The sequence below is a fragment of the Chanodichthys erythropterus genome, chromosome 16, assembly GCF_024489055.1.
Source record: "Chanodichthys erythropterus isolate Z2021 chromosome 16, ASM2448905v1, whole genome shotgun sequence".
Taxonomy (NCBI): domain Eukaryota; kingdom Metazoa; phylum Chordata; class Actinopteri; order Cypriniformes; family Xenocyprididae; genus Chanodichthys; species Chanodichthys erythropterus.
Window position 1 is genome coordinate 8,001,951 of NC_090236.1, and position 60,948 is coordinate 8,062,898.

At 39.6% G+C, this 60,948-nt stretch overlaps 4 protein-coding genes across 7 annotated transcripts in view; 1 reads left to right on the forward strand and 3 right to left on the reverse strand.

Annotated features, from left to right (window-relative positions):
• Window positions 1–7,193, forward strand: part of LOC137002416 (tripartite motif-containing protein 16-like) — a 9,684-nt gene extending 2,491 nt beyond the window's left edge. For both annotated transcript variants that reach the window (XM_067362035.1, XM_067362036.1), the window contains exons 5-7: window positions 815–962; window positions 1,071–1,133; window positions 5,523–7,193. In XM_067362035.1, coding sequence (XP_067218136.1) covers window positions 815–962; window positions 1,071–1,133; window positions 5,523–6,076 — 765 coding nt within the window. In that variant the 3' untranslated portion in view covers window positions 6,077–7,193. The remainder of the gene's footprint in view (window positions 1–814; window positions 963–1,070; window positions 1,134–5,522) is intronic.
• A 2,649-nt stretch (window positions 7,194–9,842) lies between these two features.
• Window positions 9,843–13,298, reverse strand: LOC137003623 (delta-like protein C). Its single transcript, XM_067363829.1, has 5 exons — window positions 13,089–13,298; window positions 12,754–12,993; window positions 11,271–11,331; window positions 10,928–11,185; window positions 9,843–10,146 (listed from the first exon to the last, which is right to left on the reverse strand). Exons 1-5 carry the CDS (start codon window positions 13,137–13,139, stop codon window positions 9,941–9,943), a joined length of 816 nt encoding a protein of 271 aa, XP_067219930.1. The 5' UTR covers window positions 13,140–13,298; the 3' UTR covers window positions 9,843–9,940.
• A 999-nt stretch (window positions 13,299–14,297) lies between these two features.
• LOC137003215 (E3 ubiquitin-protein ligase TRIM47-like) lies at window positions 14,298–26,096 on the reverse strand. Its single transcript, XM_067363283.1, has 6 exons — window positions 25,463–26,096; window positions 25,184–25,279; window positions 24,867–25,100; window positions 22,148–22,307; window positions 15,977–16,036; window positions 14,298–14,610 (listed from the first exon to the last, which is right to left on the reverse strand). Exons 1-6 carry the CDS (start codon window positions 26,045–26,047, stop codon window positions 14,573–14,575), a joined length of 1,173 nt encoding a protein of 390 aa, XP_067219384.1. The 5' UTR covers window positions 26,048–26,096; the 3' UTR covers window positions 14,298–14,572.
• Window positions 26,097–34,920: 8,824 nt separating this feature from the next.
• On the reverse strand, window positions 34,921–60,322 carry LOC137002360 (tripartite motif-containing protein 16-like). Of its 3 annotated transcripts, XM_067361930.1 has the most exons (8): window positions 60,184–60,322; window positions 50,050–50,632; window positions 49,823–49,918; window positions 49,480–49,713; window positions 42,566–42,725; window positions 42,109–42,168; window positions 38,784–38,919; window positions 35,691–35,844 (listed from the first exon to the last, which is right to left on the reverse strand). In XM_067361930.1, exons 1-8 carry the CDS (start codon window positions 60,204–60,206, stop codon window positions 35,805–35,807), a joined length of 1,332 nt encoding a protein of 443 aa, XP_067218031.1. In that variant the 5' UTR covers window positions 60,207–60,322; the 3' UTR covers window positions 35,691–35,804. The 3 variants fall into 3 exon arrangements, with proteins under 3 accessions (XP_067218029.1, XP_067218030.1, XP_067218031.1); XM_067361928.1 differs by lacking the exon at window positions 38,784–38,919 and having other exon boundaries at window positions 34,921–35,844; XM_067361929.1 differs by lacking the exons at window positions 38,784–38,919; window positions 49,480–49,713; window positions 49,823–49,918 and having other exon boundaries at window positions 34,921–35,844.
• Window positions 60,323–60,948: the final 626 nt, after the last annotated feature.

Below are 60,948 nucleotides of genomic sequence, written 5' to 3' on the forward strand. Positions count from 1 at the left end.
ACAAGCGATCTAACCAGTCATAACGCCAAATCCGCCATTTTGTCCGACAAAGCAGACAGGAGTTAGAAGATTAACCTTGGTGGACTTAAATTTGAAAAATGGTGTGTACTGACGTCTTTTGCGGTTGAAACAATAGTCCTTCTCATGTTCATTCATATTTATTTGATGTTATAAATGAACTAGTAGGAAGAGATGATCGGTTCACGAGCCTCTTGAGCTGAGGCACTACAGCGATCTGTCACGGCACAATAAGAGCCACATCGAATCGAATTTCTTAAAAAATTACACACTTTGAAAGCTGGGACTTTGTTTAATATAATAAGTAACCTGCTTGTTGTCTGTCGACGTGTTGTCAGTGTCCTCTTTGCTCCGCGATGTATTTTTCACTCTGTATGGCGTGACAGCGCATGGCTTGTCGGACAAAGCAACAGTAACTAAGGGGAGCGGGTCTTTGTGAAGGGTCAATTAAGTTTAAATTAAATTTCTCACCCCCTTGGTGAGAACCATTGCTTTAAGTGCTTTAACAGACATGTAACGAGCAGTTGTTATTCTGACAGTAATGGTTTCATGAATCAGCTCATGCAGAGTCATGTTTATGTATGTAATGATCAATATTTAATGACCGCAATGAACAGGCAAGCAGACAGACTCTCATCTCTGTTAGTTCATTGGTCATGTCAATCACAGTGCTGAACTCTCTACCCTTCAATGAAAACACGTGGACACAGATTTTACACACAAATACATGTGTACGCATGGTTAGTGAATGAGATCCACTGATCATTAAAATCTGTTCTTTTGTTTGTCTTTGTAGAGTTTTCAGTCTCTCTCTATTCCTCCTGCTTCTAGAGACAGTATCAGTTCTCTCCTCTCTTATGATGATTTGTCTCTATCTGTCTCTATGCTAAGAGGTACACTTGAATACGACTGCAAAGAAGCAACAGACCAAATATTTGGTAAAGGTAAAGTACTGGATGTCATTTACTTAAAAAAAAAAACAAATCATGCACATAATATGCAATTAAGAAAACATCTTTTTAATTATACTGTATATGTCTTGTTGGTTCCAGTTGTGGCATACATTGACATTGTTCCTGCCACTGAACTCATGACCAGAGATGACTTCTTGCAATGTAAGTGTTACTATTAAAGCAAAGTCAGAATTATATGAATCTTCAAGAAAAATAAATCAGCGATGACCTAAATTCTAACTTGTTATTAGTTATCTGTCTAGTGCGGAGGTCGGCAACCCAAGGCTCTAGAGCCACGTATGCCTCTTTAGCGCTCCCCTAGTGGCTCCCTGGAGCTTTTTCAAAAATGTATGAAAATGAAAAAACCATATTGTTTTCATATGGTTTCTGTAGGAGGACAAACATGAAACAAACATTCTTAACGTTTTCCAATGCTGTAAAAATGAGTACAATAAATATTACATTTCAACACTTCTGTCAACGAAGATTTGCGTCATAGATGCAGGCTCCGCACACTTTAACTACCCAGGAATCCTTGCAAAAGACAACGGATGGGAGGAGATTTTACTCAAGAGCAATTGATGACATGGCTGAGAAGAAAATATTTAAGTGTAGGTATCATTACGGTTTTTATGACCTAGGTGTACATTTTACCAGTTGTTACTTACAGTTTATACAAACATTATGATCATCGACCAGTGGTTGATGTCTCAAACATAATAATAGTGCGTTGAATAATACGATCGCATTATGATTCATTAAATAAATAGAACCGAATGTCAGGGCTTTTCTGTCATATGTAAACCTAGTATTTATATTTAAACCTGTAAATTCATCTGAAACTCACGCACATGTTTATTATGTGTTAAAATTGTAATCTTAATTCAAATGGAACATTATTACAACTGTATACATTATTTAAATAAGCATGTTGTCTAATGCCCAGGTGGCATAAGCAAAAGCAGGCTGTGTAGTTGACATGGAGATAATATTTTGCAAAAGAAAAGAAACCTGTTCTCGATGCTAAATATTATACCCAAACCTTCAGCTCCTGTCAAAAAACAATCGGACCGTTATTTCTGGCGTGACGATCGATTCTGTCCCAAAAAATACCTCTCAATGCGCCCTCGTGGACTCGCGCCAAGGGCCCTATAGGTCTGCACCAAGCGGCAACCTCCCCCAGTCTCTTGTGAAGCCAATACGGAAGTGACTTAAACTGCGTTTCATCGACTGGCCGCTAGGGACAGGCTCCAAAAGAGAGCAGAATCTCATTGAGTCCCATGTTAAATTGGCCAAGTTTACAGCAGAAAAAAACATGTTTACAAGTTGGTTCAAATTGTGGTTTTGGTCTATACTACTATTTTTGCCCTTCATGACAACTCTGAGGGGGGTAAATTTTTTTCTAACTCATTCTTTTAAATTATATTAAGCCTTAAATTTCTGCATAATTAAGGGCGTGGTCACTTGAGTGACAGGTAGATGCCGCTGCTGTCTGTGAGCCGTCATGTTACCTCAGTTAATTCCAGTCGCTGAATTTGGCATCTCAGACGTATTTGTGCTCGATTATTTTATACAATTATAAAATATGGCTTGCTGCATAATATTCGAGACTGATGTGTGTCTGTGTAGATGTGCATGCATGCGGAAGAAACAGAACACACTTTGTTGGATCATGGCTGAAAGTTTTGTTTGTGAGATTTACTACAATGACAATGGCAGGAGGATATCAAAATCCGACAGCACTGCTTGGATATTATAACTAAAACAGCTGCACTATTTTGAAAAAATATACTTTGGAAACAGGCTCATTTCTTTGTTAGATACGATCGTATACAGTTTTACAACATAAACGCTGCTCGGATTGCATTAATTCTTGAAGAACGATGACAGAGAGCAGATCATTCCGAAGAAATGATATGCAAACAATGGATAATATATCAATATTTCATGGACAAAAGTACTGTTTATGTTTTGCATTGGACACTCATATTTTACCCGAGTGCCACAGATTGGATTCATCTCGCGATCTCTATTATAAAGGTATGAAGTCCCATTTTAAGTTTCCATGTTGTTATTTGCACACCCAACACAAATTACTGGTGTTGGAGCATCTATATCTTAAAAAAACACCGTAGATTGACAGTAAACCTTTAGAACTTTCTGATGATAAAACTTATCTTTATTAATAATTTAGATAGTATCTAGATAGATAGCTCCTTTGCTTGCTAACATGGTCATGTCGAGCTAGGCGGGCGTGGTTTCAGCAACCAATCACATCAGCTCAAACCACCTCCCCGCCTCTTTGCCCATTTTCAGTTATCCGGGAGTGACGTGCGGTGACGCGCAGCTAAGATGTCCGCGGCCTCATTTGCACGTAAAAACCATAGACTGTAAAAAAATATGGACGTCACCCATAGAGTTCTGAACAGCAGTTTTGACGCGCAAATGAGGCCGCGGCCATCTTAGCTGCGCGTCACCGCACGTCACTCCCGGATAACTGAAAATGGGCAAAGAGCCCATTGAAAAGCCCGCCTAGCTCGACATGACCATGTTAGCAAGCAAAGGAGCTATCTATTTAGATACTATCTAAATTATTAATAAAGATAAGTTTTATCATATCTATCTTCAAGAGAGACTGGGGGAGGTTCCCGCTTGGTCAAAACTGCTGTTCAGAACTCTATGGGTGACGTCACGGACGCTACGTCCATATTTTTTTACAGTCTATGGTCTGCACTACATGACGTCACCAAAGTGTGGACTCTCAGGAAGTCCACAAGTCCAGAGTGTGCCATTTGGGACAGGGCCATAGAGGGTATGCATTGACGTCACTTTCCCGCCGAAAGTGCGTTCCCTCAGCTGGACTGAGTGGCAAAAGAACCTGCTGCTTGACTAGATTTAATAGGGGAAACTGCGAAAACACGAGTAAAACAAATGACTACAGTAAAGGTTGGGCTCGAAAGTGTTTCTTACAACTTGTCAAATAAACCTAATCCATGGATATTGACATGCAGCCAGGAGTCGTGTTTCCTGACATTTATATGTGCCTGATTTGACGCCGGGGGAATACATAAAGCAAATCTACAATATAGGAAGGTTTAAATCCGTGTAATCACTTATATCAATGTTATATCGTCATATTGTCCAGCCCTAAAACATATAGTTTTATAGTATAGTTTTTTTGTCAGTGTTTATTTTAAAACATACAATTATGCAGAATATAAGATGGAAAATATTTAATTGATGATTTGTCAACATAATATATAAAAATACAATATATATGCAATGATTTTACCTCAAAATCCAACAATTTGACATAAAATGATAACTGCAAATCCATGTTTCTCTGCCTGGAGTCCAGCTGTTTCTGTGTATTGCAATGTGACCAATTTCCTTCTTTTTTCTGCAGCTTTCAGCAGTTTTTAAATGTATACCTCGGGAATACTCATTATGTATTTGTAGCCTACTTAGTGATTTTGATAGTAGGCTAATATAGCTAATATACACTTACAGCCTGTGTTGCCTTCATATAAGGCTTATATAGGGCTTTTCATTTTTTGCGGCTCCAGACAGATTTGTTTTTTGTTTTTTTGGTCCAATATGGCTCTTTGAACATTTTGGGTTGCCGACCCCTGGTCTTATTTTCCTGCTTGACAGCATTTATAGTCAGTATTATGTCCATTTTATTCACACTGCTTTTACGGTTCTCTATTATTCCTGATTTGTTTTCTTTAGTTTTTGTCAGGGTGATAGGGTGGATGGGGGATTCTGTGGATCCTTAAAGAATTAGTTCAATTTAAATTGAAAATTACCCCAAGATTTACTCACCATCAAGCTATCCTAGGTATATATGACTTTCTTCTTTCTGATGAACACAATCTGAGATATTTTAATAAATATCCTGATGCATTTGAGCTTTATAATGGCAGTGAATGGGGCCAAATGAGTTTGAAGCTCAAGAAAGTGCTTCCAGCCATCATAAACGTACTCCACACGGCTCCGGGGGGTTAATAAAGGCCTTCTGAAGCAAAGCGATATGTTTGTGTAAGAAAAATATTATATATATATTTAACAAGTTATAAAGTAAAATATGTAGCTACCACCAGACCGCCTTCCATATTCAACTTACGAGAAAAGTGTAACTGACATTGCGTCAGTTATAACTATATGGATATTTCTCTTGCACAAATGCATCGCTTCACTTCAGAAGGCCTTTATTAACCCCCCGGAGCCAATGGAGTACGTTTGATGTCTGGATGTTGGTGGATGCACTTTCTTGAGTTTCAAACGCGTTGGTCCCGTTCACTGCCATTATAAAGCCTGGGTGCGTCAGGATATTTATTAATATAACACTGATTTTATTCATCGGAAAGAAGAAAATCATATACACCTATGGCTTGAGGGCGAGTAAATCTTTGGGTAATTTTTATTTTAAAGTGAACTAATCCTTTAAAATTGTGGTTTTAAAATCACCCTTACATGTTTTGTTTTACCAATTTATGTGACTATAATAAAATGTCATAAATATAAAAGTTATGTTATATAATTTTTCAGATTCCTGTCAGCTCACATTGGATTCAAACACTGCACATAAATACCTCCGTCTGTCTGAAGGCAACAGTGTGGCTTCCTTTATTGGGTCTGACCAGCAGTACCCTGATCATCTGGACAGATTTCATGATTTTTCTCAGGTGTTGTGTAGAGAGAGTGTGTGTGGACGCTGTTACTGGGAGGTTGAGTGGAGTGGGAAGGCTGGGGTGGGAATATCAGTGTCATACAAGAGCATCAGCAGGACAGGAGATGATGAGGATTGTGTCTTTGGATTTAATGATCAGTCCTGGAGATTGTCCTGCTCTGACTCCAGTTATGCATTCAGACACAATCAGAAACTGGTTAAACTCCCTATATTCCCCAGCTCATCTAGAATAGGAGTGTATGTGGATCACAGTGCAGGAATTCTGTCCTTCTACAGCGTCTCTGACACAATGACCCTCATCCACAGAGTCCAGACCACATTCACTCAGCCGCTCTATCCAGGGTTTGGCATCAATTTAGGATCAACAGTAAAACTTGTCCTCAGAGGTTCTATGAATAATAGTATTATATAATAGGTTTAAGCATCTAATCAAAATTGGTATAAGTGGTTAGCAGCTGCCATCTTTCAGAGTACAGTTTAATCCAAACTGGAAACTGGATTCATTAAATGTCTCATTACAACACAAACTGTCGACTGTGACTGTGTGCAAAGCCAATACAAGGGAAACCTGCTAGATTTTTGTGTGTGTGTGTGTGTGTGTGTGTAATTGTGTAATGTTCTAATATTGTGCAGTGAAAGATTGTGATTGATTTGCTTTGCTTGCGTTAACAACTAAGAAATAGCCTACTGTATATCACATTGCAGTTATACAAAATGTATAATTAATGTGACTGAAGTCCATTTTTAGGCTAGTTGTCATGTCTCTTTAAAATGTAAACCATACATAGAGTCTGATTTGGCAGTACTGGAGTGACCTTGTCACTGTGGGAAATTCAGATTTTTTTTGTTTTGTTTGTTTGTTTGGTTTGGTTTTTTACAAATAGATACACCTTCAAAAATACAGTATTTGTCATATGATGGACATAAATAACTGCATGAAGAATAAAAAACCATATCATCGCCACATGATCTCAAGTATCTCTCAAGACTGAATTGAGGCACATCCATCCGAGTATAACCGTAAGAACAGTACAATTATTAAAAAAAGGCCTTCAAACCGACTCTAGATGCTAGCAAAAGACGTCCACTTAACACACGACAACAGAAGAGTTGCTTTGTTTCTTGTAACGTGCCTTCAGCAGGGTAAGGACACCAACCACACACACGAAAAAACAAACAAAATGAATGTAACTGTCAAATCCTCCGCTGAGGTCAGCGTTTTACTCATTCGAGGTTGCTGCACAAGAGCTATTAAACCAAAGCATCACTTTCCTTCACTAAACGCAATGCCTAAAAGCTGGTCGGCCGCTCCAAACGGCCAAACCACAGGTGGTCCTGCCTGCTGAAAGCACTTGCTTGGATGCTTAACGCCCTCCATGGAATCTTACACCTGCCCTTTGCTTATAGTTGCTGTAAGATATTGTGCTGCATTCTAAAAGACTTGTTTTATGCACATTTATTATTGTTAGAATTGACTCTTACTGTTATGAATTTAAAAAAAAAAACCTTAATAAAACAAAATGGATTTGCTCAAGAGGTGTCTGTGTTGTGATTTTTATTAATTTTCCTTCTATTACATATATTTTTTTTAAACCTTAAAATGTTATAAGGTAAAGTTTGTATGTAGTGTAATGTGCTTCTACTCACAAAATTGTCTTTTTTTTTTTTTGAAAACTGAACTACATGTGTCTTTTTGTTGTTTAAAATCACATTTATTTCGTTTCTATGGTTCTCAAAGCTTGATCAGGTGTCTTTTGTTAATTGATCACGCTAACCCATTTGTCTTGTGTGTGTATAATCCTCTTGTTTTGTTTGGTTTCTTATATTTAATTTACTTTGGATGCTTGACAAAACAAAATTTGGGGTCAATATGGGGGAAAGCATATTCAACCAACCTTCTACATTGTAACCATCATAAACTCTTAAAAATGAAGGTTCTGAACGGAAGTTTTCACAGTGATGCCATAGAAGAACCATTCTAAGAACCTTTCTGGGAACAGTTTTTAAAAGAAGCTTTTTTTTTTTTTTTATTCTTGATGTGAAGAACATTTCTAACTTTTCCACTGTAAAGAACCTTTTGTGTAATGGACAAGTTTCATAGATTGTAATGTTCTCCATAGAATCATTAATGCCAATAAAGAACCTTTATTTTCAAGCGTGCAGGGCAAAACATGCATAAAGTATAGTGGTAAAAAACTTAAAGGTGCCTTAGAATTAAATATTGAATTTATATTGGCATAGTTAAAATAACAGAGTTCAGTACATGGAAATGACATACAGTGAGTCTCAAACACCATTGTTTCCTCCTTATATAAATCTCATTTGTTTAAAAGACCTCCGAAGAACAGGCGAATCTCAACATAACACCGACTGTTACGTAACAGTCGGGGTGTACGCCCCCAATATTTGCATATGCCAGCCCATGTTCAAGCATTAGACAAGGGCAGGACGTCTGGATGTGAACAGCTGAATCATCAGACTAGGTAAGCAAGAACAACAGCGAAAAATGGCAGATGGAGCAATAATAACTGACATGATTCATGATATCATGATATTTTTAGTGATATTTGTAAATTGTCTTTCTAAATGTTTCGTTAGCATGTTGCTAATGTACTGTTAAATGTGGTTAAAGTTACCATCGTTTCTTACTCTATTTACAGAGACAAGACTGTCGCTATTTTCATTTTTAAACACTTGCAGTCTGTATAATTCATAAACACAACTTCATTCTTTATAAATCTCTCCAAAAGTGTGTAATGTTAGATTTAGCTACGCAGCATATTATCAAACTGGTTCAGAATCAAATGTAAACATCCAAATAAATACTATACTTACATGATGCGATGTATGCAAGCAGCATGCATGATGAACATCTTGTAAAGATCCATTTTGAGGGTTGTATTAGCTGTGTAAACGGAGTTTATGCTGTTCAAGGCAAGCGCGAGCTCCGGGGGAGGGGGAGCACGAGAATTAAAGGGGCCGCAACCTATATATCGGTGCATAGTTAATGATGCCCCAAAATAGGCAGTTAAAAAAATTAATTAAAAATAATCTATAGGGTATTTTGAGCTGAAACTTCACAGACACATTCAGGGGACACCTTAGACTTATATTACATCTTTTAAAAAGTTCTAGGGCACCTTTAACATTTTTTTTTCTTAAATGAGGATTAATGAGAGTAGTAATCAATTTTGTCAAATACTATTAAATGTTATTTCTTTTAACACATGATGGTAGTAAATCGAGCAGTAAGTCGACTTACATAGGTCATCTGCCAGAAGCTAGTTATTTTTATGAAGATTTAAATATGGATATTTTTCTTACAAAAACATTGCTTCTCTTCAGAAGGCCTTTATTAACCCACTGGAGCCGTGTGGATATCTTTTATGATGGAAGGATACATTTTTTGGACTTCAAAATCAGGAGAACCATTCACTACCATTAGCTTGGCAGAGCCAGGATATTTTATAATATAACTCCGATTGTGTTCGTCTGAAAGAAGATAGTCATATACACCTAGGATGGCTTGAGGGTGAGTAAATCGTGGATAATTTTCATTTTTGGATGAACTATCCCTTTAAGTCTCCTTCCCTGCGTACTGCAGCGTTAGCAGGCATTGCGCTTTTTTCGGCTTGCCTTCAAGTGGTTTTGGCTCAACCATAAAGCATGACGTATGAGAACAAACCTCATTGTTTTTTGCATAAGTTCAAACATGCTGCCTATGCTATAAACACCAGAATGAAATCAACAGGCATGATTGAGCTTCCGTTTTCTACAAATGATTTGTGAGTTGATGAATGTTTACCTTATATGTTAATAAAAGCCTAAATTCAATCAGTTCATCATTTTGACTAAATCACTCGATTCATATGGATTAGTCAACGTAGAAGTGGACCATTGCGTAGACTGTCAATGGAGGGACAGAAATTAAAATATTCACTTTGCAGCCAGATGTAATTCCAAAACATACCAGCAGGGGTCAAGATAGCATAAAACAGCTTGGGTGTGATGGGTACGAGTCTGACTCCTCTCTGTATTCAGATCACATTTACTATTGAAATGTCCCCTTCATATCACACTGGCCCTAAAAATGTGCTCATAATATTGAATAAATTTAATAAATAAATGTCACATTTTGCCACAAACACAGTCTATTGTTAACAGGACATTATAAACAAAGAAAGGATTTCTTTTTTTCTTTATTTTCAGTTTTCTTCCCCATAGCAGCCTATTATACATGAAAACACGTAACCAGAAAAATACTGAATTTCTGAATTCAGACATTTTTATCCTTGTCACACAATAGGCCACCCCATCCCTCCTTACAATTGCACTGCCAGGGATGATTGCAGGTTCCATGTACGCACCCTGGGTAGGGTATGCACTCGTTACAGAGGGGACCCTGCCAACCGTATAGGCACTTGCACTGACCGGGGGCCTCACAATAACCGTGTTCCTCACTACAGCCGGATGAGCAGATAGCTGTTAAAAACGAGAGGGAGAGGAATGAGGAATGAGGAAATTAGAATGACTGTGCATCATATTCAGCAATATTTGATGTTATTCTTTGTTATTGCATAATTATAATCATGTACATCATTTTACTAAGTGACTAAAAACTATAATGTATTGGCTGTATATATATATATATACACACACACACACACACACACACACACACACAAACACACACACTATCAGAGATATATTAAAAAAATATCCTGGCTCTTCCAAGTTTTATAATGGTAGTGAATGGGGCTCTTGATTTTGTAGTCCAAAAAAGGGTTAGTATTAAAGTTTAAAGATTAATAAAGGCCTTCTGAAGCAAAGCTATGGGTTTTATATCAAAATCCTCTGACATTTGTCTTTAAAAAATTTGTGACTGTTTTGCTCTGTGCTCTGCGCTTCCGCGTTCTTCAATATGTCATGTCAGAGGTTATTTTTCCACCGCAAGTCGATTTGTGTTGGCCATCTGCCAGTTATTTTAGTTTATAAAGATTTAAATATGGTTATTTTTCCCACAAAAATTCATTGTTTCACTTAAGAAGACCTTTATTAACCCACTGGAGCCGTAGATATCCTGTAGATATGGTTTATAATGGATGGATGCACTTCTTTGGACTCCAAACTACCCTTATAAATGATATTTTTTAATATATATTTTATATATTTTTTTTTTATATCCGAATGTGTTCATCTGAAAGAAGATTGAATTTTTTGGGTGAACTATCCCTTTAATAAAGAACAAACAAAAAGCACTTACGTTCTGCACAATATTCGCCTTTCCATTCAGGCAAGCAAATTCTATTTCCAGAAGCATCACAGTTAAAGTGACCGAACGGGTCATCCCGTGGACGGCAGAAATAAGAGCAGTCATCGCCATAATAGAATTCCTCGCACACTACGCGGTAAGAAAAGCGTAGTTTACTTTGCTCTACAAGATGCACATCCTGGGACCATTTCTCACCAATAGTAAGATTTCTTTTGGTGGTGAAGCGGCTAATCATACTCTTTAGATTATCTGGAAAACAATACGTGCATTATTAAACACTGGCCTATGAAGTAAATAAATTGTGTAATAAATAAATAAAAATTAAGGGGCATACCTGTTGATGGATCATTGGAGGACTCTGTATTCCATGCTTCAATTATCACTGAGATAGTTCCCTGTAATCACAGTAGTAATTTTTTTAACACTGTGATACACTGGGCAACCGCTGTCTTGTCGTACTCAAAGAAAAACGTTCCAAATCATTTGTACAGTGAGTTGACAGAATGTAGCGCAAGCGAGTTCATCAGAAATAGAACGCTCATCAGTCATCAGTCGCGTTGAATGACAGTTAAGCAAAAATGCATCATCAATGACCGATCGTTTCTCTAGATAAGACTCTTATTCATCAGCTGGGATCGTGTAGAGCTCTTTGAAGCTGCACTTAATTTTGGACCTTCAACCCATTGTACAACATTGAAGTCCACTACACTAAAATCCTGGAATGTTTTCCTCAAAAACCTTAATTTCTTTTCGACTGAAGAAAGAAAGACATGAACATCTTGAATGATGCGGGGGTGAGTAAATTATCAGGAAATTTTCATTCTGAAGTGAACTAATCCTTTAAAAGCATCACGAGGCTTTATTTCGAATCCACTTTATCTACTTGTTAGTGGTCAAAATAAACGCAACGGTAGCAACATCCCCGCTAGAAATTTTACGTTCCTAGAACGTTCAGAGACGGTCACGATGTGAAGTTCTTTTAAGGTTTGGGGGACGTTTTTTGGTGGACCTTCAGGGAACATTCAGGACGTTCTGGGAATGTTTAAGGGACTATTACTATAGGACGTTCTGATAACTTCCCAAATGTCCACTTTGTAACGTTCTCGCGCGACCATAAAATAACCAAAATAGAACGTCCCCCTAAACTCATATCGGGAACATTATTAAATGACCAACAGAGACCTTTTTGTAACATTCTTATCTGACCATAAAATTAACCAAAATGGAATGTCCCCCTAAAGTCATATAAGGAACTTTGAACTGTAGCACTTTCACTACCAAATGTTCTGTAAAGGTTCGGAATTATCGTAACCTTTAGAGAACTTTTAGGCAAAGTTGCGCAAGATCACGAGAACGTAGCCTTTTACGTGGGATAGCGTTTTCACATGACAATCTGATAACTGTCTTTCCCAGCGTCCTGATTGCCATATATGGGCTGCCTTGAGAACCCACAAAATGATTTACCAGCAGAATGCTGCTCAAAGTCTTCTGACTGAATAAACAAAGACTCTGACCTCTCCAGTAGCCCCTCACTGCAGAACACATGAGATCCAGGGGGCGGAGATGGGTAGGTTAAGGGATATGTAAAGCGGGAGGAGTTGGATCCAGATTCAGGGGGCGGAGACTATGGATATGTGGGAGGAGTTGGATCCAACCCCACCCACTGGATTTTTTTTTTTTTTTTACTGAGAAAGAAGTTATTATTTTAGGATCTATTTTCGCGATATCTGTAATGACATTTCTTTGTGTATGCTTATGCAAAGTCTATGCTATATCTGATAAATGAATATTTTTCAATGTCATTTTGAGCTACTCACCAGCCACTTTAAGTTAAAGGGCAATGTTATTGGTGCACTAGTGGAAATGGAGCTCTGGTCTGTGAATGTTCCTGTCAGTCCAGTGCCATTTGAACATGCCAGCCTATATGATATGACATCCTCCGTGTAGTTCAGGCAAACACGGAAAGAAACATGACAGTCGCTGGACTGTTTACACACACTGCTGCTGCTGGTTGTGAAAGAGTGAACCTTCAACTCAAACACACCAGATGATTTGACCTATAAAAAAACAATGTGTGTATGAGCACACTAGTTACAAGACTTATAAAACAATAAATCACAGTAATATAGGCCTAAGTATGAGAAATACTCACCAGTTGCGCTGATATCAAAACTAAGAAGTAGGTTGATAAAAACTGAGCCATTGTGCGTCTTCTTGTCTGACTGAAAGCTTTCTGGGACAATAATCTGATATGACACTTTTAAAATTGATTGAAAATGAATACAGAAGTTAAAAAGTGTATAATGAGTGTAAATCAATGTGATTGGAGCTCTCATAAAGAAAAACGGTTCCTAGCTCCAGAGTGTATAGAGTGTTTGTGGTTTAAATAGGGACTTCAGAGTGGGAGTAGTGCACTATGCAAATAACGCTGACACAAACATCTCTGAACATTGAACATCACACATCAGTTACATAGTGCATATACATAATATATGCTGTATAGCCTTTTAAATTTTTCTGTGAAGGTCTAGGAACAGTAGGGATGGCCTAAATGAATCAGTGAAACTTTTTTTGAAACAAACTGTCCACATTAAAAAGTGTTTTTCATGTGGCTTCCACTGATTAATGTTATTGATTTAAAAGCTTTAAAATACATAAAAGATAGCCCAGAACAGCTGTTAACTATTACTGCTATGACAGTTTAAATACCATTCAAAGTAGGAATTTTATCTTTCAATAGGCTATTTCTAATTAAAATTGAAATATATGCCAAGAGTCAGTAGTATTTTCAGTTAACCCTATATGTTTAATCATGCTGATTTAATTTTGCTTCAATGAGGCCAAAAACAGTGTTTGGATATTCACATTTATTAATATTTCACACTGCATGTAATAAAAAGCAGATTCATAAAGAAAAAGCAGTGAATAATACTGCAATATCTAAATAACACAATATAGTATATAGTAAAAAAACAAAAAACAATATAAAACAACTGATAGTATTTGTTGTTATTGTGAATAATATTTTTCTCAGATTTTTACTCATATTTATTTTTTGTGTAAATACAGATGGTATAGAAAAATCATCAGTAATTTGAAATACAAATTTCAACTGGAATTTAGGATTACATAAACACATGGTGTACTGATATGATTTGTGATTACTGCAAACAATAATTTCCCAAAGTCATTGTTCTCTCTAATATTTGACAAGCCTTTACAGGAGTTAAAACTTAAGAAAAAGATTTAAGGGGCTATATATGTAAGAATTTGCACATTGCATGAAAAAGTATGGGAACCCCTTGCAGAATTAAAATTATTCACATTTTCACAGATTCTGCAAGGGGTTCCCATACTTTTTCATGCAACAATGAACAGCTCTTTCTCATTCTCTCATCCTTCTGACAATGAGTTGACACATAAACCCGCCTCACCTCACTCCTTTCATTTGCTCCATATGAATATTGTTGGTGTTACAGGGCTTGAATTTCGGTGCGGGATTGTATATATTCACTGTGTTTATAGGCGAAAATGGTGAATTGTTTCGCTGTTATAAGTCCATCTAGCATTGTTTTGGAATGGTAGGGTCCTGAGTGTTGATGCGGAATTCGGCTCTTTGTTCACAGTATGAAAGAATCACTGGTCTGATTCGCTGCCAGATGATAGAGGAAAGACTATTAAAAAGAAAAGCAGAACATTAGTTCACAATAAAAATATATTTATGTAACTGCCTTGAGTTATTATTTTATATATATATATATATATATATATATATATATATATATATATATATATATATATATAGTGGGTACAGAAAGTATTCAGACCCCCTTAAATGTTTCACTCAGCAAATCAGCATATTAGAATGATTTCTGAAGGATCATGTGACACTGAAGACTGGAGTAACGATGCTGAAAATTCAGCTTTGCATCACAGGAATAAATTACTTTTTCAAATATATTTAAATAGTACACAGTTATTTTAAATTGTAATAATATTTCACAATATTACTGTTTTTTACTGTAGCAGACGAAACTTATTTTAAAAACATTACAAATCTTAGTGGTTCCAAACTTTTGGACTGTACTGTATATATATATATATATATATATATATATATATATATATATATATATATATATATATATATATATATATACAGTGGCGTGCCACAATATAACCACAAATTTTTAATTAGATGCAGCTCACATATAGAGGAACATCACCATTGTACATATCTTTCTAATTTTACATATAATATCTCATGAAAGCAATAGGGTATGGGGATAATTCTTTTTATATATATATATATATATATATATATATATATATATATATATATATATATATATATATATAATTTTGGGATATTCCTTTATTTGTGAGCTGCATCTGATTTAAATTTTGTGGTGATAGCATAAAGTAATCAAAAGTTACAGCATTTGGAAAAAAAGGTAGGTTTTTTCTTTCTTTCTGAGTGATATGCATAAAAAGAATGACTCATAACTCCAAATCTGTAGCAAGGAGAGTCATTTTCTATGATCTATGCATGTTTCATAAGTGAAAGTTATATGCGAAAATGCAATGTGAAAGCTACATTTTAGTAGTTAGTGTCTGTGATATCATGATATTATTGGATTATGTTGATGTCGGACTCATTATAATTGTGAAAATCTGCTGTAAATAATGATTTTTTCACAATTTGTGTCCCGCCAGCGGTACACTTCATCTTAAGGGGTTAACACTACATTTTCTGAAACCCCCAGTCATTCTTTAACTTTGCTTAAACACTACATAGAAACTAATAATCTGCTAATGATCTGCCTCATAACCTGATTAAAAACATTAACTGGTGTGTCATGAAACAGTGTCTCATAATCAGTGTGTATTTCTGATCCATTTTTCACTATTCAATGAGTGTTATGTTTAGGCGTTTGGTTTGGGTTAGAGAATAAAAATTTGATTAGCTCAGCACAATTAGGCTTATTGAGAGTCCTGTGAAACATATATGCAAGTGTGTGTGTGTTCATAGTGTCTTACACTGCAGTTCCTCCTCGAAAGCCCTGGTTTCATTACTGGAAATGATGTTGATGTTTGTTACTAGAAAATAAACACATATAAATTATTAAAATAGATATAAAACTCACTACTCACATCAGACTTATGTGCCCCCCAGAAGCCTCCATTTTGCAAATGAACGGCGACTTGTGGTGCCATCCTAAAGAGGCACAAAATAACTTTCAGTTCCATAACTATTTGTCATCCTACAGCCTTTATGAACATTTCTAATCAGGCTTCCGCACTTACCACTGTACTGAGACAGCTTTTCTTTGGGTGGTGAACGATCTTCTCATGGCTGTTGATTCAGGCTCTGTCTGCATCTTAATTCTCCTTGACACCATTTCTCAAACCATTGTCATCACACGACTCTCTGCTCTTGGCATTTCTGGAGCTGTTTTGTTCTGGTTTATGTCTTGCTCGTCGGACCGTCATTACTTTGTATGTATCCGTCAGGCTAAGTCCACTACTGCCCCTGTCTTGCATGGCGCTCCTCAAGGATCTGTTCTCGGGGCCTTTACTTTTCATCATTACATTACATGCTTCCTTTAGGTTACATTATTCATCGTCATGACTTTAACTTTCATTTCTATGCAGATTACATACATTAGTTTCAAATGCACTGCTCCTTTCCCTAGAGATATCATATCAGCCTGCATTGATTAAATAAATACATGGAATTTTCTCAAAATAAACAGATCTACTTTTGTTTGTTGTCTGATGTTTGCTTGGTTTGTACACATGTTTTTATGTCTTATACATCATTGTACAACACATTGGTCAACTGTAGTTGATTTAATTGTGCTTTATAAATAAATTGAGATTCTTACTCATATCTCATCACTCCCTAAAACTTCTTTTCACCCTCAAAATATTGCTCATTTCCGTCCATTTTTTTTGGCCTATTGCTAGTCCCTCTTCACAAATTAACATTGTTTGGTGGTAGGGCCTTCTGTATTGCTGCCCCCACCCTCTGGAATTCTCTTCCCCAGCATATTACAGGATTTCAAAGCCTACCTGAAAACGTCTCAGGTTACGTATGTAACCATGGTTCCCTGAGAACAGGGAACGAGACTCTGCGCTGACTGTGCTATGGGGAACGTCCTCCGTGACCCGTGCTCGAAATGCCAAAAATCACCACACTCCAATCCTATTGGCCGGCGACAGCCTATCACGTCAAACGGCGCGAACCGTGACGTATAAAGGCAGCGCCTGGGGAAACAGCCGACATCTTCTTGTCTTTGAGCAACTGTAGCAGGCATCCCGCAGCATGGCATGAAAGCGCAGAGTCTCGTTCCCTGTTCTCAGGGAACCATGGTTACATACGTAACCTGAGACGTTCCCTTTCGAAAGGGAACTTCTACTCTGCGCTGAATGTGCTATGGGGAACGATATACCCACGCCGCCATGCTAGAGGAGAATGCCAGTCCAAAATGTCAGGACACACATCCAGCAGTTCCATGGAAAAACCGGGGGCAGAACTCCAAGGCTGTCAGTGACAGCATTCCCTACGGCCAACAGCCCAAGCTGAGCCTAAAAGAGGCCTTCCGAAAAAAGCCTACAAAGGCTGCCCGAACATCTGGAACCAACAGCCCGAGAGGGGGTGGTCCCTTTAAGGGAATGTGGCCAAGGAACCACAGGAACCTCGGCCAGTCACTCGGGGGGAAAAATCCGTCCCGCTGCCACCAAGGAGGCCTAGCCAGATCCAGCGAAGTTAAATCCGGCCTAGCCAACCTCGTCTGATATACAGAATCTCCAAGCGCAAACTCCAGAGAGGAGAGCAGGAAAGAACGACTGCGAAAGGGCAGTAAGCAACTCAAACCCACACCCACCCCGAAGGGAAGTACAAAGCTCAACCTAACAGACAGACCGAAAAGCGGGCACAAAGTCATGGAGGCCGGGAAAAGGGCCTACAACATAACCAGAGTTCACTAGAGAACTAGAACTGAATGCAGACGGCGGTAGCCCAGGATGGCCTGTAGGGCCACACCCTATTGCATATCAAAGTTTTTTTTTTTTTAGCAAACACCAAGACATAACAGCTGCAAGTGCCCACGAGACAGCCCGTCCAACACAAACCAACGAGCAGTGCACTCGGTGAAGTACCTTCTACTCTTTAAGCAAGAGGAGTACAACATACGCCATCATGCGCTAATGAAAGGCCCCGTGGGCCTATAATCCCAGCAGGCACATGGCATCAGCTCGTGCCAGTGTTATTTGCTGTCAAAGGTCAGCATGCTCCACAGGAGGCCTTTACGGCCTACCCGTCACACGCGACATCAGCCAGCGGCCACTAAAGTTCTAGGAGCAAAAATAGAACCTGTTAAATAGACAGAAAAATTATTTTAGCTCGACTAGATCTAAAGGGAATAAACGCACAAAAATACTCAATAAAAACCTATTTTACTCTCGGCGAGAGGAGTACCAAGCTAAACTCCGACATGCTAGCAAAGGAAGGCCTGAAACGGCCTGTAACCTTAAAAATGCGCGGCGATAGCTAGTGCGTTAATATAACACCCAAGGGGTATGAGACATACAGAAACCCATACAAGCAGTGCCAACATGCTAGATAAAACATGAAAGGAGGCCCCAACGGGGGCCAACAACTTCCATAAACACCTGGCAACAACAGAGTAACGTATGACTCATCATGGAATGATGCCTGTACATGACCAGCGTAGCTGGGCCAACAGGAAGCTATAAAAGAGGCCTGGAGAAGCCTGCTATTTAAAGAACCATGTGGCACTAGCCCGTGGTCATGACAGGGCCCTAGCTACCAGGAAGGGCCAGTATAACCTAAAATGACAAATTTAAGGGAACTAGCTTTTTCTACACAACCTGAGTCTAGGCATACACATTCCAGCAGGCAATGTTAAACATACTAAACAGCTTGAGCGTAATGAGCATCGTAAACCAACAGCGCTGTATCCAAACAAGCTGCATACAGAGAGGCTAAAAACAAATAGCCAACAATCAAACAGCAACGAATCCCAGATGCTGTGGTGTGAACGATCGTGAGAAGTCGGGTAAACAAAACTCCCAACACTCATACTGGGTGTGCGATCCAACAGGTGATGCACTCAGTGAAGCACAAACCCTAACCGGTGAGTACAACAACAACACCGTATTCATAAATAGAGGCCGGAAAAGCCTGCTATCATAAAGAACAGGTGTAACCTGTGGCAGCACAAACATGCTCACATAACACGCCTGCATAAACATATGAAGGGGAAATATGGGCAAAAATACGGCCAGCAACTTTCTCAGAAGGAGGCCAGAACTAGGAACTATACAATCACAGGGGAATAGTCATGACAGGGGGATGTAAACAAACATACACCTAACCTAGTTCTAGCCTAGCCGCTAGCTAAGGACTGTATGTAGACCACGCTACACTCGGGCTACAAATTCCTAAACACACGGAGAAAGCACCGCGAGCGACAGCATTAGGTGGCCGAAAAACTGGCCAACACATAACTGACAATAGCGAAAGCTAGTTCTAGCTATACACAGTATCAGCCGAGAAACTACATCAACGCTAAAACAACAAAGCAGCCATAAAGGGACTGCCTATCACAGTCAGCCTATCAGTTATTTGCCCAAATAACCCCAAAAACATGAACAGATAACAACTATATGCACGGGAAGCTATACAGGAAAAGCAAGGTCTACATTGAGAATGGACCTGGCTTACCTCCTGCGGCTCGTAGAACGCAGATTCTTCCCCGATTCGTCCCACGGAGGGGAAAAAAACAAAGTTCCAAAGCCCAAAAGCACTTTCACTATCAAGCCAGACGGCGGGCCGTCAGAAAAATATTCATCATAGGCCCACTACATCAGCCCGACTGTAAAGCCCGCAGCCTATAGATGTCACAAAACGCTACCGGGAGGCGAAGGAAGAGCGAGGACGAGAAAAAGCCCTCGCGAGAGAGGGGATCGATTACCGGCGCTGCTGGCGCCGCCCCTCGATCACCTCCCTCAGATCTTGCTTCTTCCTTCTAGCGTCTCGCCGTCTCTTCGACTTACTCCGAGGAGGAGGAGGCGCACGAGCTGCGACACTTTCCCTCTGGGCCTGCCTCTGAGCCTCGGCTCGAGAAGGCCCGGGACCTCCCGGCTGTCTGGGCCCAGAGCTGGATCTGAGCGGGATGCAAGATCTATACGCCGCGGAGCACGTCTTCGCCTCCCTGAACTTCTCAACCACCGCCTGCATGGAGGTGCCAAAAAGTTCAGTGGGCGAAACCGGGGCATCGAGGAGAAAATGTTTCTCTTTCTCCCCGATGTCCGCACAGTTGAGCCACAGATGCCGCTCAGTGGCCACCATGCCCGCCATAGATCGACCGATCGAGGCGGCAGTTTGTTTGGTGGCCCTCAGAGCGAGATCCGTGGTCCGACGCAACTCCGCGACCGCCTCAGCGGAAAGACCTTGACCCTGATCAAAATCCATAAGCAGATCAGCCTGATACACCAGAAGCACTGACATAGTGTGCAACGCCGCACCAGCCTGACCTGCAGCGGCGTAAGCCCTGCCATTCAAACGTGGCGTCATCTTCAACGCTTTGGATGGCAGTGCCAGAGCTTTCAGTGTCGGTGCACTCCCTGTAGCGAGATAGTTCGCAAATGTCTCTTCCACAGGAGGCATCGACACGTACCCATGCTGGCCCAATCCCTCAACATCAGCGAAGTCAGCTCGCTGATACTGATGCTGATGGATTCGGGCCAAGTACGGGGTTCTTCCATGCCTTCTCGATCTCAGCATGAAGATCGGGAAGGAATGGAAGGCTCGCTGGAGTTGCCGGGTTATGAATAGAGAGAAACCGATCGTCTAACCTGCTGCGAGCGGGTTCCCTCCTCACGCGCTCCCAGGACAGCTGCAGTCTGCTCGAGGCGCGTTCCATAACCTCCAGCAACTCAGAAAACGTCGTGCAGGGAGGCCTAGCGGGAGCCGCGGGCTCGCCCGCTTCTTCCACCTCGGCCATCTCCTGCTCTCCGGGGCCTTGAGCCAAGAGAGCACTCGCTCCTGGGTCTGAGGATGTTAAGGATACAACATTATCGTCATCCGCCAGAAGCGCGTCCTCGTCAGCCGCTTCAGTTTGAGAAAGATTAACACCCCTCTCAAATTCCTCAGCGAGCTCCACCTGCGAGCCCCATGATTTCAATCGCCGCTGAGCCTCAGCACGAGCGGGGCCGGAACCACCAGGCAGCGGTGGTGGCACCTCTCCCCTCGAGAAGAGGGCCAAACGAGAACGGAGCGTTCTCATAGGAAAACGCTTACAGTTAGCACAGGCAGCACCCTTGAGTACTGTCCGTGCGTGCTCCTCGCCCAGACAGAAAAAGCACAAGTTGTGTGTGTCCTCCGGTGTCAGAAACCTGGGACAAGGATCAGCACACTTCCTGAACGATTTAGCAGACATACTACCTTTGGCAGAGTGAAAAAGGCACGAGCAAAAGCAGTCAAGAGGATGCCGGCTGTTTCCCCAGGCGCTCCCTTTATACGTCACGGTTCGCGCCGTTTGACGTGATAGGCTGTCGCCGGCCAATAGGATTGGAGTGTGGTGATTTTTGGCATTTCGAGCACGGGTCACAGAGGACATTCCCCATAGCGCAGTCAGCACAGAGTAGAAGTTCCCTTTCGAAAGGGAACATCTTTTCACCCTGTGTTTTTCTCATTTTCCTGTCTCCTGATCTTTTTGTGTGTGTGTGTGTTTTCTCTACACTCTATGTAAATGAATGCTAATGTATATGTCCTCTAATTTTCATGTTTCTTTATCTGGTTGTGTTTTTGTGTTCGCTACACTCAATCTATATGTATGCCTATTCTTATTATTATTTCTGCTGTCATGTTTACGGATAAATGATTGTAAAGTGTCCTTGAGTCTGCAGAACGGCATTATATAACTTATTATTATTATTATATTATTATTTCATGGACCTTTACCTTTACATTTTCAAAAAACAACCAAAAACTCTTGACCCATTAATACTACTATTCTATTCGATTCTATTCTATTCTATCTATTTCTCTATTTATTTAAAAAAAAAACTTGCTATGTGTACTGTGCTAGACTAACATATTTATTTTTAACATGCTCAAGCATCTCGCTCCTTGTTACATAATGTAACTCATTTCTGAAGTAACTGTTGTTGTCACTTTACCTTGACCAGATATTTTTTTCATCTCTTCTTTACAGCACTTCTCCAGTTTTTCTCTCAGTTGAGAGACGGGTTGTCTCACATTTTCATAAGAGAGGACAGAACTAACAGTAAAGCTGGATACATCTTTGGATTCCACAGGTTCAGATAGAGACTGGAAGCTCTAGAGAGAATAAATATACAGAAATATTAACAGATAAAAAGACGCAAAAATTTCATTAGCACCGTCCTCCCTCCCCTAGATATTTATTGCACTTACTTTTTTCAAATTAATTTGTATTTTTTGTAATGGCTACTGACCACCACTGTCAAATGATATTATGATATGTTATATAAAACAAAAAAACACCTAAACACAGGTTAAAAAAAAAAAAAAAAAACTATACACACCTTCACAAAGAAATGAATTTTATACCCCCCTACCCACCTAATAAATATAATGCAATATAAATGACTATAACATAGTTATATGGAGATTTTGGGATTTGAAAGTCTTGTAACTTCATTCATGGTACAATGTTTCTCCTGTTTTCCTCATCGGGCTTGTTGGGAATGTTGAGGCTGTTTCATCCGATTTAAAACTAGTTTAATCATTGGGTGATTTGAGTTACTATGGCATTAATTTAATAAATTGTGCATTTGTATTTTTTTGACATGTCTTATTTCACCGAGAGCACCAAATAAGCCAGAACTGTTACTGCACAGAGGTATGCAAATACATAGGTTGACAGGCAGGTAGGACATCCTGCATTTGGTCTGAATGCAATGGACAAACATTTTATGGTCCTAAGACTTTCACAGAAGATATATATTTAGACCACTTTAATTATTGATTTCTATCAGGTTGTAAAGTATGAAAGCTTGTTTCCGCCACGGAATAAAACAATTTAAAAGATCATTTGGAATTACAAGATATAAACTTGCAATTATAAGAAAAAAAGTAAGAATTATGAGATAAAAAGTCACAATTATCTTTTTATTTTCTATTCTGTGGCAAAAACAAGCTTTCATAGAAATGAAACTTCCAACCAACAATGTTTATGAAAAACATTGCCTACTTTAATCATAATCATGTTCTCATGGGGGCTCTTTATTATTCCCATGCTATTTGAGTAATTTACACTTACATGATATACACAATTACTTTCCAGCCACTAGTTAAGAAAGAATCTGCTTTAAATGTAAATTTGAAAAAGAATTGCAATTTAAAAGACATGCAACTGTTAATAAAAAAAGTTAAAAAATTAACATGTTTTTTAAAACTCTGACAGTTTCTAACAGAAAGTCTGACAGAAAAATATTAATTCTGTTGCCTGTCTGAACAGTGAGATGAAAAGAATACAATACTCGACAAAAGCGTATGAGGTAACGCAGCACTGTTTATCATATTAGATATATTTGAGTGTGTTAAAAATGATGTTATAACATTACTCTGTGTGTTCACTCTGTCGCTGCTGTAGACACTGTTGCACATTGCGGTAAGATAGATTGATTTTAGAATATCAATAATAAATGCTGGATGGCTTGTGTTAAAGGTCCCGTTTTTCATGGCTTTTTGAAGCTTTGATTGTGTTTATAGTGTGCAATATAACATGTGTTCATGTTTCGCGTGTAAAAAAACACAGTATTTTTCACAAAATTTACTTATCTGTATACCGCTGTTTCCACTGTCATAAAAACGGGCTGATGACTTCCTTGTTCTATGAAGTCCCTCCTTCAGAAATACGTAACGAGTTCTGATTGTGCCAGCGGTTCCTGTGTTGTGATTCGACAGCAGCTTAGCGCTCCTTGCCCGGAAAGGTCACGCCTCTTACCATAACGTGTGCTGCACATAGTTTTACATGTGGATTATTGTGGTGTTGTGCCGAATGAACACAAAAGACAATAATTCCCGAGAGACTGAACTCTTTAATCTCCACAAGCAGCGACAGAAAATGTACAATCAAAACAGTTGTTCTCTTGTCTAATAAAACATGTAATATATTAAAGCGTTTTTAGTGTTTCCATGGGCAACGCTGATATGATTTCATTGATAGGTGATGCACGGACACAGCCCGTGTCCTGGTTAAAAATTGCTAATTTCTCTGGATTTATACATTCTTGGAAACATTTGGGATAATGTACACAAGTCAACAAAATATATAACACTGTTCTAGTGGTTTTTGGATATTTTTATCAAAAAAAAATTACATATTGTGCTTTTAAAAGCAACCTGTGTGCATGTGATGTTGTGAAGCAGTAAATCTACATTGCCTTTGTGTTGGTATAATAATATATAGTGTTAAAGGTGCTCTAAGCGATCCCGGGTGGAGTAACTTTCTGTTGACGTTCGAAGTGACCCTCCCTCCTGCTCCTCCCCTCCGTGCTTCCTGAAACAATCATGAACGCGCATTTAAAATGTAAGTAGCTTGCGTATTGACGCTGCTTGTCGGTTATTGGCTGGGGCGCTGTTTATTGTTTCATGGTCCAGGCTGCACCAGGGGACAGGCAGCTAGCGGATAGGGAGGAGATGTTTGCTGTATGTGACAAAAAAAGTTTTGGCCTAAAAACGCGTGACATCGCTTAGAGCACCTTTAACTGGTATCAGACAAAACTTGAACTGGTTTTTAAGCAAATGGATCTAACAGATATATGTATTATTATTTTAGTCACTTAGATAAGTTATCACAGTAAAACTAGGAGAGATGCTTATGACAGCAGTCCTGTTATTCAGATCTGTTACCTGTATGAAATGAATGTGATCATCTGTCTGTGAAAGCTGCTCCAGCTCAGCGTCTCTCCTCCACAGATCATCAATCTCCTGCTCCAGTTGCTCCAGTCGTTCTTTAGCTCGACTCACTGCAGCCTTTTCCTGATCTCTGATCATCTGTGTCACCTCAGAGCGGCTTTTCTTGATGGACTGGATCAGTTTAGTAAAGATCTTCTCACTGACTTTCACTGCTGCCTCTGCAGAACGCTGTTAGGACACAGACAATCAGACCATTCAGTGAGATGGAAAAGTGGGCCACCACTGTGCTCCTCAGTGATAAATCATCTCACCTTGTGAGTCTCCACAGCCTCTCTGAGCTCCTGAAGCTCTTTCTGTCTCTCTTGGACTCTATGCTGGAATTTTCCTTGTATCTCTCCAACCTGTTTCTAGAGGAGAAAAAATTGTTTTGCTTGAATGGTTTCTGGATATTGCAACTATCTTAATATTAATATCAACATATTATTGCATGATAATGTCATCATTATCTGCATAATATCTGGCATAATGAATAATTTTGATTCTTATGACTGCAAGAATCAGCATTATTTATATTAGTTTTCAGTTCATACCTGTTTCTCTGTCCTCTCTGCTTCAGCTGAAACAGTATCATGACTTTTGTGTTCATCCATCACACACATCAAACAAATACATCGCTGGTCCATACGACAAAAAACCTCCAAAGGTCTGTTGTGTTGAGGGCAGATCATCTCCTGCAGTCGTCCAGTGGCATCAGTCACTTTGTGTTGTTTCCTTAAAGGAGATTCTTCATGACACTTATAGTGAATTTGACAGTAAGATTCCAGACACATCAGACAGGACTTCACAGCTTTGCGTTTCCTTCCAGTACAGAAGTCACACCCCACATCTCCAGGTCCAGCGTAACTGAGAGCAGGACGAGACTGTTTAGTCTGCTTCAGTTTCCCCACCACTTCAGCCAGCATAGTATTTTTACCTAAAGCAGGTCTTGGAGTGAAGGTCTGTCTGCACTCAGGGCAGCTGTAAACTTCCTCCTCATCATCTTTATTCCAGTAGTCTGTAATGCAGCTCATACAGTAACTGTGTCCACAGGGGATGGTCACTGGATCCTTCAGTAGATCCAGACAGATTGAACAGCTGAACTGATCTTCGGCCACTGAAATACGGGATTCTGCCATCTCGCACGAACACACAGATACAGCCTGACAACTGCTGAACAACACCTAAGTTTCAGTTTCTCTCAACTGAGAAGTGTTTCCTGTTTCGAGACGTGTGCAAACAGGTGTGTTTGTAGGTGTGACCAACGTCCCATTTAAAAAATATGTAACTAAGAAAAAAAAACATGTTATTTTGTGGCTTACCTCATTAGATTCAATAGATGCAGACTGAACAGCTGACCTGATCCCAAGCGACTGCAATTTTAGCCTCTGCCATTTTTCCTGCATGTATGCAAATAGAAAAATATATACATGCTTATCTACACTATGTGAAGGAAACCAGGAAACTTTCATTACAGAGAAAAGGGTTTCGTTTTCTCATGTAACTGTTTGCTATTATACGTAGGCCTATACAAAACTGGTGTAACTCATCTGCAGGTTTGCTACTGCAGATGAAAAAGAACACCCACTTTGTGTCAGTCTCACAATGAAAAAAGGGCTGGATGATGGACTGTAGTTATGTTACATATGACACTGAAGCTTAAAAGCTCGTATCGAGCAGAGCCGTTGAAAAACATATTTAACGACTCTGGTATCGAGTAGCTACGCAGCGCATATTGGTTTCAGCGAAAGACGTGATCAACGAAAAACGAATCTTTTGTCCAGTCACGTCATGTGAATGCTTCACTTTGCGTGTCTGCATTTGATAAGGAATATAATTATATTTTAAAAATTAAACATTTTTTTAAAAAAGTCGTAGCTTGTGGGGTAAAACGCCCCCCAAAGGGCATAGTTTCTCTCCATCATAATTACTATAATAACATATTCTATCAAATCCTTTGTTTTACACTTAATGCAGTATAACTAGGTGGTAAAATCAAAATATTTAAACAAAATTAAATAAAATAAAATAAAAATTACCTCAAGTGAGCATTAGGCTAGCTTGATAGCACAGTTGGCTCACTGATGGAAGGTGGTTAGGTGACCCAATTAAATTGGGTGGCTTTTAATGCATTTATTGGATATATTTTACTACATAATTATACAAATTTATAAGTTTAATATTTATTTAGGGTTTTCTGTTTGTCTTGGTGATAGTGGTGAACAAATACATCAATTATCAAATGTTAAAAATTTGGATGTGTTGGATAATCCTCGAATAAATATTAAAAATATTAAATATATAGGCCTATACATGTTGATACATTACTTGCCTTTTACTTTTAGAGATTAAAAACTAGTCCGTTAATTTTGCTGTTGATCTATGAAGCAAACTGGTTGGTAAAGAAAAGGGGGCATTTTACCCCACCTTGGGGGGCGTTTTACCCCACCGCTGGGGCAAAACGCCCCCTTTGTACAAAAATATTTTCAGTCAAAATACAATTTAATTATGAAGGCTGAGCAATTTTAATATTTGGTGAATAACTCCTACCATACTCATTCAAAACCAGGATGGCAATTCTAGTCACATTTATGTTTTGTTTCACTGTAATGTCACATTTTCCTTAAGGGGGGCGCTTTCCCCCACTCTACCCTATAAACAGTAAAAACCATAAAATAATTAATTTAGAGCACCATTCATTTGCCTCAAACAAATCTGTTGGTATTGTTATTAGCCTATTACATTGCATTTATTGCCACACTTTAATATGTGAATTATATTATCAGAAAATTTAAAAGGTTTGTTCACCCAAAAATGAAAATTCTTGAAAAATGAAATGAAAAAAAGATCCATAAAAGTACTAAAACACATCTAAATCAGTTCATGTGAGTACAGTGGTTCAATATTAATATTATAAAGCGAAGAGAATATTTTTGGTGCGTGATGGACGATTTCAAAACACTGCTTCAGGAAGCATCGGAGCATAAATGAATCAGTGTATCGAATCATGATTCGGATCGTGTGTCAAACTGCCGAACGGCCGAAATCACATGGGCCGTTTCTCAAAACCAAGTTCGCAAACTTCGGAGTCGCGTCCTTAGTTAGGACTTGGCAAGTTCGACTCAGGAGATGGGAGAACACAAGTCCGGTGATTCTGCAAATGGAACAGCAGCGTTCTTGATAACGTCACTCAGCTCGCTCTGGCTTCTCCGGTTATCTCTTTATGTATATTTTAGCCAACAATAAAACGAAATTTGTTATTCTTATATATATATATATATATATATATATATATATATATATATATATATATACATATATATATATATATATATATACACCCACTGTATAATATCTTATATATAAAACACCATCTGCCTCTTTTAGTTTCATTTAAAAAAACAAACAAACAAAAACATATTAATAGTCTCAGGCAACGAGTGATTGATTATCTGCAATGTGCATATATGCGAAATATATATATTTATAACAAAACGAAATATTAAACAACCCTGCCTCTTTTCGTAGGCCTATATATTTAAAAAATATTAAATGTAATATAAATGTAAAGTATTTGTGCATACTCTGAAAAATGAAATAGGCTATAACATAAAACAAAACCATGTCTCTATTTGTTTTATGTCAGTTTTAGTGATAGCCATTATAAAAGGTAAGAATATACAATAAGAAATAAAGCAAACAATTCAGTCAAGCGTACAAAATCAGCGCTTTAGTAGGATACAAAAGTTAAATAGCCATATATAAAGTTATGAAACGTCACGTTGCCCTCAGCCAAAACGGAGCCAACGGCAAACATCAGAAGGATTAGCCGAGGTAAGGCTGCTCTCGGCTGTGTACATGAGCGCTGAGCGTCCGGTGATCGCCTGGATCTCACAACTCCGACAACGTCAGATCAAATTGTCAGAAAGGCGCAATCTTTATCTATAAACCACAAATTTGAGCTTTAAACCAGCACATTCTCGCCTGAAAAACTCTTAAAAGTACCATGACATAAAAACAGTAATATGTTTAATTATGCGGGGTTCTCCTTTAGCCTACTATTGACACTTGCTGGTTAGTGTGAGATGCATTCCGGGATACCTTGCTGTCTCAAGTCTGCGAAACGAAATCAAAACGTTCAAAAACACTTAGCAATGTCATTCTTTTATTGAGTGATAAGCAGTGGGTTTAATCAGTGCCATTAATAATATATTTGCCATCCGGCGTCTTGTGGTCATCTCCGACCTGCTTTTCCTTGGTGTTTTTACACGTAGAAAAGGCGAAAAAAGTTTCTCTCAGAACGATGATCTGAGTTACTATCACAATTATCGCTGCAGCATTAATGACATACAATGGTGACATTTTTCACAATCATGACAGAAAACAAATTACTGCACTAAACTCAGTAACGGAAAGGCTGCGCGATCCTGTCAAGATGGCGGATAAACAAAGAAGTTACCCAGAACTCAATGCTGCGTGACATCAATTTCGTATTCTCTATATTGAACCCTGATTGAACCACTGTTCTCATATGAACTGATTTAGATGTGTTTTTAGTACCTTTATGGATTTTGAGAGAGGAATGTCATTGCTCTGAGCCTCATGGAGCCATCGGCTTTCAAATAAAATATCTTAATTTGTGTTCCAAAGATTAACGAAGGTCTTATGGGTGTGAAACGGCATGAGGGTAAGTAATAAATGACAGAATTTTAGGGTGAACTAACCCTTTAACACATTTAGCGTTGTCAGGCCATTTGTGATTAAGGGATAAAACATAGGAGCTGCTGACTGCTATAAATTTTAACTGCCACAAGATGGTGTTTTCGACACTCTTAATTCTTCGAATCTTTTCCCTTAAAGATTCATAGCTTTAAAGGGTGTTCACCCAAAAAATCAAAATAATTTATTACTCACCCTCCTGTCTTTCTACACCCGTAAGACCTTTGTTTATCTTCAGAACACAAATTAAGATATTGTTGATGAAATCCGATGGCTCAGTGAGGCCTCTTTTGAGAGCAAAGCCATTGAAACTCTCAAGGTGCATAAAGGTACTAAAAACATATTTGAATCAGTTCATGTGAGTTCAGTGGTTCTATCTTAAAAGATAAGAATACTTTTTTTGTGCACCAAAAAAATAAATAACGACTTTTCAACAGTGAATTGGAGCGCCTGATTTCAGCTGTTTAGCCGTTTGATAGGAGATCCGAATCACTAATTTGAAACAAAAGATTCATAATGCTCAGAAGCTTCATGAAGCAGTGTTTTGAAATCGGTGAATTATATAGATAATATATAGATATTATTATTATTATTATTATTTTTTTTTGGTATTCTTATCACTTTAAAATATTTAGAACCACTGAACTCACATGAACTGGCATGAGAATATTTCAAATTAAAAATTTAATATTTGCCCAGAGTCACTACTATTTTCTATTAACTCTATTTATTTAATCATGCTGACTTAATTTGATTCAATGAGGACAAAAACAGCATTTGGATACTCACATTTATTAAAATTTCACATTGCATGTAATAAAAAGCATATTTATGAAGCAAAAGCAGAGAATGATACTGCAATATCTGAATAACCCAAATATATTAAAAAAACAATATGAGACAAAAGCATAAATGTTATTGTGTAAATACAGATGGTATAGAAAAATCATCAGTAATCTAAAATACAAATTTAAATTGGAATTTAATATTAATAGGATTTACATAAACACACGGTGAACTGATATGATTTGTGTTAACTCCAAACAATAATTTCCAAGTCATTGTTGTCATTCTCTTACATTACATACATTTATATATTTTGATTTTATTTTAGTAGAATATTATGATTATGAAGCCTGGGATAAGTTCTAATAATATGTGACATGCCTTTACAGGAGTTAAAAATTAAACAAAAATTTAAGGGGCTATATATGTAAGAATGTGCATGTATTAATAACCTTTTTATTCCCTAAATTTAAAAAAATCAGACCTTACCTGACTTCCTAGATTGACTATGAAAGCCTGTAGACTGATTTTTATGTGAAAGGACGTTTTTGCCAGAAAAAATAAAAGTATGTATCTTTTATATCCTCTTTTCCATTCTATGACACATGAAATAAATGCTTATACAATGTTCAGGATAATGCTGAGATATTCTACTGTAATGTCAATGTGTCATGCAAACAAAAGGGATTAAGTTAGCCTCTCATAGCCAAATCTATAGCCTCATTTATACTTAAACTCTCATAACAGTGTAATTTTAATTACTTCATCATGTCAACATGATGCCGGTGAATTTCAGACCTAGTACAAACATATCCACATCGCTACGATCAAATGCTTTCTTAACTGCCGTTTTCTCAGCACTGTCATTTTGTTGTGCATTTATTTTGTTGCTGAGATGAAAGCGCACAGCACATATTTGCATATTCATCTAAATGCAATCAGCTTTTAGCAAACACTCAGCAGCATGAAAGGCATCGGGATGTTTAACAGTACATTGCTGCAAAGGCATTTCAAACATCTTTTTACCACTAAGCAAAAACAAATCTTTGCCGTGCGTATCGGGGCCTTAAATCATGTTCAGCCTCTTATACGTTACATGTGCAAGAGGGCAAACACTTAATGGCCACTGGTGTCGCTAATAACAAGGGTTTCTACATATATGAAAATATATATACATTTAGTATATGAAAATGAAATGTATGAAAATATATTTTTCTCCTTCATTTGTTGCTAAACGTGAAGCATTTCCTTGCCTCTTTATAGTTTAGTTCAGAGGTGGGGAACGCTGATCTTGGAGGGCCATTGTCCTGCAGAGTTTAACTCCAACCCTGAAAAAAAAAAAAACACTCACCTGCCTGTAACTTTAGTAACTTTGAGTTTAGTTACTTAAAAATATGTGTAAAATGAAAGTTTTTGATAATTGCTTATACCATTTCTGAATTTTTACTGTAGCTCCTTTTCATTAAACTTTCTCAGAACACACACAACATGCAAAAGCAAACAGAAATTAGGGGATTTATTTCTTTCTTGAAACATTGTATTGTCATTTGTGTATTTTACTGTCTATGATTTCTAAGTGAAAATGAAGTGTATTCATATGTGAGCACTGGCTTGGTATTTAGTACATAAGTATGGCATTTTAATTTATAATTTAGAGAACTGTGTTTTGCAAAATGTTTGTTTTACAGTGTCAAAACCAAGCATTCTGCATTAGTTCAGGCAGGCCTCATAGTCAAGCTCTGCTATCAGCCGATTCGCAAATTCCAACCCCACCCATATCAGCTGATCTGATTGCATTAGCAGATTTTTTTTCTTATCCTTAAGAAACTTTGTTTTTTAAAGATGGAGACACAATTTGTTCAGTAAAACCCTGTTTAATAAAAAAAGAAGCAATTTTATGTTTAGTTAGTTTACCCTGCTGTATCGAACCCATAACAGTGACTTATGCATAGCCTAAATCATATTGTTTGCATATTACTATATTTCATTCAGATTTCATATTCAACTTGAGCGCTTTCATTTTCACTATACTGGCTGGGTCAATAATGTACAACAAAATCAAATTTACATCTCTATATATATATATATATATATGAATGAAACAATTATATTGGCAGTGTACAGGAGGGTAGGCCCTCAACAGCAAGCAGAAATATAAATCGACACCACATGCTTACACCACTTGCTTATACAGTGGGTACGGAAAGTATTCAGACCCCCTTAAATTTTTCACTCTTTGTTATATTGCAGCCATTTTCCTCATTAATGTACACACAGCACCCCATATTGACAGAAAAACACAGAATTCTTGATATTTTTGCAGATTTATTAAAAAAGAAAAACTGAAATATCACATGGACCCTTTGCTCAGTTTTTAGTAGAAGCACCCTTTTGATCTAATACAGTCATGAGTCTTTTTGGGAAAGATGCAACAAGTTTTTCACACCTGTATTTGGGGATTCTCTGCCATTCCTCCTTGCAGATCCTCTCCACTTCTGTCAGGTTGGATGGTAAACGTTGGTGGACAGCCATTTTTAGGTCTCTCCAGAGATGCTCAATTGGGTTTAAGTCAGTCCACTCCTTCGTTATTTTTGCTGTGTGCTTAGGGTCATTGTCTTGTTGGAAGGAAAATCTTCAGCCCAGTCTGAGGTCCTGAGCACTCTGGAGAAGGTTTTCGTCCAGGATATCCCTGTACTTGGCCGCATTCATCTTTCCCTCGATTGCAACCAGTCATCCTGTCCCTGCAGCTGAAAAACACCCCCACAGCATGATGCTGCCACCACCATGCTTCACTGTTGGGACTGTATTGGACAGGTGATGAGCAGTGCCTGGTTTTCTCCACACATACTGCTTAGAATTAAGGCCAAAAAGTTCTATCTCGGTCTCATCAGACCAGAGAATCTTATTTCTCACCATCTTGGCAAACTCCATGCAGGCTTTCATGTGTCTTGCACTGAGGAGAGGTTTCCGTTGAGCCACTCTGACATAAAGCCCCGACTGGTGGCTTTTCTCCCATCTCCCGACTGCATCTCTGGAGCTCAGCCTTTGGGTTCTTCTTTACCTCTCTCACCAAGGCTCTTCAGTTTGGCCGGACGGCCAGCTCTAGGAAGGGTTCTGGTCATCCCAAACGTCTTCCATTTAAGGATTATGGAGGCCACTGTGCTCTTAGGAGCCTTAAGTGCAGCAGAAATTTTTTGTAACCTTGGACAGATCTGTGCCCTGCCACAATTCTGTCTCTGAGCTCTTCAGGCAGTTCCTTTGACCTCATGATTCTCATTTGCTCTGACATGCACTGTGAGCTGTAAGGTCTTATATAGACAGGTGTGTGGCTTTCCTAATCAAGTCCAATCAGTATAATCAAACACAGCTGGACTCAAATGAAGGTGTAGAACCATCTCAAGGATGATCAGAAGAAATGGACAGCACCTGAGTTAAATATATGAGTGTCACAGCAAAGGGTCTGAATACTTAGGACCATGCAATATTTCAGTTTTTCTTTTTTAATACATCAGCAAAAATGTCAACAATTGTTTTGTTTTTGTTTTTTGAAAAAAATGAATGAAATGATTTTAGCAAATGGCTGCAATATAACAAAGAGTGAAAAATGTAAGGGGGTCTGAATACTTTCCGTACACACTGCATGTTATTTCAGTGAAATAATTTCTTACTGTAAGTGATTCAACATGTAGCTCAAGCATGATATATTAAATTATTTGTAGGATTTCTATTAGCCTATGTTACCGGCCTCAGACCTAGGGGGATATCTGTGCCGGCAGCAAATGATACACAGGCAATGTGCACTGTGGATCAGAGATTAAACTGAGAGAAACATGAGAGAACATAGTTAGATGTTTCCACAGCAGCAGTCAGTTTATTACTGCAATACTTTTTCTTTAAATGCTTTAATTTCTGAAAAAGATTAGCTACACTTTTCAAACTTCAAGTGCATTTGGTGAAATACAATTTAACAGAAAAAACACATTCATTAAAACACTTGCTAAGTGTATGCAAAATATTCCATAATACAAAATATGATATATAGTATGTATACTTGTATGTGAAAACATACATACAAGGTTATGTGCCGGTACACATTGTATGCATTTGGAAGTTTACATCAATTTACAATTTGAATTTACAATGACAGTACAAAAGAGTGTGTCAAAACTGCACAAAAACATTTATCAAGACACCAACCTTCAAGACCAGATTTCTGAGGAAATGCTTTAGATTTCATTACACTTGATATATTAACTTGATATAATTTGTCTGTCACTCCATTTAACTCATGCACGTGCACACACTGAAAAAATACACGTGCTGAACACCCCAAAATGGCGATTGAAATTAGAATGCAACATACACTCAGCAATGCAATTCTAAAGAGCTTCTAAAACACTTTTAAACAATATATGTCCAACATGAACTCAGTATTTCAGCCTGTTAAACCTTTTTCTAATGTCATAAAACACAAACCATACATGACACACGATTAAACTCATTATTTGGTTTTTTTATAATCCTCTGTGGATTAAAATACAACTCTAAACACGCTCAAACTCTTTGTATAACACCTGCCGATTCACCCAAGTACAATAAAATCAACATTTTAGTTATCTATATTCATACCTCAGAGAAACACGAGAGAACAAAAGTTAGATGTTTCCACAGCGGCAGCAGTCAGTTTATTGAGCGCGCCGAACAGGGGGAAGTATCTCTCTCGTGTGTTTCAAGTACACACAATGCACCATCTAGTGGTGTGGTGGCGTGATGACAGATGTTTTACTGAAAAGTTCTAATTTTGTAAATGTAATAAAAAAACAAACAAACATAGGAAATGTATTCACATATTAATAGGGGGGATATCAAACTTATAAATTACTTTTTTTTTAACCCATTACACCTACCTATTCTCTTATATGACACAGTTTCACTGTTGATGTATAAAGCCAAAACCCAAGATAGAGCGGCTGAGTGAATGTGGTCTGGATTCTGTGGATGAGGGTCATTGTGTCAGAGATGCTGTAGAAGGACAGAATTCCTGCTCTGTGATCCACATACACTCCTATTCTAGAGGAGCTGGAGATTACAGGGAGTTTAACTGTTTTGCTATTATGCAAGAATGAATAACTGGCAGAGCAGGACAATCTCCAGGACTGATCATTAAATCCAAAGATACAGTCTTTAGTCTTTCCCTTCCTTCTGATGCCCTTATATGACACTGATATTCCCATACCTTCAGTCGACTCCACCTCCCAGTAACAGCGTCCACACACACTCTCTCTACACAACACCTGAGGCCAAACATCAAATCTGTCTGGATGATCAGGATAAGCCTGGACTGTGTCAGTGTAAGAAGCCACTGTGTTATCCTCAGACAGATGAACCTGCTTATTCACTGTGTTTAGATCCAGAGTGAGCTGATGGGAATCTGATGGAGACAAAAACACAATAATTTAACTCATCATTAACAACATAATTTAATGCATTAACATTTTGTATGAGTCTGTTTATTTTCAGAGGAGGTGGAGCTAAAGCATTAAACATAAACATTTATTACAGTTTTTAAATTTGCTTGCAATTTATGAAACTATGACTCCTTTTCTCGAAACTCAACACACATAACCTCAAAACATGCACACAACAACCAAAAGCTAACATTTAATTTAAAACTATTTTAACTCATCTAAAAATTGTGTTTTTGAATAGAAACTTTAAACAAAAACCATCAAATGATTAGCATGCCAAACTACACACGGATATGACAAATGTAAAATACTATATTTTGTCATAAACTGTATATACAGTATATATGCACAATTGATGAACTTTGTTACAGTTTTTTTAATAAAACTGATTCAGTTGGCACAATTTCACAAAACATTAATTCAGTTCTTAATGACACATTTCTCAAAACTAAACACATTTTACCTGTTTTCACACACTTTCCAATTTTCTCAATGTTTTCTACAAAACGTTAAACAAAAATGCCCTAAATTTGCACAGATTTAGTATGCCGTATAACCTTCCAAGTAACATAATTTCTGATGTAGAAGATGAATAAGTGTTGACTTGTAGGTGCGTTCCACGTCTGTGCAGTAGTTTTGCTTTAACTAATCAGTGTAAATAGTGTATGCAGTTATTTTTTTTTAAACCTAATGTGACCAGCTGTTATGTTTTGAAGGTTTTTTTAACCTCTACAATGTGACCAGATGTTACCTATCTGTAAATTGTTATTTTTATAAACCTTTAGAATATGACCAGATGTTACCTGTGGTGAATAATTATTTTTATAAACTTTTACAATGTGACCTGATGTTATCTGTTGTGAAGTTTTTTTTTTGTTGTTGTTTTTTTTTATCTTTACAATGTGGCCAAATGTTAGCTGTCAGTAATTTCTTATAAAACCATATAATGTGAGCTCTGTAGATTCCCTTTAAAAACTTAAAGGAATTAAGTCTTCTGATTTAAATGGAATAAGTCATGTCAAGTTTGCAAATAAATTCCATCATTGTTTATTAGATATGAAAATTAAATGGTGAAATATTACCTCTACATGAAGGTCAGTAAAAGGTGGATTATCACACCTGAGTTCAGTTTCTCTAGCCTCACCCATGCCTGATTACTGCTACACAAGTTCGCAATCAAGAAATCACTTAAATAGGACCTGCCTGACAAAATGAAGTAGAGCTCATAAAGATCCTCAAAAGGTAAACATCATGTCAAGATCCAAAGAAATTCAGTAACAAATGAGAAAGAAAGTAATTGAGATCTATCAGTCTGGAAAAGGTTATAAAGGCATTTCTAAATGTGACTCCAGCAAACCACAGTGAGAGCCACTATCCACAAATGGCGAAAACATGGAACAGTGGTGAACCTTCCCAGGAGTGGCCGGCCGACCAAAATTACCCCAAGAGCGCAGTGATGACTCATCCAAGAGGTCACAAAAGACCCCACAACAACATGGATAGGGTAACCGAAGCCGTACTGCCACCGGACTGATGACTTTAATGATTGGGTATGGCCCAAAGAACTTGGGTGCCAGCTTACATGCTTTACGCCCCTCAGACCAGACCAACACCTCCTTGGCCCTCCTCCAGGTATGACAGCAGCGCTGGATAAATGCATGGACCGAGAGGACTGCAGCATCGGCACCCTGGGAAGGAAACGAGGAGGTTGATAACCAACACACGAACGGGGAAAACCCAGTCTAAGACACCAGCAAGGAGTTATGGACATACTCGGCCCAAGTAAGCTGCTGACTACAGGTGGAGGGGTTATGGGCCACACATCAGAGCATCCGCTCGAGATCCTGGTTAGCATGCTTGGTCTGGTCGTTGGTCTGTGGATGGAACCCTGAGGACAGACTGGCGTAGGCACCCAGCTGCCGACAGAATTCCCTCCAAAAATGGGAAACAAACTGGGGCCCCCTGTCAGAGACCACATCCTTCGGAAGTCCATTAATCCGGAAGACATGGTCAATGATCACCCAAGCCATCTCCTTAGAAGCGGGAAGTTTGGGAAGGGGAATGAAGTGAACCGCTTTAGAAAAGCGACCCACCATGGTAAGGATCACAATATTGCCACTGGATGGAGGGAGACCAGAAAACCTTGCAAACGTTGCAAGTACCCACAAATCGACGGATGTCCTCAGTCATGGCCGGCCACCAAAAAAACATTGATGGATGGCTGCCAACGGCCTCCTCACACCAGAGTGGCACGTAAGCTTGGAGAGGTGACCCCACTGCAAGACGGCAGTGCGGACCATCTCAGGCATAAATAACAGACTCACCGGACACCCCCCAGGCACCTCGACACCGGCTAAGACTCACCTCTCCAGACGACCCGGCCCTCGACGCTTCAGACGACTGCATCGGGAGGAGGCACATCAGGCTTTTTGTTTTTAAAGCCCGGCCTATAAGACAGCACAAAATCGAAGCGCCCAAAGAAAAGAGCCCAGCGAGCCTGTCTGGAACTGCCGCCCCCTCTAACCAGTGACGCCACTCCCCCAGAGCCAAACGCACCACCAGTAACTCTCTGTTGCCAATGTCATAATTCCGTTATGCGAGAGAGAGAGGCGGTGTGAAAAATAAGCACATGGATGCAACTTATTATCATGACGGGATTTTTGAGAAAGAACTGCTCCGACACCCGCCTCTGGAGCAGTAGTAAACCTTGACTTTAATTCATCAAAAGCCACCTGAGTGGTAGCAGACCACCAAATTTTGACTTGGTGGAAGTTAATGCCGTCAGAGGGGCAGCTACCTGGCCAAAATTCTTAATAAAGCGCCTATAAAAATGAACAAAACCCAAGAATTGCTGAAGCGCTTTACGAGAGCCAGACACCGGCCAATCGGATACAGCTCTTACCTTCGCAGGGTCCATGCGAATCCTCTCCACCGAAATGATGGATCGACTGAGCATGAAAGGTACACTTCTCTGCCTTCACGAACAACTGGTTCTATAACAACCATTGTAGCACTTGCCTGACGTGCTGGATGTGCACCTAAAATGAGTGGGAAAAAATTAAAATGTAATCAAGGTACACAAAGACAAATTTATTGATCATGTCTCTCAGCACTTCATTGATGAGTGCCTGGAAGACAGCCGGGGCATTGAACAAACGGTAGAACCAAATATTTAAAATGCCCTGTAGGTGTATTAAAGGCTGTCTTCCACTCGTCCCCCTCCCTCATCCGAACGAGATGGTAAGCATTGTGCAAGTCCAGTTTCGTGAAGAGCCTTGCGCCCTGCAGGACCTCGAAGGGGGTACCTGTTCTTAACAAGAGGTACCTGGGAGTACCTGTTCTTAATTGTTATGTCATTCAGCCCACGATAATTAATGCAAGGACTCAAAGTACCATTCTTTTTCCTTCACGAAAAATAACCCCGCTCCCGCTGGAGAAGAGGAGGGACGGATCAAACCAGCTACTAGAGACTCCTATAAATATTTCTCCTTTGCCACCCGTTCAGGAGCAGACCAGGAGAAAAGATGTCCGCAAGGGGGAAAAGTGCCAGAAAGAAGGTCAATAACACAATCATACAGCCGATGGGGAGGAAGAGAGGCAGCTCGAGACCGACCGAAGACCAAAAGTCAGATCCACCTCCTCGTCCTGCAACACAGAAGAAGAAACAGAAAACGGAGCAGACACCAGACATGTAGCATGACAATAAGGACTCCAAAATAAAATAGTGTTATCTGCCCGTTAATATGGGGATTATGAGTGGAAAGCCAAGGATGGCCCAGAACAAAAGGGACAGAGGAGGAATTAAATAAATAGAACTCTAATTCTTCCCGGTGATTCCCTTAAGTAACCAAACTCACTGGGCTGCTAATCTGGTTAACAGCCATTAGCTGATGTCCGTTGAGAGAATGAGCAATGAGTGTAGAAGGAAGATTATGAACAGGAACACCTTTTAAATGAGCCCAGTCAGCATCAACAAAATTCCCCTCCCGCATTTGATGACAGATCCATTAAGCAGTGAAACAGGTAAAGGGGTACGTGAACCAAACGATGGGGAGATAGAAGTGCCGCCTGCCAGGACCCCCTGTTTACTGATGGGCGGAGGTTTTTACTGGACATGCAGCAGCAATATGGTCTTGACCACCACAATACAGACAAAGTCCCCTTGTCAGTCGTCGTCGCTTTTCTTCGGCTGAAGCAAGTAGAGAAGACTAGGGAAGCAAGTGGAGAAGAAAAAAGCTTGGCCCGTGACCTGCTGGAATGTCCCCAAACTTTACGTCTAAGCTCCATCCCAGAATCAAGTTGAATGGCAAGCTCAATGATGTCATCCAGCAGTTCTGGGGGATTGCGAGCATAGATCTCATCTTTGACCTCCTCCACCAATCCATCCAAGAAGCACACCACCAGTGCCGCTGGATTCCATTCACTTGTGTCAGTAAGCGTCTTAAATTCAATTGCATAATCTACAACCGATCTACTGCCTTGACGAAGAGCTGCCAGTTGGCGGGAGGCTTCTTTACCAAACACCTTATATACCTTAATCAAAAACCTTAATCATCTCAAATACCTTAGTCATCTCAGCCCTAAAGGTTTGAAAATCATTACAGCATGGGTCTTGAGACTCCCACATGGCAGCACCCCAGTCAAAAGCCTGTCCAGCTAAGAGGGAGATGATATAAGCCACTCTGAAACATAGGCCAATGACTGGGGTGAAAAGACCACCTCGCACTGAATGATAAAAGAGCAACAATTAGTTGGCTCACCTGCATAAATTGGTTGATTGTTAATAAGTGGCTCATGGACATTGGGCAAAAGACCAGCAGTCGCTGGTGCAGACAGTACTGTGTTCTGGTTGGCCATTTGGAGCTGCTACAACTGGACCATGAGCTGAGTGACCCGAGCAACCAGAGCATCCACAGTGAGACGGGCAGAGGATAGTTCATCCTCATGACGGCCCAACATAGCTCCCTGAAGTTCAAAAGCAGCACAAAGCGGGGATTCCTCTGCTGGGTCCGTAACTGGCCAGTGCGTGATGTCAGGTTTCCAATAATAAAAGACCCAAAAGCAAAGATGAACTCAATAAACTTTATTAATTTTGCTGAAATAATGACAATGAGCGCAAAGCTCAGGCAAGAGGTCAAAGTCCAGGCAAAAATAAACACCAAACGACAAGACTGAAAACTGGTTAACAAAAAAAGGTACGTGTGAATTGTATGGGAAACAAAACGCACTAGCAAAGAAAAGAAAGAAAACAGGAGATTAAATAGCGGAGAAATCAGGAAGAAAATAACGAACAGCTGCGATATAGTGCAAGTGGCCATACTGATTGCAGAGTGTGATCAGCTGAGAGTGACCACCACGTATAGAAAGAAAAACTAAATTTATGCAAGAGAAAGGGGACAGATCAAACCCGAGTCCTGACACATGCAGTTTTTATAAAGTAACACTGTCCAACAGCGACACCCGCAGGTAAAGTTACAGAGGGAGGATTGCCTCCCCTGAGCCCATTGACTTTTAACAGACCCCAAAGAGTGCGATAGGTTTAGTGGGGGGTAATTGAGAATGAATTGGGGAAAGTCACATGACAGGAGGCAATGCCTCCATCGTGCTATGATTGGATATGATCAGTTATGATTGGTTCACATTCTTGAATTGGTTTGAATGAAGAAAAGGACATTTTAATGGAAAGCCTAATTTAAAAAGCAAGTAAACAACTCAGCCATTTCAATATCTTTGCTTAATGTCATGTCAAAATCAAACCAGAAATTGCCTGAAAACATGACTGTGGGGTTTTTTAGTGACCAATCAGCATGGAGAAATTAAAGGTACATCTTTGTGTCAGTGTCTGTGACCAGTGTGTGCAAGTTTGATGACTGCTGAAAATAAGTTGACTATTAAAAAGAAAAACTGAACATTAGTTCACAAATAAAAATATATTGTTTAAATTGTTACTGCCTTTAGTTATTATTGTGGAATAAATGTAAAAATGCATAAAACACTAACTTGATTAAATTTATATTTGGTTTTAATAAAAACATTACTTAGTGTAAAAATACCAAATAGAATTGTATTTGGTCTCTCTTTTTTATGTAATGTTTATTTAACCATGAAAATTCAAACTCATTCATTCATTCATTCATTCAGAAAATTTGATTAGCTCAGCACAATTATGCTTATTGATAATCTTGTGAAACATATGCAAGTGTCTGTGTGTTTTCATAGTGACTTACACTGTAGGAAGTCCTCCCTAGTCTTGGGTTCATTACTGGAAATGATGCTGATGTTTGTTACTAAGAAAATAAACACATATACATAATTAGAATAGTTATAAAAACCTTGTGGTACCATCCTAAAGAGGCACAAATTCACTTGGGGCCTGTTTCCTGCTAGTGGAATGACCTGCCTATCTCAATCCAAGCAGCTAAGATTTTAGCCATTTCTATTTCTATTCTCTCTCTCTCTCTCTCTCTCTCTAATTTTTTTTTTTTTTTTTTTAAGTGTACTGTGCTAGAATACTGGGACTTGTCATAGCACTTACAAATTGGATAAAATCATCTGCTAAATTATTAAATGTAAACAAATAATTCTAATTATTGACTGTAATAATTATTCATAAATGTATATATGCACTTTCATATTTATTTTAACATGCTCAAGCTTCTGAAGTATTTGTTGTTGTCACTTTACCTCGACTAGATATTTTTTTCATCTCTTCTTTACAGAACTTCTCCAGTTTTTCTTTCAATTGAGTGACAGGTTTTCTCACATCTTTATAAGAGAGGACAGAACTGACTTTAAAGCTGGATACATCTGTGGATTCCAGATGTTCAGAGAGAGACTGGAAGTTCTAGAGAGAATAAATATACAGAAATATTAAAAATACAAAACACAAAAACATCATTAGCAGCATCCTCCCTCCCCTAGATATTTATTGCAATTACTTTTCCAAATTAATCTGTAATAATTTTCTAATACATACAACACCAGCTCCGCAAACTCAGGATCAAAGCCTGAGTTGACAGAGGAAGTTGATGACAAAGCCGGATTGGAGTGGTTTGGTTTTGTCAGCTCGAAACTAATCCTATAACCCTGAGTTTGTTCATCTACCATCATGGTACAGGCCCCTGGTCTATAAATGTCAAGGCATGTGTCAACAGGTAAAAGTAGGCTTCTTTCCATAAAAGGTGCAACATATTAGGAATACTTTTATAGGCACAATATGTAAGCTTTTTGGATTACAATTTCCAAAAACCACTAGAACAATGTTATTTATTTTGTTGACTTGTGTACTTACAATATTCCAAATGTTTCCAAGATAGTCTGCTCTGCTTCATACTACAGTAACGTTAATAATCTCATCAATGAACATGATTTCTGCCTGAAATCAAGGTGTCATCAAGCTATGCCTTTGTTTTGAATAAGTGACCTCTAGAGGTGAAAATTACATATTGTGCCTTTAAGTTACCATACCTGTCAAGGTAAACTAATTGTTTCTATTAAAGGATTAGTTCACTTTCAAATTAAAATTTCCTTATAATTTACCCATGTCATCCAGGATGTTCATGTCATTCTTTCTTCAGTCGAAAAGAAATTATCGTTTTTGATGAAAACATTCCAGGATTTTTCTCCATATAGTGGACTTCAATGGAGCCCAAACGGTTGAAGGTCAAATTGAATTGCATTCTTACTACTAAAAATGTAATTGTAGAGCTCTCTATTCAGCTCTATCTCACTATAATAATCGCGCCTCATGTATATTCACAAAACGGGCGACTGTTCCAGTTCAACGCTGCTCAACGCTGCTGCCTGTCTGCTGTCTGACCTACGCTCGGAGCTTCGTGGAGTTTATCCTAAATCCTTCTCTTTATTCCTATTCACATAATATAACTTTCTTATTTTCACTAGATTACTTAACCTATTGCATAGTATTACTAAACGGAACGATTTATTACTAGCAATCCACCAGCGTAATCACCTAGTGTTAGCCATAGCCCGCTAGCCTGCTAGCTACCGTCTACTTTCTTTTTTCCTTTAAACCAAACCTTCCTTGTCGATTGAATGGCAGATTTATCCGATGTATGTTATTCTGATCTGTCCTCGCCAGATCGGGAAGCTGTGGAGACGTTGCTGCCCGGCATTCATCAATCCACCGCGAGGTACAGCGTCCCGCACATCACCCTCGCCCCAGGCACCGGCAAGCGCCCGAGACATCCAGCCAGCGAGTCCCGTGTGCGTTGCAGTTTTTCGGACGGCGTTCATCAAACACACGGTCAGTCATGTCCGATGATTATCATGTGTAGTAAATGCAACATGTACAGCTTAGCTCTTTCTGTCAGCAGTGAGACTTACACATGTGATAAATGCAGGGATATTGTCAGGCTGACAGAGAGAATCTCAGAATTAGAGACACGCATCCAAACTTTAATTGAGGATAGTGAGAATGAAAGGGCCTTAGATACTGCTTTGGATGCGACTAACCTAGTAAACACTGCACATTCGGTTCCGGTTGTTGAAGCCACGCAGCAGGTTAACTGGGTGACTGTGAGGCGGCATAATGGCAAGAACAAACGCCACTCTTCCGTTCCGATTAGAACATCAAACAGGTTCTCCCCACTCAGTGACGCACCCACTGAGAATCCTGTTGAAAGTGCCCTAGTAATTGGCAATTCTATTACACGGAACGTGAAAATAGAGACACCAGCCACCATAGTCACATGTTTGCCAGGGGCCAGAGCACCTGACATCAAAGCAAATTTAAAAGTGCTGGCTAATGCTAAACGTAAATATTCTAAAATCATTATCCACGTCGGCACAAATGATGTTCGACTTCGCCAGTCGGAGATCACTAAAATTAACATTAAAGAGGTGTGTGAACTCGCAAATTCAATGTCAGCAAAAGTAATTTGTTCTGGCCCTCTTCCTGTTCGTCGGAGTGATGAGATAGTTAGCAGATTATCATCACTCAATGGCTGGCTGTCTAAGTGGTGTGCGCAGAATAATATAGGTTTCATAGACAATTGGAAAAGCTTTTGGGGCAGACCTGATCTGTTGAAAAGAGATGGTATTCATCCCTCCCGGGATGGTGCTGCTCTTCTATCTAGAAATTTGGCAAATAGTCTTAGAGCTGAAACATGACAAACCAGGGCCCAGATCAGGACGCAGACAAACTGGCTAAACCGACCGTCTGCTAGCCGCCTCACGTCACAGAACTCAAATAATTCACAGCACATAGTCTGTATGTGATAATATCTAGGTGAAAGAGTTTCTGTGTCTGTACCTCGAACTAGTAAATACAAAAAACTTCCGAAACCTTTTAAGGGTAAAAATTTAATTGATGTTCAAAAAATGAAAATCACAGATAAATCAGATAAACAAATGATAAAGCTTGGGTTACTGAATATTAGATCTATTTCTTCAAAAGCACTTATTGTAAATGAAATTATTACAGACAATAAACTAGACTTGCTGTGTTTGACAGAAACCTGGCTAAAACCAGACGATTACATTACTTTAAATGAATCTAGTCCTCAAGGTTATGATTATCGACACAATCCTCGACAGAAAGGCAAAGGGGGAGGTGTTGCTGTAATTTATAGTAATATATTCAGAATCACTCAAAAGAATTTCAAATATAATTCCTTTGAAGTGATGGTGCTTTATGTAACATTATGTAAGTTGACATTTGTGCTGGCTACTGTATACAGGCCACCAGGGCACCATACTGACTTTATCAAAGAATTTGCTGATTTCCTATCAGAGTTAGTACTGGCTGCGGATAAAGTCCTTGTTGTTGGTGATTTTAATATCCATGTAGATAATAATAAAGACGCATTTGGATTGGCATTTGCAGTGGCATTTGCAGACATTTTAAACTCTATTGGAGTTAGACAACACGTGTCAGGACCCACTCATTGTCGTAATCATACCCTAGATCTAATACTGTTGCATGGAATTGATATTGATGCTGTTGAAATTCTACAGCAGAGCGATGATATATCAGATCATTATCTAGTCTCGTGTATAATACAATTAGCCAAGGCTGCAAAACCACCACCCAGCCATAAATATTGTAGAACCATCATGTCTACCACTAAAGATTGCTTTATAAATAATCTCCCCGAGCAGTTTCATCGCCTTAGTATACCTGACAACTTAGAAGAACTCGATGCTGCAACAGAAACTATTGGCTCTCTCTTTTCCAGCACGTTAGATGCAGTCGCTCCTTTACGTCTAAAGAAGATTAAAGAAACTAATCCAACGCCGTGGTATGATGAGCACACTCGGGCTCTAAAACGAGCTGTTAGAAAAGCTGAACGTAGTTGGAAGAAAACAAAACTAGAAGTTTTTCGCCTTTCGTGGAAAGAAAAAATGATTGAGTACAGAACGGCTATAAGAAATGCTAGATCTACTTATTTTTCAAATCTCTTAATAGAAAACAAACATAATCCTAGGTATTTATTTGACACAGTGGCTAAATTAACTAGAAACAGAGATTCAACTGCTGACGTTTCCATAGAGCACAGCAGTAATGACTTTATGAACTTCTTTACTTGCAAGATTGATAATATTAGAGAGAAAATTAAAAACATCTAACCGTCTACAGTTTCGCTTCAGACAGTGCACTGTAGTGTCCCTGAGGTAAAACTAGAATCATTCGCCACTATAGGAGAGGAAGAATTATCTAAACTTATCAAATCATCAAAATCAACAACATGTATGTTAGACCCAATGCCGACTAAACTACTGAAAGAAATGCTTCCAGAGGTCGTAGGTCCACTTCTTGATATAATTAATTCATCCTTAACACTAGGATACGTGCCAAAAACCTTTAAGCAGGCTATTATTAAACCTCTTATTAAAAAACCTCAACTAGATCCGAGAGATTTAGTAAATTACAGGCCAATCTCGAATCTACCTTTTCTGTCAAAGATACTAGAAAAGGCAGTTTCAACACAACTGTGTTCCTTTTTAGAAAGAAATGGAATCTGTGAGGATTTCCAGTCAGGATTTAGACCAAACCATAGTACTGAGACTGCTCTCGTTAGAATTACAAACGATCTACTCCTATCATCCGATCGTGGCTGTATTTCTCTATTAGTGTTATTAGATCTCAGTGCTGCTTTTGACACTATCGATCACAACATTCTTCTAAAAAGACTTGAAAACTATATTGGCATTAGTGGAATTGCTTTGGCATGGTTCAAATCGTACTTATCTGACCGTTATCAGTCTGTAGTAGTTAATGAAGAGATGTCGTATCGATCACAGGTTAAATATGGAGTACCACAAGGCTCAGTACTAGGACCGTTGCTTTTCACTCTGTACATGCTGCCCTTAGGAGAGATAATTAGGAAGCATGGTGTTAGTTTTCACTGCTACGCTGACGATACTCAGCTCTATATTTCCTCGCGCCCTGACGAAACCTACAAATTCACAAAACTAACAGAATGCATAGCTGACATTAAAAACTGGATGACAAGAAATTTCTTATTATTAAATTCAGAAAAAACTGATATCCTAATCTTTGGACCAAAAACTTCCTCACGAAAAAACCTTGAATACTCTCTAACACTTGACGGGTGCTCCATTAAATCTTCGTCCTCAGTTAGGAACCTGGGTGTGCTCTTTGATACCAATCTTTCATTTGAAAGTCATGTTTCTAGTATCTGTAAAACCGCCTTCTTCCATCTAAAAAATATATCTAAATTACGGCATATGCTCTCAATGACAAATGCGGAACAGTTGGTTCATGCATTCATGACCTCAAGATTAGATTATTGTAACGCTCTACTGGGTGGTTGTTCTGCTCGGCTTTTAAACAAACTACAGTTGGTCCAAAATGCGGCAGCTAGAGTTCTTACTAGAACCAGAAAGTATGACCATATTAGCCCAGTTCTGTCAACATTACATTGGCTCCCTATTAAACATCGTACTTTGCTACTTACTTATAAAGCTCTAAATGGTTTAGCTCCCCAGTACCTAATTGAGCTCTTAATGCATTATAGTCCTTCACGTTTATTGCGATCTCAGAATTCAGGCCAGTTGATAATACCCAGAATATCAAAATCAACTGAAGGCGGCAGATCCTTTTCCTATTTAGCACCTAAACTCTGGAACAATCTTCCTAGCATTGTTCGGGAAGCAGACACACTCTGTCAGTTTAAATTTAGACTAAAAACACATCTCTTTGCTCTTGCATACACATAACACATTATCAATACATTAACATTTTTCAAATCCGTTAAAGGATTGTTACGCTGCAATAATTAGGTCGGCCGGAACCGAGAACATTTCCTATAACACTAGATATACCTGTACATCAGAATAAGAATGGCATCTCCGCTAATATCTGTCTCTCTGCTTATCCTGAGGTTTGCCGGGTGCTGGATTCAGGCCGTATCCAGATCAGATGGAGAACCTGTGTCTGGACCTGACTACAACGTAGCCCAGGAGACAATGGGCCTACAGACCCAGTTCTGGCTGCATCTATAATTCAGATTTTTAATCCCCGTATCCGCTTACATATATTTATATATAATCTATTTTTAATCTCTATAATAAAAATGTATAATTCAGATTTTGATCTCCATATCCATTTACATATATTATATTTATCTTCCAAGGGGTTTTTTCCCTCCCAGGACTTTTTTCCCAGTGCTAGCACGCTGGGTTTTTCTCCTAGGGGGTTTTTTCCACCCCTGGGAGTCAGCCGACATTGGCTTAATGTAGCACCATCTTGTATAAGTTACATATTACCACGCTTGCTTGTACAGCTTATTTCTAACCACTTCCCTTTTTCTGTGCTTCTAATATGTAAAGCTGCTTTGAACAATTACCAATTGTAAAAGCACTATATAAATAAATTTGACTTGACTTGACTTGACTACACTTCCGGGTTGTTCAATTAAGCTGTTTTTTAAAGATGAATAGCAGCTCTGAGGCTCTAATCTGTTAAGCAATAGGCTATAAGTAATACTATTTGTTAGTGCTGATTAAAATCATTATAAATTGATTAAGCTTTATAGAAAACAAATATAGGTAGGATTAAAAATTTTCAGGTACAAAAAAAATAACACATAGTATTCGTTGTATAAATTAAACATAATTAATTAATCTTTATTAAAGTAAAAAAAAGTTATTCAGTCAAGGGCATTAATGGATTTTTTCTTTGTATTCTGTTGTTTGTTCAGGGCCTGTCCGAATGTAATGATTGAATGAACATTTTAAGGCCCTGAGACTTTCACAGAAGTTATTCAGACCACATTAATTACTGATTGCTATCAGAACGTAAAGAGACTTTCAACCAGTATTGCAAAAAATGTTAATGAAAAACATTAACATTCTAATTTGACTACTTAAAAAACCATCTGTGTGCATGTGATGTTGTGAAGCAGTAAATCTACAGAAACTCTCTATTGCCTTTGTGTTGGTATAATAATAAATAATGTTAACTGGTATCAGACAAAACATTTATCTTCTGACAAGATCTGGGAAAGCAAATTGATCTGACAGATATGGATTATTATTTTAGTGGCTTAGATAATAGTTTTTACTGTAAAATTAGGAAAGACGTTGCTTATGACAGCATTCAGATCTGTTACCTGTAGGAAACGGATGTGGTTGTCTGTGTGTGTAAGCTGCTCTAGCTCTACTTCTTTCCTCGTCAGATCATTAATCTCCTGCTCCAGTGGCTTCAAGAATCCTTCAGCTCGACTCACTTCAGCCTTTTCCTGATCTCTGATCATCTGTGTCACCTCAGATTGACTTCTCTCAATAGAGCGGATTAGTTCAACAAAGATCCTCTCACTGACCTCCACTGCTGCCTGTGCAGAACGCTGTTAGGAGACAAAGACATTCAGACCGTTCACACAGGTCAGCATGTTAAACACTGCGGGTTTTAATGGGATGGGAAAGCGGGCCAGCACTGCGCTCAAAACATCTCACCTTGTGAGTCTCCATAGCCTCTCTGAGCTCCTGAAGCTCTTTCTGTCTCTTTTGGACTCTATGCTGGAATTTTCCTTGTATCTCTCCAACCTTTTTCTAGAGGAGTTTAAAAATCACTCTGTTTGAATGGTTTCTGGATATTGCAACTATCTTAACATTAATATTATTGTGTAATAATGTCATCATTAACTATATAATAACATAATGATTGTGTTTTCAGTTCATACCTGTTTCTCTGTCCTCTCTCCTTCAGCTGGAACAGTATCATGACTTTTGTGTTCATCCATCACACACATCAAACAAATACATCGCTGGTCAGTGCGACAAAAAACCTCCAAAGGTCTGTTGTGTTGAGGGCAGATCATCTCCTGCAGGCGTCCAGTGGCATCAGTCACTTTGTGTCGTTTCTTTAAAGGAGATTCTTCATGACACTTAAAGTGATTTTGACAGTAAGATTCCAGACACACCAGACAGGACTTCACAGCTTTGCGTTTCCTTCCAGTACAAAAGTCACACCCCACATCTCCAGGTCCAGCATAATTGAAAGCAGGACGAGACTGTTTAGTCTGCTTCAGTTTTCCCACCACTTCAGCCAGAATATTATTTTTACCTAAAGCAGGTCTTGGAGTGAAGGTCTGTCTGCACTGAGGGCAGGTGTAAACTCTCATCTGATCATTCCAGTAGTCTGTAATGCAGCTCATACAGTAACTGTGTCCACAGGAGATGGTCACTGGATCCTTCAGTAGATCCAGACAGATTGAACAGCTGAACTGATCCCGATCCACTGAAATTTTAGCTTCTGCCATTTCACTGTAGAGACACAAAAAGAAATACACAGCACCTTATCTACAATAAGGTTTCGTTTTCTCTGAAATGAAGAAGTCAAACAGTTTCCTGTCTGCACGCAACACAATCAAAACAAATGTGTCAGGTGACACATATTTGTTTTACTGCAGATAGAAAATAACATCCATTAGGTGTTAGTCTCAAAATGAGCAGGGCTGTATGATAGACGGGTAATCATTATTCAACAAGCACACAAATTAGGCAATTTTAAAACTGTATGTAGAATTAGCATTTACATTTTTGCAGTTGGCAGACACTTTTATCCAAAACAACTTATACTGCTTTTAAAGTACACATTTTTTAGTAGTTCTTGCTTTCCTTGGGAATCAAACGTACGCCCTCGCTGTTGCTTATTACTATACCTAATGCGAGTTATATCAATTAGCCTGCACTGCAGTAACATTATATATTATAGACTTCCCTTCTAGTTCACCGTAAAATCAACCTAAGGGTCAAAAAGCAATGTTTTTTTTTCTTACACAATTTACAAGCATAGATCTTAGAGATTACTGTTATACAAAATGAGTGTTTTTTATATCTATAAAAACCATTAAAGGGTTATTTCACCCAAAAATTAAAATTCTGTCATTAATTACTCACCCCCATGTCGTTCTACACCAGTAAGACCTTCGTTCATCTTCGGAACAAAAATTTTTTGATGGCATCTGTGAGCTGTCCCTCCATAGATTGCCTTCACAACTAAAAATTTGATGCTTCAAAAAGTTCATAAAGAGATAGTAAAACTAATCCATATGAATTGAGTGGTTTAGTCCAAATATTCTAAAGAGACTTGATCACTTTATATGATGAGCAGATTAAATTTAGGCTTTTATTCACATTTAAACATAAATCAGCAAACATAAAAAGAAGCTCAACCGAACCTGCTTGATGCGTGAGAACAAACCTCTTGTGGAAGCTCAAACCTGCTGCGTAACACAATAATAAACCTCACTGGTTCTCGCACGCATCAAGCAAACATGTTTGAGTTTCTGTTTAACACAACTGTTGTGCGAATTGATGAATGTGAATACAATTTGTGAATAAAAGCCTAAATTCAATCTGTTCAAATCTGTTCATAAATCATATAAAGCAATTGTGTCTCCAGAAAATTTGGACTAAACCACTCAATTCAAAAGGATTAGTTTTACGATCTCTTTTAGAACTTTTTGAAGTGTCAAAGTGATAGTTACATAGCTGTCTATGGAGGGACAGAAAGCTCTCAGAGTTCAGAGTCAAAAAGATCTTTATTAGGGCCCGAGCACTGATGGTGTGAGGACCCTATTGTAATTGCTCAGCCAATTCTTCTTCTTCTCCGAAATTAATCACATTTTTGAGGGCCTAAACGTTCTCGAAAACTCATGAAACTTTGCACACGCATCAGAAGTGGTGAAAATTTACATCTGATATGGGTTTCAGAAATGGCTCGATAGAGCCACCTACAAATTTTCAATTAAGCGCCCTTCTTGCTACATTTCATGTACAGTTATGAAATTCGGTAGACAGATGTAACAGCCCAATACCTACAAAAAAGCCCCTGGGTGCAAAGTTTGTAAACCCAACAGAAAGTGAGATATTTTGAATTTTCTCTACAAAATTTTGGCAGTTTTTGCCATTTCCACATGTTGTACTTTAACAAACTCCTCCTAGAGCTTTAATCAGATCAACATCATATTTGGTCAGTCTAATCTAAAGGCCTTTGAGACGTTAAATTGTGAAGATCTAGAGTTTTCGCTGAAGGGCGTGTCCGTGGCGGCCTGGCAAATTTCGATGTTTCGCCATGAAACAGGAAGTTGTTGTAACTCAGGCATACAATGTCTGATCTGCCCCAAACTTCACATGTTTTATTAGAATCCTAGCCTGAAGACATCTATATGGCAAAATTCAGTTACAGTCATAGCGCCACCTGTGGGTAACAGGAAATTACATGTTTTACACTGTGATTAACTCCTCATAGAGATTTAACCAGAAGCACATCATATATGGCCAGTCTAATCTTAAGGCCTTTGAGATGTTAAATTGCAAAGATCTTGAGTTTTCGTTGAAGGGCGTGTCCGTGGTGACCGACAAAGTCTGATGTTTCACCATGTGAGGTGAATCACTTTTTTGAGGGCCGAAACATACTCAAACTCATGCAACTTTGCAGATGTGTCAGAAGTGGTGAAAATTTATGTCTGATGTGGGTTTCAGAATTAAGTGTGGCAAAACGGCTCGATAGCACAACCTACAAAATTTCAACGAAGTGCCCCTGACACTACGTTTCACGTACAGGTATGAAATTTGGTACACACATCTAACAGCCCAATACCTACAAAAAATCTGAAAACCAACAGGAAGTGAGATATTTTGAATTTTCTTTGCAAAATTTTTGCAGTTTTTGCCATTTCTAGACGTTGTACTTTAATGAACTCCTCCTAGAGCTTTAATCAGATCAACATCATATTTGGTTAGTCTAATCTAAAGGCCTTTATGATGTTAAATTTCTAGATCTAGGGTTTTGCTGAAGGGTGTGGCCATAGCGGCCTGCCAAATTTCGATGTTTCACCATGAAACAGGAAGTTGTTGTAACTCAGACATACGATGTTGGATTGGCCCCAAACTTCACAAGTCCTGACCTGAAGATATCTATATGCCAATGTTCAGTTGCAGTCATAGCGCTACCTGCCAGCAACAGGAAATGACATGTTTTACACTGTGATTAACTCCTCATAGACATTTAATAATAACAACATCATATATATAGTCAGTCTGATCTTAAGACCTTAACAATGATAAATATCAAAGATCTTGAGTTTTCGGTGAAGGGCGTGTCCATGGTGGCCTGACAAATTCTGTCGATGTTTTATCTTTAACATCCTCGGACTCAGGAGCGAGTGCTCTCTTGGTCCAAAGCCCCGGAGAGCAGAAGCTCCCTGCGCGGCGTTTTTCGGAGTCGCTGGAGGTTATGGAACGCGCTTCGAGCAGACTGCGGCTGCCCTGGGAGCACGTGAGGAGGGAACCCGCTTGCAGCAGGTTAGACGATCTTTTTCTCTCTTCCCTTGGCCCGGCAACTCCGGCGAGGGCCCTGCCATCCAAAGCGTTGAAGGTGATGTCACGTTTGAATGGCAGGGCTGCAGGTCATGCTGGTTGCAGCGTTGCACACGATGATGGTGCTTCTGGCGTACCAGGCTGATCTGCTTACGGATCTTGATCAGGGAGGCGAAAACGCGCTCCGCAGCGTTTAGATCTTGCATCCCGTTCAGATCCAGCTCTGGGCCCAGACAGCCGGGAAATCCCGGGCCGTCTCGAGCCGAGGCTCAGAGGCAGGCCCAGAGGGAAAGTGTCGCCGCTCGTGCGCCTTCTCCTCCTCGGAATAAGTCGCAGAGACGGCGAGATGCTAGAAGGAAGAAGCAAGATTTGAGGGAGGTGATCGAGGAGCGGCGCCAGCAGCGCCATCTGGCTTGATAGTGAGAGTGCTTTTGGGCTCATGGGACTTTAGATTTTCCCCTCCGTGTGACGAATCAGGGAGGAATCTGCGTTCTACGAGCCGCAGGAGGTAAGCCAGGTCCATTTTTCATTCTCAATATAGACTTTTAAAGCTTCATTGCTTTTCCTGTATAGCTTCCCGTGCATATAGTTGTCATCTGTTCATGTTTTTAAGGGGTTATTTGGGCAAATAACTGTATGTTAGGCTGACTGCTACAGGCAGGCCCTTTATGGCCGCTTTGTTGTGTAGCGTTGGTGTAGTTTCTCGGCTGATACTGTGTATAGCTAGAACTCGCGTTCGCTATTGTCAGTTATGTGTTGGCCGGTTTTTCGGCCACCTAATGCTATCGCTCGCGCTGCTTCCTCCGTGTGTTTGGGAATTTGTAGCCCGAGTGTAGCGTGGTCTACTTACAGTCCTTAGCTAGCGGCTAGGCTAGAACTAGGTTAGGTGTATGTTTGTTTACATCCCTCTGTTATGACTATTCCCCCTGCGGTTGTATAGTTCCTAGTTCTGGCCTCCTTCTGAGGAAGTTGCTGGCCGTTTTTTTCCTATATTTCCCCTTCATATGTTTATGCAGGCGTGTTATGTAAGAGCGTGCTTGTGCTGCCACAGGTTACACCTGTTGTCTATGATAGCAGGCTTTATCCGGCCTCTATATATGAATACGGTGTTATTGTTGTTGTACTCCCCGGTTAGGGTTTGTGTTTCACTAAGTGCATCACCTGTTGGATCGCACACTCAGGGTGAGTGTAGGGAATTTTGTTTACCAGACTTCTCCCGGTCGTTTGCACCACAGCATCTGGGGTTCATTGCTGTTTAATTGTTGGCTATTTGCCTTTTAGCCTCTCTGTATGCAGCTTGTTTGGATACAGCGCTGTTGGTCTACGATGCTGGTTACACTCACGCTGTTTAGCATATTAACATTGCCTGCTGGAATGTGTATGCCTAGGCTCAGGTTGTGTAGCTAGTTCCCTTGAAATTGTCATTTTAGGTTATACTGGCCCTTCCTTGTAGCTAGGGCCCTGTCATGACCACGGGCTGGTACCACATGGTTCTTTAAGTGGCAGGCCTTTCCAGGCCTCTCTTATAGCTTCCTGTTGGCCCAGCTACGCTGGTCGTGTACGGGCATCATTCCATGATGAGTCATACGTTACTCTGTTGTTGCCAGATGTTTTTGGAAGTCGTTGGCCCCCATTGGGGCCTCCTTTCATGTCTTACCTAGCATGTTGGCACAGCTTGTATGGGTTTCTGTATGTCTCATACCCCTTGGGTGTTGTATAAACGCACTAGCTATCACCGCGCGCTTCTAAGGTTACAGGCCACTTTCAGGCCTTCCTTTGCTAGCATGTCGGAGTTTAGCTTGGTAAAAAAAAAAATGGTACCACATGGTTCTTTAAGTAGCAGGCCTCTCTTATAGCTTCCTGTTGGCCCAGCTACGCTGGTCGTGTACGGGCATCATTCCATGATGAGTCATACGTTACTCTGTTGTTGCCAGATGTTTATGGAAGTCGTTGGCCCCCGTTGGGACCTCCTTTCATGTCTTACCTAGCATGTGGGCACAGCTTGTATGGATTTCTGTATGTCTCATACCCCTTGGGTGTTATATAAACGCACTAGCTATCGCCGCGCATTTTTAAGGTTACAGGCCACTTTCAGGCCTTCCTTTGCTAGCATGTCGGAGTTTAGCTTGGTACTCCTCTCGCTGAGAGTAAAAGATGTTTTTACTGAGTAATTTGTGCATTTATTCCCTTTAGCTCTAGTCGAGCTAAAATATTTTCTGTCTATCTAACAGGTTCTATTTTTGCTCCTACAACTTTAGTGGCCGCTGGCTGATGTCGCGTGTGACGGGTAGGCCGTAAAGGCCACCTGTGGAGCATGCTGACCTTTGACAAACAAAAGGGATGGTTTCGCCGGCTGGCCGGGTCTCGGGTTGACTATAACCTCCTGTGTAGTCGGTCTGTTCAGCTTGAACCCTGATAACACTGCCACGAGCTGATGCCACGTGCCTGCTGGGATTATAGGCCCACAGGGCCTTTCCTTAGCGCATGATGGCGTATGTTGTACTCCTCTTGCTTAAAGAGTAGAAGGTACTTCACCGAGTGCACTGCTCGTTGGTTTGTGTTGGACGGGCTGTCTCGTGGGCACTTGCAGCTGTTATGTCTTGGTGTTTGCTCCACCTTGATATGCAATAGGGTGTGGCCCTACAGGCCATCCTGGACTACCGCCGTCTGCATTCAGTTCTAGTTCTCTGGTGAACTCTGGTTATGTTGTAGGCCCTTTTCCCGGCCTCCATGACTATGTGCCCGCTTTATGGTCTGTCTGTTAGGTTGAGCTTTGTACTTCCCTTCGGGGTTAACTGCGTAATTGTGCTTAGCTCCCTAAGCTGGTATGGTTGTAGACTTCTATGAAGTCTCCCGTTAGGCCGGCCCCCAGGCTGGTTTGAGCTCCCCTGGGTCAGGGGTCTTTAGCGCACAGCCTCCTCAGCACCTTGTTAACGGCTCAGTAGATCCTTGGATGAGTGGTTGTACTCCCCTCATACGAGGGTCCAGAGCGTTTAGCTGAGTTCCGCTCTCCAGGATGCCCATCTCTGCGTGTGGGTTTGAGTTGCTTACTGCCCTTTCGCAGTCGCTTTTTCCTGCTCTCCTCTCTGGAGTTTGCGCTTGGAGATTCTGTATATCAGACAAGGTTGGCTAGGCCAGATTTAGCTTCGCTGGATCTGGCTAGGCCTCCTTGGTGGCAGCGGGATGGATTTCTCCCCCCGAGTGACTGGCCGAGGTTCCTTTGGTTCCTTGGCCACATTCCCTTAAAGGGACCACCCCCTCTCGGGCTGTTGGTTCCAGATGCTTGAGCAGCCTTGGTAGGCTTTTTTCGGTAGGCCTCTTTTAGGCTCAGCTTGGGCTGTTGGCCGTAGGGAATGCGGTCACTGACAGCTTTGGAGTTCTGCCCCCGGTTTTTCCCTGGAACTGCCGGATGTGTGCGGCGAAAGGGAACGTCTCAGGTTACGTATATAACCATGGTTCCCTGAGAACAGGGAACGAGACTCTGCGCTTTCATGCCATGCTGCGGGATGCCTGCTACAGTCGCTCAAAGACAAGAAGATGTCGGCTGTTTCCCCAGGCGCTCCCTTTATACGTCACGGTTCTCGCCGTTTGACGTGATAGGCTGTCGCCGTCCAATAGGATTGGAGTGTGGTGATTTTTGGCATTTCGAGCACGGGTCACGGAGGACGTTCCCCATAGCGCAGTCAGCGCAGAGTCTCGTTCCCTGTTCTCAGGGAACCATGGTTATATACGTAACCTGAGACATTTCGCCATGAATGATGAAGCTGTTGTAACTCAAGCATACAATGTCCGATCTGCTCCAAACTATGTGTGGTAAGAGTCCTGGCCTAAAGACATCTATATGCCAATATTCAGTTAGTCATAGCGCCACCTGCTGGCAACAGGAAATGGTATGCTTTACACTTTAGTTCACTCTCAGAAAAACATTTTAATATGCTATGATGTACCAAACATACTAGAAATATATTAAATCATGAAACACTTGGCTAAGTGCTAATGTATGCGATTAAAGCCAAGAAACAGGAAGTTCTAGTAACTCAGGCATACAATGTCCGATCTGCTCCAATTTTCACATGTTTGATAATAGTCCTGGCCTGAGGACATCTACATGGCAATATTCAGTTACGGTCAAAGCGCCACCTGTTGGCAGCAGGAAGTGTGGCACTTTGAAATGACTTGGCTATATTTCTCCTGTATTTACTCGCTTTCATCCATGTCACCCACTGTTCACTGTTTTCCTGATGCCAACGGGTGATGGTTAGCCTGAGTGCGAGGGCCCTTTCATCGTTGCTAAAGCAATCAAAGTGGCTTTTATTGCGTTTGGTGTCAAAAACAAAAAGCAAAAATCACATCCAATATTTGATTTTTAAAATATATACAAGATATACAAGAATGATCTACATAAAAATTAGACTAAGCTGAAAATTATTTTTTATCTAAATGCATGTTATTCCAGTGACCATTTTGATTTACTACATTTTATTAGAATACAATAGCCTTCATAACATCTCACTGTTAATGATATATCAAAAGCTGTATCAGATCTACATATATCATGTTGGATTACAGTCAGATCACTGCTGATCCAAAAAAACAAACAAACCAAGGATAGAGAGGCTCAGTAAATGTGGTCTGATTACTGTACCGCTGCTGCGTTCTGTCCAGTGCAACTTCCTTTCCTTCACAGCTGTGTATTTTCATTCCCGCCTAACCCAAACTTAAAGGCCCGTTGAAGTGTCTTGGAACAAGCAGCATTATTGAATGTGTTGACGTAATTTCAGCTGAAACAGAAAGACAGGCCAATCTATCAAACAGCCCCACCCCTTAATAAAAATATAGCATGTCGTGTATATCACAGCTCGGCCAGAACCGTTAAACTCAGTAAAACCAAAGTCCCTTTAAGACAAGTCATTTCACTCGGCGGCCATCTTTGAAAAACCTCTCGGGCATCCAAGTGCAGCTCCAATCTCTTTGAATGAGGAAACATCAAATTCTCCAAATCTGTTTGCCAAGCTTCGATTACATTTCATATTTGAAATCATCAATGAAATCTGACAAGAACTGTCTGATAAATTTTGTTTCCAAACGCTCGAATCATGACAAAAAACTATATTTGGATCAACCTAATGCGCATGCGCAGTCCTAAATGTGCATCTCTTGTGTATCATTTTGGAGGCATGTGTCTGACTGTTTCTATAGAAACTGGTGCTTCTAATGGCCGCTGCAGTGACGTGATGACTTTACCAAATGGCGATTGGATCTTATTTAGAAGGCAGGACTTATTCCGCTATATTGCGCGTTGCACTTTCTCCCATTCATAATAATACGAGTGACGCATCTTGTGTTATTCTATAGTCTCTAATCATCCTAATCTCCTCTATATCACTTTAAAATACAGCATTCTGTGCAGAATTTAAATGGGTCCGATACCTTTTGTGGTCTGAGCCGACTCACGGATATGATCCGCTCTGTGCTCTCAAGTCCCTGGGCCAGAGCAGACTCTGCTCGCAATGCGGCGGTTCACGTTATAGACAGACACTGTCTGTATCATTCCCTATTCTCTATATAGTGCATTATGTGCCATTCACCATGTAGAAACTTGTAAATGTGTGAACAAATGATCGATTTTAGCCACAGGTTCAGTGTCTGTTGATAGTGTAGGAGGAGGCAGGACTACAAAAGTACTTGACTATACAGGGCAGGCTTTATAAAAATGATCATTCTAGAAGAATTTCAGATGGCACAACATGCAAAATGACGGCACAGCTTTTCAGCCTGCATCGCTGGCATTGCTGCATTTATTTTTGAATAAAGATGAAAATGGTAATATTGAATTGTGATTTATTTGTATTGGTATAACTGTAGTGTTGTATGTAGTCCCATGTTTCCAGAGATTGTGCCAGTTAATTTTCCTGTAGCTTTGTTTGGCTCAACAGCTAGTTTCAACAGGAAATGCATTACACCTTTGTATGCATCTTCAGTTATCACCTGCTGCTGAGACAATCAAATGGAGTTTTTGGAAAATGATCTACTCCCATTTCAAGGTGGCATACTGTTCCAGATCATTTTGCAAAAACTCCATTTGATTGTCTCAGCAGCAGGTGATAATTGGAAGGTGTAATGCATTTCCTGTTGAAACTAGAAGTTGAGCCAAACAAAGCTACAGGAAAATTAACTGGCACAGAAAACATGTCCTCCACCCTCTGGAAACATGGGACCACAGTAATAGAAGTTATAAAAATGACGTCCAAAATAAGTCTAAATTTGATGTTGAAAAGACGTCCACAAACGACCACATACTATAAACTATAAATATCCCTTACACGGAGGTCCCACGGATGTCAACTTTAGACGTGCAGAAGACGTCAAAAAAAGATTGTCGCCTGGTGTTACAAAACAACCCCTTCAATGGACCGAATTTGGACGTCCAAAAATTACATGAAAAAGACATCACTCCGACGTCACATTGCGCAGTGGGAGATCTCAGTTACCTGTAGGAAATGGATGTGATCATCTGGGTGTGAAAGCTGCTTCAGCTGAGCATCTTTCCTCCTCAAATCATCAATTTCCTGCTTCAATTCTTCTAAGCGCCTTTCAACTCGACTCACTTCAGCCTCTTCCTGATCTCTGATCATCTGTGTCACCTCGGATCGGCTTCTCTCAATGGAGCGGATCAGTTCAGTAAAGATCCTTTCACTGTTCTCCACTGCCGCCTGTGCAGAACGCTGTTACGACATAGACAAAACAGACACAAAAAACTCAGTTGGGCAAGTGACTCTAAATACATCTAAAACTTCTATGAGTCTTAAGAAGACTGACCTTATGAGTCTTCACAGCCTCTTTCATCTCCTGAAGCTTCTTCTCACCCTCCTGGATTCTCTGATGGAACTTTCTCTGTGTGTATTCCAACAGTTTCTGTTGAACAAATGATCACTACAGCCCTATATATTCGTCACATTATAAATTGTTCTATTAAAAATACAACTTATTAGTAAGATTTGATATACTTTAAATTTGTTTCATTAATGTTCACTTGATTTTAATTTTAGAAAGTTTATTTCAGCTCTCTAAGTTAATAAAACTAACTTTGTTTTATTATTCCTTTCCTACCTGTTTCTCTTTCCTCTCGACTACAGCTGCTAGTGTCATGATATCTATGTTCATCCATCGTACACAGATAACAGATACACTGCTGATCAGTGCGACAGAAGATTTCTAGCTGTTCATCATGTTTACTACATATCTTCTGCAGTCGT

Bases quoted from the DNA above. Each gene is read 5' to 3' on its own strand.
- LOC137003623 (XM_067363829.1), bottom strand. From the start codon at position 13,139: ATGGCTCAGTTTTTATCAACCTACTTCTTAGTTTTGATATCAGCGCAA. The intron at 12,994-13,088 runs GTGAGTATTTCT...GTTTTTTTATAG, and splicing joins TTTTGATATCAGCGCAACTG to GTCAAATCATCTGGTGTGTT. The intron at 11,186-11,270 runs GTATGCCCCTTA...ATTGTTTTCCAG, and splicing joins CTCCAATGATCCATCAACAG to ATAATCTAAAGAGTATGATT.
- LOC137003215 (XM_067363283.1), bottom strand. From the start codon at position 26,047: ATGGCAGAATCCCGTATTTCAGTGGCCGAAGATCAGTTCAGCTGTTCA. The intron at 25,280-25,462 runs GTATGAACTGAA...TTTCTCCTCTAG, and splicing joins CAGAGAGGACAGAGAAACAG to AAACAGGTTGGAGAGATACA. The intron at 16,037-22,147 runs GTAAAGTGACAA...TTTATTTTCTAG, and splicing joins GAAAAAAATATCTGGTCAAG to TAACAAACATCAACATCATT.
- LOC137002360 (XM_067361928.1), bottom strand. From the start codon at position 60,206: ATGATCACATCCATTTCCTACAG. The intron at 49,919-50,049 runs GTATGAACTGAA...AAACTCCTCTAG, and splicing joins GAGAGAGGACAGAGAAACAG to AAAAAGGTTGGAGAGATACA. The intron at 49,714-49,822 runs GTGAGATGTTTT...GTCTCCTAACAG, and splicing joins AGGCTATGGAGACTCACAAG to CGTTCTGCACAGGCAGCAGT.